This window comes from Papaver somniferum, chromosome 6 (assembly GCF_003573695.1).
Source record: "Papaver somniferum cultivar HN1 chromosome 6, ASM357369v1, whole genome shotgun sequence".
In the NCBI taxonomy this organism is placed as follows: Eukaryota; Viridiplantae; Streptophyta; class Magnoliopsida; order Ranunculales; family Papaveraceae; genus Papaver; species Papaver somniferum.
In genome coordinates this window covers 121,596,064-121,668,152 of record NC_039363.1, presented here as the reverse complement: position 1 = coordinate 121,668,152, position 72,089 = coordinate 121,596,064, and the positions used below count along the sequence as shown (strand labels likewise).

The window sequence follows — 72,089 nt, the reverse complement described above, 5'->3', positions numbered from 1 at the left end:
AAAGTTCATGAACCGATTCAAGTGAATGAAATCATCTTTGCTTCAATTATGTCTTGTGTAGTACATGAGATTTCCTTGCAATTGAACAACTCTCTAACTAGTTAATTTGAAGTCATTCGAACTAGTTATAGTGAAGAAGAACATGGTTGATATGAAATACTCATATGGATAACCATTTAATTAACTATTTTTGAACCAACAAGTGCATACGTTTGGGTATGGTTAACAAACCTAGAAGCGTGCATTGTCAAGTGTGTATAACAAGCAAAGTTTTCGATATAACGGTTGAGAAATATTAGCTTGAATCTAAATCAGGTTTTCATCTGACTGGGGATATTGATTGCTTTGTTACCAAGGTAACCTAATTCCAAACCCTGATTTAAAGACTATATAAAAGAGACATCTAGTATTGTGAAAAACTAATCCCACACCTTATGTGTGATACTAGTTTGCATACTAGAGTCGATTCTCCTTTAACCTTTGGTTTTCTTATTCTAAAAAAAGGTTAATGAATTAAAGACTTCATTGGGATTATGAAGCCAGACCGATACTACTTTTATCATAGTTGTGTGATCTAATCTTGCATCTTCTATCGTACAAACATATTCGTATCATTGTTTGTGATTCCACAACATCTTGTTTCGCTACCATGTGATTAAGATTTTTGTGAGGTGATTGATAACTCTAGGATGTTCTTCGGGAATATAAGACCGGATTATCAATTGGTTCCTGTTCACCTTGATTATTATCAAAAGGCGGAACAAAACCTTTAGGGTTTATCTGTGGGAGACATATTGATCCTTTGATAGACTTGTCTGTGGGAGACAGATTTGTTTATTTTCAAAGCCTGCGATTTTGGGTCATAACGACTCTTAGTTGTGGGTGAGATCATCTAAGGGAATCAAGTGCGTATTATCCTGCTGGGATCAGAGGCGTAGGGAGTACAAATGTACCTTGGATCAGTGGGAGACTGATTGGGGTTCAATTACAGTCCAGTCCGAAGTTAGCTTGGAGTAGGGATTGACTTTGACGAGACCTTTGCTCCTGTGGCACACCTTGAGTCCATTCGTCTTTTTTTTATCTCATGCTTGTTTTCTTAAGGTTAAGCTGTTTCAAATGGATATAAAATCCGCGTTCCTAAACGGAATTTCAAAGGAGGAAGTCTATGTCGCTCAACCTAAGGGTTTTGAAAACCCTGATTTCCCAGATCATATGCTAAAACTCAAAAAGGCATTGTATGGGTTGAAACAAGCACCTAGATCCTGGTTTGAAAAACTTACCACTTCTCTCATTAGAAAAGGTTTTTCAAGAGGCGGAGCTGATAAAACTTTGTTTACAAAATGGAGTGGAAAAGATGTGGCTATTTCTCAAATCTATGTAGATGATATCATCTATGGATAAACTTCTGAAAAATTTGCAAATGACTTCCAAGTATCTCTTGCTAAGGAATTTGAAATGAGCAACGTTGGTGAATTAAAATTCTTCTTAGGATTACAAATTCAACAACATAAGGATGGAATTTACTTATCCCAAGATAAGTATGCTCGAGACCTTTTGACAAGGTTCGGTCTGGATAAGTCTTCTCCAAAATTAACACCTATGCCCACTACTGGTAAACTACATAGAGATGAGAAATGAGAAAAAGTGGATCATAAGCTGTATCGATCTATTATTGGTAGCCTTTTGTATCTTACAGATACTAGACCTGATATTTCTTTCAGTGTTGGTTGTTGTGAGGTTTCAGGCAAATCCAAAGGAATCTCATCTTGCAGCTGCAAAAAGGATCATTCGATATATTAATCATACTGCTGGGTATGGTTTATCTTACACTTTTGATACTAACACTGATCTATTTGCTTATTCAGATGCTGATTGGGCAGGATGTGTAGAAGACAGAAAAAGTACATCAGGGGGTTTCTACTATGTAGGACTGAATCTTATAGCTTGGTATAGCAAGAAGAAAAATTCTCAATCTCTGTCTACATGTGAGGCAGAATATATTGCTGCTGGATCATGCTGTACTCAACTCCTATGGATGAAACAAATACTAGATGATTATGGAGTTGATACTGGAATAATGAAGATCTTTTGTGATAACTCTAGTGAGATTCGAATCACTGAGAATCCCTTTGAGCACTCAAGAACAAAGCACATTGACATAAGGTACCATTTTATTCACGATCTCTATGAAAATGGTATCATAAGTATGGAATTTGTGCCTTCCGAACAACAATTGGCTGATATTCTTACCAAACCATTAGACACTGCTATGTTTCAACATTTGCGACAGTCTGTTGGTGTTGTTTTAGTTCATTAAAACGTTTCTATAACTCTTGCCCCTATGCTTATCTCTATATTTTGGGCAATTGAGTTTGAAACTCCAGTAGGTTTACTCCAGTTCAGTTTCTGTACAGTTGTTTTTCTCTTGTTAGTGTCATTTTTGTTTCAAAATCCTTCTTTTCTTTTGAAATTAATGTCGCTCTTGTTGTTCTTTCAGGAATGACATCAAATGGGGGAGAGTTCTTTTGAACTTGTACTTAATGGTCATATCTTGAGGGGTGTGCGGATGTGGAATTTTAGAGGGGTTATCTTGTATCTTTAAACTCCTTGATGAATGCATTTATCCTCGACTTTATAATTGCATCTAAATTAGTTGGTATGTATTTTTCCTTTTGTCATGAAATGTCTCTCTCGGAAATTTCGTTATGATCCCGTTCTTGTACCTTTGCCAATTATATTGACAAAAAGGGGGAGAGTTAATATGTAGTTCACACTATAATACATATGGTTTACGGATCATTGTATAAGGGGGAATGGTTTCCATGTGAGATGGAGTATTGACTAAGGGGAAGTGATACATATCACCATAGTATTATTGTTGAAGTTGTGATACAATTGTACTTTGACACTGTGTAATAATACTATGACATATTATAACAATGATCGAGACCGATTCTTTCTCATTGTTATAGATACGGATCTTCAACAGCGGTGATGCTAAACTTACAACCTTTGGGATCATTGGAGTACTTCGAAGTGACGAAGATTTCGAGGAATGTTGAAGATTAGACATGTGGAATAGGAGCTACTAAAGTTTCTTTATCTTTTTTGTATTCCATATGTATTGATAGTTTTGTCACTAAAATTGACAAAGGGGGAGATTGTTAGAGCATTGCTCGGTCATAATCGCATGCGTTTCTATCTCAAGCATGTTTGTCAATGTTAGTGATCAAAACTATAAGTCTTGATTTCTAGTCTATTATAGCTAAGTCTCGGACTAGAATAGAAAGTGCAGTTGATCTCAAAGACTTCATGGCGATTCATCATACAAGTAGAAGAACTACTCAAGGAACCGGTGGAACTTCTCGACAAAAAGGTATGTGAAGACTTGAACTTATCTGTCACTCAAAATTATATCTACTCTATCTTACTCTTTGAGACAAGAAGTCGTATGCTATATATATAGACTTGGATTATACACATTTGGTATTTCGAGCCGAGTACACATCGCCTATCTATATCTCGAAATATGTTTTGGTAAGCTTTTCACTTCGATCAAGTTTATCTTTACCATGTGACGAAAGTCATGATATGTTTTAATCATCTTGAAAATTTCTTTGACGAGAAATGGTGTAACAACTATATAACATCCTCTAATAATGTTTTAATGATTGAACTGAGAGTTTAGATTATATAACCAATGGTGGACATAAGCATTGTTATGGAAACACATTTATGTATAAGTCCTATTCCTTGAACCAAAGTTTGCGAACTTTGTTGATCAAGAGAATCGGAAGAATGGCGTGACCAAGTCCGCGAACTGTCGAAGTTCTCAAACCCGAGAATTTCTGCTGGATGTTATAAACTACTTGCATGAAGCTAAGTCCGCGAACTCAGTCTGCGAACCCAGTCCGCGTACCGGCGAAGTTCTCAAACCCGAAAATTTCTGCTGGAGTTTGTAAAATCTGCCCGGTAACTTAAGTCCGCGAACCTAGTCTGCGAACTTGAGAAGGTTATATATCTGAAGATGATTTATGAACTTAAACTTAAAAAGACTAAGGAATACAGTTTGCAAACGGTGGCTATAAAAGTTCATGAACCGATTCAAGTGAAGTAAATCATCTTTGCTTCAATTGTGTCTTGTGTAGTACATGAGATTTCCTTGCAATTGAACAACTCTCTAACTAGTTCATTTGAAGTCATTCGAACTAGTTATGGTGAAGAAGAACATGGTTGATATGAAATGCTCATATGGCTAACCATTTGGTTAACTATTGTTGAACCAACAAGCGCATAATTTTGGGTACGGTTAAAAAACCTATAAGCGTGCATTGTCAAGTGTGTATAACAAGCTAAGGTTTCGATCTAACGGTTGAGAAATATTAGCTTGAATCTAAATCAGGTTTTCATCTAACGGTGGATATATATTACTTTGTTACCAAGGTAACCTAACTGCAAACCCTGATTTGAAAGACCATATAAAGGAGACATCTAGTATTGTGCAAAACTAATACCCACACCTTACGTGTGATACTAGTTTGAATACTAGAGTCGGTTCTCCTTTAACCTTTGGTTTTCTTCTTCTAAAACCAGGTTAACGACTTGAATACTTCATTGGGATTGTGAAGCCAGACCGATACTACTTTTATCGTAGTTGTGTGATCTGATCTTGCATCTTATATCATACGAGTACAATCATATTTATTGGCTTGAGATTGATATCTCCGATAGGCAAGATATAAAAAGTAATCAGAAACATCTTCATCTCATTTTTGTGATTCTGCAACATCTTGTTTCGCTACCATACGATTAAGATTGTTGTGAGGTGATTGATAACTCTAGGCTGTTCTTACGGAATACAAGACCGGATTATCAATTGGTTCCTGTTCACCTTGATTATTATCAAAAGACGGAACAAAACCTTTAGGTTTTATCTATAGGAGACAGATTGATCCTTTGATAGACTTGTCTATGGGAGAAGATTTGTTTATTGTCAAAGCCTGCGGTTTTGGGTCGTAGCAACTCTTATTTTTGGGTGAGATCAACTAAGGGAATCAAGTGCGTAGTATCCTGCTGGGATCATAGGCGTAGAGAGTACAATTGTACCTTGGATCAATGGGAGACTGATTGGGGTTCAACTACAGTCCAGTCCAAAGTTAGATTGGAGTAGGCTAGTGTCTGTAGCGGCTTAATACAATGTGTGTTCAATCTGGACTAGGTCCCGGGGTTTTTCTGCATTTGTAGTTTCCTCGTTAACAAAATTTCTGGTGTCTGTGTTATTTCTATTTCCGTATTATATTGTTTTATCTTTATAATTGAAATAATACAGGTTGTGTGTTAGATCATCAATTAGAGTAATCCAACCTTTGGTTGTTGATTGTCATTGATTGATCCTTGGATATTGGTCTTTGGTACTATCCAAGTTATTCCTTGTGTTTGATTAAAGACTCGCTGATTTCTATTAGCTCGAGTAAATCAAAACAAGACGGAGATATTAACTCCTTGAGATACTTTTACCTAGATTGAGTCTAACTGTCTAGTTGATTCTCTAGAAAGTATTTCGGAGTTAGTCCATACAGATTGCTCATCCAAATATTGGGTGGTGTTGCTTTTTCAAAAGTGATGATGTTTTGTAGAATGTTTCGTACATCTACTTCGATGCTGCTTTTGAAATTTTTTCAAAAAAAATTGCGTATGGTATAGTTGAAGTGAATAACAAGGGTCTGATTGTTAACTTTACAGGAGGAACAAGATGGTGTTCAAGTGCTGAAGAAGCCGAGTCCAGAGCCTGTAGAGAAGCAACAAAATGGGTCCAAGATCGTGGAAATGAAAGATTAGTATTCTCAATGACAATCAAAATGTTGTCAACAACATAAGGAAGAATAATTTTGCGTTAAATTGGGTATCAAAAGCTATTATGTTTCAAGCTTGAGATTTCAAAAAGTTTCTTGCTAGTTCTTCTTTCTTATATATTCGGAGATCCTGCAATAGTTTAGCAGACAATTTATCTAAGTTCCTTAATAGATATGCGGATGTGCATATAGACTCTAGATGTTGGGATAAATCTAGAAAGAAAGGTTGGTTAAGTATTCTATGTAATCAAAACAATGTAAGGTCTTTCCTCTAGTTCTAAATTATTTTCTTTTATCAAAAAAAAAAGATAGGTTTGACTAAAGAGGATAAGCCTCTGTAAAACCTAAAATATCTCGAGAATTTTATTGATTATTATTTTGGTAAAAAACTAAGGGTATTTGATGATTTTTTTAAGTTTCAACTTTTTTTTTTATTTTTGTAATTTTCACTGATGTGGTTGTTAGAGTTTACCTAGATTTCGTATGCGATCAATCGATTTTTTATGTATTGAATGTTTGATGATTTGCATCAACGAAGTACTTGAGCTTGGAAATTTTGTACAAAATCCGTAGAGATTTTAATCTATAGAGAAATTTTCAATAACTTTTTCTATCTTAAAAGTCATCTTTTGATGTCCTAATTAGTAAATAATTTTGGTGTAACTTATTTATATTTAATTATCCTCTCATTGACATCCTACTTCCATTGTTATCTTTTACTCTTTGTGATTTATATGGATTATACACATGATTTACTTGGGTTTCATGGTCCTTTTTACAAAGTTCTTCAATGACTACGGGATGATTTAGTCTTAATTTTATTTTCTGGATCTATTTAAAATTCTAGAATTCCTAATTTAAAAAAAAATAATCAGGTGTTTCTTTGTAGATGAAGAATAAAACATAAAAATTGAATGCTCGTGTAGTTGTAGCTGGTGTCCATGGAGTTGGTAAAATCGCAGCTGGTTATCCTCCCCACGCTTCTCCTCGTAATGCTTTATTAATTATAAGAGACCCATTATTATAAGGATTTTATTAGCCTTTAGTTTTTTTACTATAAAGAATGGGATTTAAACCTTTAAAAATGTTTGCATTGAAAAAAATAATTATGATTCTAATTATGACATAATCCGATCAATGTATATTCATAATTAAAAGATATTACAACCCTTACATCCATCAGATGTATTTGGATGGGATGAAATTGGGATGGTTGGATGCGGTGTTTGTTTCTCAAAATGTTATATGTCTGTCCAATGCTTGAAAACATATGTTGTTTTGTATTATAGCTTGTTGAAAGGAAAAAAAAAGTAGAATGTTTAAATGTCAATATCGTCAACGGATGAAGTTCCAATTTCCACTGGGGAGGTGTCATTTCATCTTCCGTTGAAGGATGGAGTCCCAACACTATGGAATTCTAATTATATTTGTGCCAAATACCATAGGATTTGAACTCCACCCTTGACTCCTCTCGTTGACCAAGCTCCACACTCAACTTCTGTCGTGCCAAACACACCCTTAGTCAAGAATTAATGCAAAGAAATAAAAGATGGCTTTCGTCTCTCTCCTACTTTAGGGACCATATCTGAGCAAAGATTACTTGTTTTTGTTTAGTTTTTATTTAGTTTATCGTTATTTATTAGTTATTTTATTAATTAAAACAAATTTCTTCGTTCTTAGAGCGATTTTGTCTTTGTTATTTGGGCGATTCAATCTACACTGTCATAGTGTTTCTTTCTTAAGATTTGTTCTTGATTCATTATCTTGGATACAAGTACATCGGTGAATCAACGCGGCCAAGATCAAGTTTTTCATCAGAGAAATAAATCTAGTGTTTTGGGGTTACTCGCTAGACGTGAAGAATTTTTTTGGCAAATTACTCCTCTTTTATAGGAGCACCTCTTTTAAAGAAGAAAAAAAATCAAAATGGTCGAATTATAATTTCGAGTATCATTCCTTTTCCAATCTCTATTTACAAGAATTTGGTGTTATCGTTGTAGATTGCTCTTTCTCTTAGCGATTTATTTGCTTGTTGCATCTTACTTGTATTTATTTCATATTTTTGACTTACTTGTTTTTCTTGAAAAACGTCATGTAAAAGTTTCTTATATGAAATGAAATACTTACGATTTGATTATCAAATAAAAAAAATAAAACAAAAAACTAATGCAGAAAAGCAGTCCCATGCTCTCTAAAGGTAAAGAGACAACTGTGGGGTCAGGTTATGTTTATTCTTGCAATAGGTGTCTTCTTTTTTTTCCTTATGGATGTTTTCCTTATGGATGGTACGTCCAACAATTTTTAAAGAAAAATTTATTACATTCATTTTTCCCCCTAATTTGGGGGTCGTAACTAAAAAACAAAAAGGATCATTAGAAAGTAATTTCTCAAAATTCCTTAACTAACTATTCTTTTATTACCTGTTTTATCCCTAATTAATTAACGTTAATTAATCGTATTAGGTGTTAATTAACCTAGTTAAATGTGAGATCAACTAATTTAAATCGATCTTCAAAACATCGAACAACTGAAAAATTTTGATTTTTTTTTTTCCGAAAACACTATCCAAAATCGATTTACGTTCATGCACTCGTAAATCGATTCTGGATTGGTGTTTTGTAAATTAACAGAGGACTTACAAAATTGTTTGAAGTATGCATAGATAAAATCCGATTCCTATAATCGGATTTTTTGACGTCCCATATAAATTGATTGTTACATTTTCATAAGAATTTCTTTTCATTCATTTTATATTTACTCCTTTTCGAAGGAATCACGGATGCACTTAGCACGTGCATCAAGCCTTTGAACTCCTAGGTGACCCTAGTGGACGATTTATAATCTCGTGAGGGTTTATAAAGAGATCTACCCACAAAACCTACACAAAAACTTGTAAAACCATCAATCTTCGTCGGAGGAATCCGAGTCCGACTCACCCACCGTAAATTACGGCCGTAATCCGAAATTTTGGTTACCATGAAGTGATAGCTTTCATCGAATGTTAATGCTTCCCCCTTTTCCTCTAAGTAGCGCGATTTTCACGGTTTCATGCTACAAAAACACGACACAAGCTCACTTTGCTAGTTACATATTGTTTATGGGTGAAAACTGTTTCTGCTGGTTTTGGTAAATTTGAGTGTGTGGATGAGAAACGAATCTAAACCCTAAACAAATGCACTGCACGGGAGTACTTTAGATTCGAGAGATCAATCTGTACAATCCTGGCCTAAACCAAGAAATGGCTGATCCAGGCTTGCTTCGGTCACAAAGTGAAGGATAAGGGTTGGTATAGGGAGGGAAGCGAAGAAGGTGTTGAGACCAGAATGATTAGTTCTGAAGGTGTGGATGTTTTATGACTTGTATCAGAATATGGAACTGGCTTGCGGAATGTAAGCTATCAGTTCTTTGGTGTTTTTCTGGATACTTGTGTTTTTCTAACCAAAACTTGTTGTTATGTGGTCGAAAATAGGTAAAACCTATTTATACAAGTCATAATTGAACGCACCCTGGTCTTGTAGGAGTGAGAGTGATTGAGTGATGGAAAAGTGGAGTAATGTGTAACCGCCAGAAACCACACCTCCACTATGAAGAATATGGGTTTGTTTACACCAACTTCTCCTTGCCGCCACTGACTGCCCTGTTTTCCTGACACCTTCTTATGATGGAAGTGTTGCACGTCGCACGCTGTAAACCGTCATACCGATATCCTGATGAGCATCCCCAAGTTTGTGACATGTTTGATGTCTCGAGTATGGAAAAGTGCAGCAGATTGTTGAGTGGGTGTTGTGTACAAGATCTGGCTACTCTGATTAATTGTACACCAATGAAGTAGCAGATAACCATGTGTGGCAAGTCCAAGTCAGGAGACTTGCTGCAAGAGAATAGCGTGTGATGTTACTAGGCTTGCTGGTCGCCTAAAACTTGCCATAGGCCTGTCAATTTTGTGGCGAATTTGGACGGCTAAGATTGTAATTCATGAGAGAGGGTGGCCATTGATTATGGCCGCATTTCGTTGGCATCTCTTAATAGCATAATAGAGTCGTTGGCACATGCCAGTGACATGGTGGCACGGCCAAAGCTAAGATTTGGCGTCGTGGCCAAAGTTAAGGCTTGGCGGCATGGCCAAGTTAGGTTTTGGAGTCGTGGACAAAATTAGGGCTTGACGGCATGTCCAAGCTAGGATTTTGCGCCGTAGCCAAGGTATGATTTGGCGTCGTGGCCAAAATTAGAGCTTGGGGCAATGGCCAAGCTAGGTTTTGGTGTCGTGGTCAAAATTAGGGCTTGACGGCATGGTCAAGCTAGGATTTGGCATATTGGTGTTATACCCAAATATGGCTTCAACAACATTGGATCCAGTTGCCCTATCAAACTTAATGCCTCAGGGAGCATTAATTGGCTTGTTTGGCGTGACAACCTTGGCTAAATTAGGGTTTGGCATATCGAAACCCTAATTAGGGCGTGTGGCATGTGGTCGTGTCACATTGTCGTTTTTTGTGCAAACGGAGCCATGGCCACGCCAAAGGAATCATGGCAGAGCCATAACACGGGGATGGCCAGAGGAGCTAGGGCGGCTATGAGTGGCCATAACATGGAGACAGTTTTAGGGTTTCCTGGGTTCCACATGGATCGTGGCATGTTGTGGGTCCCAGAGTGGCGTAATTTGGATCACAAATGGAAATTAGGGTTTTGGTTAATGCGCCTAAAGCAAAGTCGTGCTTCTGACTAGAAAACCCTAATTTAAGCACGTCGTGCGTTGGCCACAAACATGAGGTAGGTTAGCATGTAGGCGCGCTATTTATGGCACGTTGGAATGTTTGGCATGTTGCCACAAAGTGGCACGTTTGGCGTGGCGGAGTGGCATGTTGACATGCCGTTCAGTTCATTGGAGAAACATGGCACATTTTGCATGCCATTAACACACTGGAGCGGAATGGCACGTTTGGCATTTTGGCACGGTTTTGGAAAGCCCATTGGCTTTGTGACCATCTGGCGAAATTTGCCTCTTTTAACACTGTGGAAAGTTTAGAGCAACCTGATTGGTTAATAGAAAGAGGTCGGACAAGCATGGGCGTGGCCACACTTCATGTGCGTGTGGCAGGTTTAAAGCGACTTGATTGGTCGACGGGAAATAGGGGCCGGTCGGGCAACATGGTGTGTGGCCACTTGCAAGATGCGCCGGCTGGCCTATGGCATGGCCACACCTCCCTTTGTTGCTGCTCCTACTCCAAGACTCCTTTTATTCCTTGTTTTCTAATTTGGGTAGGATTTTGGACCTACTAATCCACAGAAGATTAATTGCCTAGTCTTCCTAATCTTAGTTTCGACCAACGGGGTCTAATATACTGCGCTGGGCGCAATACCCTAATTTTTGCAAATTAATCAGGTTGATACTTGAATCTTGTGATTTTTCACAAAATTAATTGAATTCCGTGTGTTGACAGAGGCTTCTTTTAATTTTATTTCCTGAGAGCAGTATGCTTCCCGATTGAGTACTTTTATGCAAGGACCTTAACCTTGATACTTGGAAATTCGTGCTACTCTGCTGCAGTAAACAAAAATTGTCATGCCATATCAATATTAAGGGTAGGAGATGCTGAGTTCTGAGTAGGTGACGTGGGAAATATGGTGTAGTTGGTATGTGTGTCTTGCTGAGGCGCGACTTTCCTCTTTGATTCTTCACTAACAGCAACGCTTATGAATGGCTGAGCCAAATACTGCTTGTTGGTTAGGCGCCTTCCAGACAAGGAGGTGGTGATATCCTTGCGCTACATCTTTGAAGAGTGGTGACCTTGTCACAGTTATGACTTCTTGGTTGGTTGCTCCTTCTGAGTTGAAAGTTTCTCGACAGTGAAGGGATTCCATGTTGAGCTTCAGTCCCCAAGTATGGTTTTCGTGGTTCTATCTTTTATAGTTGGTGGGTAATATGTCACCATATTTCCTCCGTATTGGTGGATTCATTACTTCCTCCATGGAAAACTAAAATATGCACAAGTTCGGATTACCTTTGTATATAGTGGTTGTTGCTATGATGAAGCTCTAGCTGGTATCAAAAAACGAGCAGCAATGGTTCTTTGCAGTAACTGTGATCAGAAAGAGACTGCGTTTTCGTGGGAACAAGGAGGAGTGGTGACTACGGGCACAAATCCTGGCAGGGAAGGGTGCTGGTTACGGCCATGGATCTTGGAAGAAAGGAGCGGCATCTATGAGCACGAACCTTGGACGACCACGACCATGAACATTGACGGGCTTTGGTAACTCATGTGTGTGAGTTTGTTCCTTTTTTTATTTATTTTCGGTGAGGCGGCGGCTTCGGGAGAGAATGTCGAAGCGGCTCCTGGAGCGAAATGTTTAAGCGGCTCTTGTAACGAAACGTTGAAGCGGTTTCTGGAGCGAATTTTGAAACGGCTTCCGAAGCGAACATTGAAGTGGCTCCTGGAGCGAAAGTTGAAGCGGATATTGGAGCGAAATGTTGAAACGGAGCGTCTTAGTGAAACGTTTGAAGCGGCTACTGGAGTGAAACGTTGAAGCAGCTCCTGGAGAGAAACGTGGAAGCGGATCCTGGAGCGAACGTTGAAGCGGCTCCTGGAGCGAACGTTGAAGAGGCTCCTGGAGAGAATGTTGAAGTATCTCCTGGAGAAAAACGTTGAAGCGACTTCTGGAGCGTACGTTTAAGCGGCTCCTGGAGAGAACGTTGAAGCGGAGCAGCTTCTGGAAAGAAACGTTGAAGTGGAGCCTGGAGCGAAACGTCGAAACGGAGCCTGAAGCGAAATGTTGAAGCGTCTCCTGGAGAGAACGTTGAATCAGAACGTTGAAGCAGCTCCTGGAGTGAACGTTGAAGCGTCTCCTAGAGCGAACGTTGAAACGACCCCTTGAGCGAAACATTGAAGCGGCTTCTGGAGAAGACGTTTAAGCGTCTGCTGCAACGAAACTTTGAAACGTCTTCCTGCTTTGAAATCCTTATATCTCTCAGAGTCTTGACGGTTACAATGTTGAAGTCAGAGGCCGCGTCGATCAGCATGCTGTCAAACCCGACATCCTTCAAGTGAGTAGTGGTTAGGAGTCCCCAGTTGCTTCTATCAGTCGTGCTTTCCAAGAGAGGTTGAGGTTTGGGAACGACTTCTCTGGAAACAGCTGCTTGCCTGATACAATACGGTCGAGGGCTGCAAATATGTCTTGACGTAGTGCCTTGGATACATACCAAATTTCATATAAATTCTCCATCATAGACTGTACGGTTTTGTGGACGAAGTCCCCAAGAATCATGCAGCTCCTGGCGGGAAGAGGGATTCCGTGAACTCCTTCAGTGTTCAGAAGAAATGCGATCATTTTCATCTATAAAGGCGTGTCCTGCTGAAGTGCTTGCGTCGGGCGCGTTAAAAGTACTCCTTGGCTCCACCTGGTGCTGGCGTGACTCTTGCGGTAGCCGCTCCGTTAGTGTCTTGAGGAATGTAAGTACCTCGTTCTGAGTTAAAGACATGTTCGTCTGAGCCTTAGCAAGAAATTCCTGTGTTTCCATCAAACCAGCAATGGTAATAGGGGGTTGGCTCCTCTGGTTCCTCCAGACTGTCGTCCTGATGGTAGAGTGGTAGCAGCTGTGGTGACAACTGGTGGCGTCATACTTGAAGAAACATTGGGGCCGCGACATCGGATCTGGCTCTGGTGATCGGAGGTGTCACGTTGGAAGGAATGTTTCTTGCGCCACTGGTGTTGGTTCTAGAGGATGTAACGCTATGGGATGTGTTGACTTCGCTTGCGGGCGGTACATTGGTGCTGGTCATTCCCATTTTGCTTTCGTACGATACAGCCATATACTCTTTCTGCGTCATTGGCGGAGGCACAGACCTCGGACAAGGATTCAATATTTTTGTGTCATCTCTCTGAAATTGGTGGCGTTCTCCGAGTGAATATTTGCTGGCTCTTGCCACAGCCTGTTTTCCATACTATTTAGGAGACAAAACGTGTCATTTTGCGCCTTGACAATATCAGCTTGATTTGCGACAACATTTTATAACATTTTCTTTTGCATCCCTTCTACAGTGATGAGATTTCGAGCATTGGAGGCTTTGGAAGAGTTTGGATGACCGGGGAACATCATGAAGCGGAAAGTTGGGATTGGTGATTGATTGAATTTAGACGTAAGATCCACAATCTTGAGTTTGGGAAGATTGGAATGAAAATTGATAAATTGGCTTCGTAACCGAGAGATTAATCTCCCACTGTGGTCGCCAATTGTTTATGGGTGAAAACTGTTTCTGCTGGTTTTGGTAAATTTGGGTGTGTGGATGAGAAACGAATTTAAACCCTAAACAAATGCACTGCATGGGAGTACTTTAGATTCCAGAGATCAATCTGTACAATCCTGGCCTAAACCAAGAAATGGTCGTTCCAGGCTTGCTTCGGTCACAAAGTGAAGGATAAGGGTTGGCCTTAGGGAGGGAAGAGATAAGGTGTTGAGAACATAATGGTTAATTTTGAAGGTGTGGCTTTTTATGACTTGTATCATAATATGGAACTGGCTTGCGGAATGTAAGCTATCAGTTCTTTGGTGTTTTTCTGGATACTTGTGTTGGTCTAACCAAAACTTGTTGTTATTTGGTCTAAAATAGGTAAAACCTATTTATACAAGTCATAATTGAACGCATCCTGGTCTTGTAGAAAGTGGGAGTGATTGAGTGATGGAAAAGTGGAGTAATGTGTAACCGCCAGAAACCACACCTCAACTATGAAGGAAACGGGTTTTTTTACACCCACTACTCCTTGCCTCCACTAACTACCCTGTTATCCTGATACCTTCTTATGATGGACGTGTTGCACGTCGCACGGTGTAAACCGCCAGACCGATACCCTGATGAGTATCCCCCAGTTTGTGACATGTTTGATGTCTCGAGTATGGAAAAGTGCAGCATATTGTTGAGTGGGTCTTGTGTACAAGACCTGGCTATTCTGATTAATTGTACGCCAATTAATTAGCAGATATCCATGTGTGGCAAGTCAAAGTCGGGAGACTTTGCACAAGAGAATAGCGTGTGATGCTATTCGGCTTGATGGTCGCGTAAAACTTGTCATAGGCCTGTCAATTCTGTGGCGAATTTGGACGGATAAAATTGTAATTCTTGAGAGATGGCAGATGTTGATTATGGCCACATTCCGTTGGCATCTTTTAATAGCATAGCAGAGTCGTTGGCACATGCCAGTGACATGGTGGCATGGCCAAAGTTAAGATTTGGCGATGTGGCCAAAGTTAAGGCTTGGAGGCATGGCCAAGCTAGGTTTTGGCGTCGTGGCCAAAATTAGGGCTTGAGGGCATGTCCAAGCTAGGATTTGGCACCGTGGCAAAAATTAGGGCTTGACGACATGGACAGGCTAGGATTTTGCATATTGGTGTTAGACCCAAATATGGCTTCGGCAACATTGGCTCCAGTTGCCCTATCAAACTTAATGCCTCAGGGAGCATTACTTGGCTTGGTTGACGTGACAACCTTGGATAAATTAGGGTTTCACATATCGAAATCCTAATTAGCGCGTGTGGCATGTGGTCGAGGCACATTGTCGTCTTTTGTGCAAATGGAGCCATGGCCACGCCAAAGAAATCATGGCAGAGCCATAACACGGGATGGCCACAGGAGTAAGAGCGGCTATGAGTGGCCATAGCATGGAGCCACTTTTAGGGTTTTCGGGGTTCCACATGGCTCACGGCATGTAGTGGGTCTCAAAGTGGCGTAATTTGGGCCACAACTGGAAATTAGGGTTTTGGTTAATGCGCCTAAATCAAAGTCGTGCTTCTGACTAGAAAACTCTAATTTAAGCACGTCGTGGCGTTGCCACGAACAAGAGGTAGGTTAGCACGTAGGCGCGCTATTTATGGCATGTTTGGCATGTTGCCACAAAGTGACACGTTTGGCGTGGCGGAGTGGCATGTTGGCATGCCGTTCAGTTCATTGGAGCAACACTGCACATTTTGCATGCCATTAACACACTGGAGCGGAATGACACGTTTGGCATGCACGTTTGGCATGTTGGAACGGTTTTGGAAAGCCGATTGTCTTTGTGACCATCTGGCGCAATTTGCCTCTATTAACACTGTGGCAAATTTAGAGAAACCTGATTGGTTAATAGAAAAGAGGTCGTCCAAGCATGGGCGTGGCCACACTTCATGTGCGTGTGGCAGGTTTAAAGCGACCTGATTGGTCGACGGGAAATAGGGGTCGGTCGGGCAACATGGTGGTGGCCACTTGCAAGAGGCGCCGGCTGGCCTATGGCATGGCCACACCTCCCTTTGTTGTTGCTCCTACTCCGCGACTCATTTTATTCCTTGTTTTCTAATTTGGGTAGGATTTTGGACCTACTAATCCACGACGGATTAATTTCCTAGTCTGCCTAAGCTTAGTTTCGACCAACGAGGTCTAATATACTGCGCAGGGCGCAAACCCTAATTTTTGCAAATTAATCAGGTTGATATTTGAATCTTGTGATTTTTCACAAAATTGATTGAATTCCGTGTGTTAATACATAGTTCTTTTAATTTTATTACCAGAGAGAAGTATGCTTCCGATTGAGTACTTTTATGCAAGGACCTTAACCTTGATACTTGGAGATTCGTGCTACTCTGATGCGAGCGAACACAAATTGTCATGCCATATCAATATTAAGGGTTCGGCCGGGGAACATAGCATAGAAAAAATACTCGGCAGGCTCTGGCATTAGTGAGTAATGCATCTAGGAACTTATATACTTATTAGGCTCTATACTAGTGAATAATTCATCTAGGAGCTTGAGTTTCAATATAATATGAAGAGAGACATAGGCACTCATCAGATTTTGATATATTCTCTAAATTCCCTGCGGAATACAGACATATCAATGTCTGCTACATCTGATGTCGGGTCAGGTAGATAGATTTTTACAGTTTTTGCCCTGTACTAAAAACCACTATCAACACAAATTTATAAAAGTAGATTATATAGAATAAACCATAAAAATGCTTACAAATTGTTGAAGGGACATGCTAAAGTGTCTAGCGTTCAAAATCCGTTGTTGGATAGTTATAAAGGCAACTATCGCATCTAGGATGACTTGGTGCCTATCATGGATTTGTTGAAGACTTTTTCTATTCGGGTTCCCATAATTTTTCCTAAATTTGTTATATTTCTTCACCCAAAATGTCTCGGACGAGGAGTGATCGTGAACTCGACTTTCGGCGTACCATGCTTTGGTGATTGTCAAATCTTCCGCGGAGTCAAACGATGCCATTTTTTGTATATGGAGGTATGAAATGAGTAGTTGTGGAGTATATGTAGTGAAAGGGAATAGAATGAGCAATTTTGGGGGTAAATGGGTCCACGGATGAGGTCTCTATATATAGAGAAAGACCCCGATGGCTATTTTTTTTGAAAAAAGTGAAATAATTTGGAACAATCAGTCTTCTCGAATGTCTATGAAAACCGATTGTGTTTTCATGCCAAACATAATCGGTCTTTATGGTTGTCAACATAAACCAATTCAGCGCATGAACATGTAATCCGATTCTCGGTAGAAAAAAATAAAGAAAAACAGTATTTCTAAAGCATGAAGAATCGGATTATACTGACCCCCCGCATAAACCGATTTCATGATGGAACCTCGAAAATCGGTTTATATCATAAGTCGTATAGCCCGATTGTTGGCCTGTATTTGCAATACAGAATTTTGCATGCATATACTTGTTTTCTAATAAACCCATTATAAATATAATTATAATTAAAACACTTTAAGTGCATTTAAGTTCAAACCATGATCATCCAAGAAATAAACCTTAAACCATCCAAAAAAAGTGTTAAAAACTTAAAACTTAAACCACCAAAAGTCTTAAAAACTTAAAACTTAAACTTATAATATCTAATAGAGAGCATCAACATCATGGATCACCAGCAGCAGTAGCTTCTGCTTCTGTCAAGGCTTGGATTTCAGTCATTTTCTCGAACAGACTTTCCAAATGTCTGTCGCGATCTCTCCCAGATGCAATCGCATCCCTCCTCCCCCTTGAAAACTTGATGACCTCAACGAGCTCTTCCAGTGCAAGCTTCTCTACCAGTGCGAGGGCTTCCTCCAAACGGGTCTCACAGCCATAGGCTAACTTGTAGTGGCTTCTGGGTATCGTGGGTTCTGGGGGCCTGTGAACATCCTCCTGGGTGAATTCTCGTGAATAAAATGGTAGGTGGCCGAAGTCCATATCTACAAAAAAATAAAATCTAGTTAGCAACCGGTACGTAGGAAAACATATGTAATCCGATTCAAAACAAAAAAACACACCGGAATTTCAAATACCGAGAATCGGTTTATGTGATACATATATAAAAACCGATTACGAAAATAAAATATGAAGAGACAATTCCATAATCAGTACATTAACAAGCAAATAAAATCCGCTTGTGGAAACCCAGAGTTCAATAGAATTTAGTACCCAGAATCGGTTTATGGTAATGCACTATAAATCGATTCTGGTGATGTCTTTTCATATTTTGATTTCAAATCCATAATCGGCCGATGCTAATCATCCTATAAACCGGTTAATCTGCATGTTCTTCATGGACGAAGAACAAGGCCCAGAATCAGTTGATACGATATAACCACATAAACTAATTCTGGGTAAATCAGAAATTTTGATTTTTCAAAATCGAAGTTTTAAACATGTATATCAATGAATAAAATCGAATACTAGAATGAGTTGATGGAGATTTACCTTTTCTTGGTTGGATCGAAGATCGTTGGAGAAGAAGACCAAAAGATTTTTTTGATTAGGGTTTATGGAATTTAGAAGGATTAGATGAGAATATAAAGTTTTTTTTTGTTTGTTTTAGATTTTTAAGTTTCTGGTTTTTACTGAAAATTGTAATGATTTAGTATTTATATGGGTTAATTTTAGGAATTAATTTGGGGCTAAATTAGTCTTTTTATCAAATTTGGCACTCCATAGTCATGTGTGTAAGGTGGGAGAGGAATTTGATAGGACCCAAATTAAGGAAGTTATTATGGTCAAATATTCCTAACGATGAATTGGGATACTCAACTACCTCCAAATATCTAACACCTACCTAATTTATTTATTTATTTAACCGGCTTACCGCTTTAGCCACAGATACTTTCTATCATACTTATGTCGATGATTCCTCAATTAAAGCATTATAGATGAATATAAAAGCCAAATTATTAAAAGGTTTTGTTATTTTGTGCACTGAAAATAGAAGTTGTAGAAAATATTATTCTCTCCGTTCCACTTTATATGAGAGTCTAAGGGTTTTTTTTCAACATTACACGATGGTTTTCATATTTTCCCACAAAACTACCAACAACACCCAAACATTTTGTTTTGAAACTATAGGTTTATCTTTAAATGCACTAATAACAATTAATATTCAAAGACTTTTTTCAATGGCATATATGGAAAATTTTCACATCTCTCTATTTCTTAATCTATGTAAAAACTCTCAAATCATCATCTAAAGTAGAACGAAGAGAGTAAAACATCATAAATATGGTATTACCTTGCATTGGAGAATGCAAATTAACCTGGACTTTTTAAATTTATTTTCCTGTAAGCATAATATTTTTTACATTAAGCTTTAATTGGCAACCGATAACTGCAATGATAAAACCCTATTAATACACATAAGTTGCACATTAAAAATCATAAATACAATTATTTTAAGATATTCCCTGATGGTAAAGAAAAACCCTCAAATAATTTGTAATTCTCCATATTTTGACACTTAAGGATATACGACATCACAATCTGATTTGGAATGAACTTATAATTTGCTAATATATCCTACACGTGGTTTAACAACATATTTTATGAGACCAGGAATATGAATATTCATCATGTAATCTTCCCAATCAATTTGTTTGGGATCAAAATCAAATGTGAAAAATACTAGAATCACCCAACTAAATGGGTTCTATATTTTCAAGCCCCACCAAATGGATTCATTACTATAAACTTCATAATTAAACTTTTTGATATTTCTAGGCCCAGAACTTTAGATTTCAGGGCTTGGTAATAAAGTTTAGGGTTTGGAAGAAATTAGTAATACCAAAAATACCCTTGACTATATATACCTAATAAAATAGGCTATGAGTTTCATTTCCAGATTCATTTCCTGTTTCACTTTCTCTCTCTCGGCAAAATTGTATCTGCATCTTCCTTTCACTAGATTTTCTCTTCATGATATTAAATCTTCCGAATTCGAATTGTTTCTTCACAAAATCGTTGCATTGAAGAACAACAAACAAGTGCGTTGATTTTTGATTCGCTGTATTGAAGACGAGAGGAAGAACAACACATATTTCCCAGAAAATCGTTGAATTGATTCAGTTGTTTTCAGATCTGACGAGAGGAAGACGCTGCATTGAAGAACAACAAATAGGTTTGTATCAATTTTTATTTTCTGTTTGTATAAAATAGGTTTGATTCACTAGTTTTTTCTGATCTATTTTTTAATTTCGATTTTCTACTGATTATCGTTTTTTTTTGCTTGGATTTTGCTGAGTCTGAGAAGAGGAAGAAAACAGGTTGGAATAGAGAAATCAACATAGTGTGTTTTCGATCTAGTCTTGAATTCCATTGATTTCGATTTTTATGATTTGGATCTTTCTTATTTTGTTTTTATATTTTTTGATTTGGTTGATACTGAGAACAAGAAGAGAAATAATATTGTTTCAGAAGAAGGAAAACAACAAATCTAGGTACGAATTTTATTTGGCTTGATTTCAAAACTTTTTTCATTTTTTTTTCGATTATTTGTTGTTCTTGCATGTCCGATCCGAGAATTTTTTGTGAATTTGTTGTTTATATTTTGTTGATACTGAGAGGAGGATGAAGAAACAATTTTGTTTCAGAAGGACAACTTCAAATTGATGTAGACATGCTGTTTTTTGTTACAGTATGTGTAACTTGAGGTTACACATATGTATCTTGTTGTATTTTTAGCATGAAATTTGTATTTTTCTGTTGTTTTTTGTGTATTTGTTGTGAGTTTTTTATTTGATACTGAGAAGAGGATGAAGAAACAATGTTGTTTCAGAAGAACAACTTCAAATTGATGATGTAGACATGCTGTTTTTTTATAAAGTATGTGTAACATAAGGTTACACATGTATATCATGTTGTATATTTAGCATGGAATTTGTATATATATCTTTTTGTTGTTTTTGTTTTTTGTGAATTTCTTGTGAGTTTTTGTTTGATACTGAGAAGAGGATGAAGAAACAATGTTGTTGCAGAAGAACAACTTCAAATTGATGATGTAGACATGCTGTTTTTTGTTATACAGTATGTGGAACATATGTATCATGTTGTATTTTTAGCATGGAATTTGTATTTTTCTGTTGTTTTTTGTTTTTTGTGAATTGTTGTGAATTTTTTGTTTGACCAAATGAAGTTTCAGAAAAATAAGGTTCTTAATGACTCTATACATTTTTTACGTGTATGTATGGATTGCAGGGAGTGGTGGAGTTGATATTGATACCACAAAAGTGGTTAAGCAGATGAGGATGGTGTTGTCGAGTGAGCTTCAGGTAAACATGACTCATAAAATTTGATTGTGATTTTCACATTTCTAGGTATCCATATATGTTGGCATATGGATGTCTAACTGCTAGTTATCTGAAACCTGTAACTAGCAGGATGTGTAACTGCTAGTTACACATCCTAGGATATAAAGTTTATGTTCTATATTTGCAGGTTCTTATGAAAAGGTATATCATGAATATTAGAATGACTAGATAACATTGGTTGTAAGTTGCTTTATGGCCATCTTGTTCTTAGTAAAGGGCCATCATTCAGTTTGGATGATGATCTAGCAGTAACTAGCAGGATGTGTAACTAGCAGTTACACATCCTGGGATATAAAGTTTATGTTCTATATATTGAAGGTTCTTATGAAAAGGGATATCATAAGAAACTAAGTGGATGCGTAACTTCTAGTTACACAAGCTATATAGATAAGATAATTGTTGCTTACCTTCTAGGTACACAAACTAAGTGGATGCATAAATTCTAGTTACACAAGCTAAATAGATGTGTAATTTCTAGTTACACATCCTAGGATATAAAGTTTATGTTCTATATTTGCAGGTTCTTATGAAAAGGTATATCAATCATATTGGAATTACTAGATAACATTGGTTGGAAGTTTCTTTATGGCCAGCTTGTTCTCAGTAAAGGGCCATCATTCAGTTTGGAGATGATCTAACAGTAACTAGCAGGATGTGTAACTAGCAGTTACACATCCTGGGATATAAAGTTTATGTTCTATATATTGAAGGTTCTTATGAAAAGGGATATCATAAGAAACTAAGTGGATGTGTAACTTCTAGTTACACAAGCTACATAGATAGGATAATTGTTGCTTACCTTCTAGGTACACAAACTAAGTGGATGTGTAACTTCTAGTTACCCAAGCTAAATAGATGTGTAATTTCTAGTTACACATGCTAATTAGATGTGGGATTTCGAGCTACACATGCTAATTAGATGTGTAACTTTTACTTACACATACTGATTTTGGGTACAGATACTAATATGAATGTGTAACTCCTAATTACACATGTTATATGCATGTGTAACTGCTAGCTACACTAGTCAGATGTTTGTGAAGCTGAATATACATTGTTGTATTTATACGGAAGTTGTATTTATACGTACCTGAGAAGTGTTCTAGCTTCTTGATTACTTACGACTAGCTACTTCTTTTTCTTGAAAGGTAGTATATGGATATAGGTCTGGAATGGTTTCACTTAACTCATACATCTGTTTAACTGCACATCACACAAGCCATATGCATGAAAATTTGCACGTTTAACTAGCATTGGCAGACTATGGATGTGTAACTAGTAGTTACACATGCTAATTAAATATGTAACTTCTAGGTACACAAGCCACATAAATGTGTATCTACTAGTTACACATGCAAATTAGATGTGTAACTTATAGTTACACATGCTAATTTGATGGGATATGCATATGTAACTTATAGTTACACATGCTAATTTGATGGGATATGCATATGTAACTTTTACTTACACATACTGATTTTGGGTACACATATCAATATGTATGTGTAACTCCTAGTTACACTAGTCATATGCATGTGTAACTGCTAGCTACACTAGCCAGGTGAATGTGTATCTCCTAGTTACACATGTTATATGCATGTGTAACTCTCAGTTACACAATTCAGATGCATGTGTAACCGCTAGCTACACTAGTCAGATGCTTGTGAAACTGAAATATACATTGTTTTATGTACTGTTCATTTTAATCGTATAAATACTGATTGCTTGTTGTTATATTTCAGGTTTTAGATAACTTCATAAAAGCTAATTGCTTAAACGTGGTAATGGTCTCGCTGGAACTGGAGTTGACGCTGAATACACAAGTCAGATGCATGTGTAACTCTCAGTTACACTAGATAGACACATATGTAACTCTCAATTACACTAAACAGATGCGTGTGTAACTTCTAGTTACACATGCTAAGAAATTATTGTAAATGAATATTAAAGTAATAACTTTTTTTTTTGTGTTTTTTTTTTGATGTCTATTTATTTGCATATATATACAAGTGTAACTTTGCATTACACATATTATAAGGATGTGTAACTTCTGGTTACACATGCCATATGCATGTGTAACTTCTGTTTACACCTTCGCACTGTATTTTAATAATTTCGGGCTTAGATTTAATAATTTTGGGCCTAGATTTAAATTTTATTTAATTATGGGCTTGACAATATGCATAAGGGTATCAAGGTCTTTTAAAAACTCGGGGCCTAGATTTAAACTTTTTTTAATTAAGGGCCTCATATTATGGGTTATCCATGGGTTGGGCCTGAGCCTAATTTCCCCAAATCAAATATATCTGCCTCTCCAGGTCCGTAGTACGCTGTTGTCCACAATCCCAACTGATCAGTGGCCGAAGTACTAAATCTACAAGCCATAAAATTGAAATTCAAAGATCACTTCCACGCCAATTAGTACGCAATATTATGCATTTTAGGTCAACAAACAAATCGCAAAAATTACTCGATTAAAATAAAACAACGCCGGTATTAGTTTGAATAGAAAATTACTTACACTCCTTTAAAGAGTATATAAGGTTCATAAATTTCAGCCAACCGCTTTGCCAATTGAAGTTTGTCCTCCTTCATGAGTAAAAACAAGACGAAGGCGTTTTTCTAATAATTGTCTCCATGGTGAGCAAAATCGTTTCTAGAAGTATCATTATAACCTTCTCTGTAGATTAATAACTTAAATTGATCTACCTTATTAGGTACCACATAGTTGTTGTGAACGTGCTCTTGGAAGTTAGACATGGTGGGGAAGAAAACAGGCTTAACAATTTCAGCAATATCTCCACCTATCAACGGATTCTTGCAGAAATAATCGTAAGCGTATTCTAACAACTTAACGATCCTCGTCGGCTCTTTGTGTGCAGAACAACTTATATGGTAGATTAGATCGTCGTCGCCATCAGAGTAAATATGATTGTTAGCTTTTGCATTCACCATTACTACTATTATAGCATTCACCACCATATCTCCTGGGATCTGTTTTATCAAATCATAAGAAGAGTTTTCATCACTAATTTGACCCTTGTATCTAATTAAAATAAAACAAAATTGCATTCGTTGGATCTAATTAGGCTTAACTTACGATGTCAAAGAATGACTCATAGTCCCCAAGAAACAGGGTAGCTTTCCTCTTCCAACACTAATCACCATGGAGTCAAGTGCCCTGCAGATTAAAGTCAATAAAACAATGCATATGGTTCATCATGTTAATTCGGAAAAATAGTGCGGTACATTTTCAAGTGGTTTAGAAAATAAAAATATCTTTTTGCTATACGGTGAGTAGAAAACGTTAAGGAACACATGAAAATGTTAAGGTTAAGGCAAAGTGTTAGTGTTAGTGTTAACTTGACATACTTGAAACCTTCTATCCATCCAGGAAATGGCTCTCTGTAAGTGCCGGTTACAGCTGTAGGCCTTAGGATAACAACCGGAAAATTTCTTTTCAGGTGTGGACCAATTATCATTTCTCCCAATGCCTTTGTAAACGCATATGTGTTTGGCCATCCATAGAATTTAGCTCTGTTCAACACCAGGAAAGCAACAAGATGAAAGAAGTCATAATTCCAAACAAGGATTTTGTGCACGAAGTAGTTAAAAAAACTCTTAGGGTACCTTTCGTGTCCAAGCTTTTTCATCGCAGCAGTTTCTTGTTTCTTTGAGACTTGTTCAGCTTTGAGTCCATCCAATCTTTGTTGCATCAATTTCTTCTCTTCTTCAATTATGTCTAGGAATTTTGAGGATTCTTTCAATATTTGACTTAGAGGTTTCTCTAGTATAACTTCAGGCGTCTCAGCGTTACATACAAAAGCTGTTCGACCATCCATATAAATAGCCATATGGTTTAGTTGGAGAAGTGCGATAATAGTAGGTAGTATATATACATGGATCTCAGGTTTGCAAATATGTCATAAGAAAAATGCATGTGGTTTATACAAAAGTGGGTCTCGGGTGGGGATGGATATGTTTGCGTTATAGAGCTTACCTGTGGATACATGGAGAATCATCTCTAGGTTCTCACACTTTTCTGCGAAATTTAAGACATGCTTAGCTCCCATTGTGTTCACAGCCAAGGCCACATCGTATCTAATAACCAATATTGGAGAAAAGAACAATAACAAAAAAGAGTCAGCAGGATATCTAATGACAAAAAGAGTTTGTGCCTTTCTACTCTAGAAGAATTCGTTATCGAATACCTATCGTTGAAATTTGTAGTTTCAGCAAAATTGGCAACAAGGTGGATTTCTTTGTGCATCTTCTTTTCCAAATCAGAGTCTTCTATTCCCAAGTTTTCTAAACCGACATCTCCAAAAATAGGTGTCACCTTTTCGGATATAAAAGAATCGAACCCAAGACCATGCTTTTCTCTTAACACTCTAAATAGTTCCTTCCCTATCACCTACAAAACCAAATTAAGCTGAAGTTCACATTCATTTAGGTTGTTGACACTTCACTGATATCAATAATCTATTTTGTCTATGAAATAAATCCGATGTTTATTTACTGAATTTTGTACGCACATCCTTATTCAGACGTTGAGTAGGGGAGGATGCATCAGCAGCTCTTAAAAGAAGAAAAAGATGCTTCACATTAGGCTGAACCCTAAGTAATTTCTCCACAAACACTGCAAACATGATTTGAATAGAGCTGAAGAGTAAGGATATGATTAAGAAGATAAAAAATGACTAATGGAAAACATAAAAAGTACTGAATGCATGTTAATATTGTTGCATTGATTTGTGTTTATTACATACATTTTGCTAGATACCCAGTAGCACCAGTGACAAGGATGATCTTGTTCTCAAGAGATTGAACAATTGATCCATTGAATTCCATTGCTATATTTTTTTATATTAATAACTCAAAGCTTTTAATCTTTGAAACTTAAAATTTATGATTCTAGCTATATAACAAAAATAAGAGCCACTGCATGCATATTTATATTTGTCATTGACCAAAGATCATGGTTTAGGTGGTGTTTATTTGTCACTGTGGAGTGGTCATAGTTTCGATTTGTTGTTTGACATTGACGAATGATTATAATTTAGGTGGTTTTAGTACTTGTGATCGAGTAAATTGCATCAAAATGAACTAACATCGTACCATGAAACACAAGCCTAAGTCGTTAGTTATTAAACATAATATCTTAGTTTTGATCAAGCTATTATGTTGAAGAAGGAAAGACTAAAGATACATGGTGCGACCACAGTGTGTCTACCGGATGTCCAACACATAGTACACTAAAGTGGGCTAAGTTATGTACTCAACACGTGTCGACAGCGACATCTGCCAGAGAGTTCGGTCTTTCTGGAGTTCTTGTTCGATTGTCCATCTGAATTCAACCTTGTTGAAAATTTTGTCTAAATTGGGAGTACCAGTTTGTTTTTCTTGAGGGGTATCATTCGGAAGGTATAAGATATTTTATATCATGTGTCCACCCGAAAGATGTGGGGAAATGGGTATTCGACAAAGTTTAGTCCTGAATCATCGATGGAAACAGATTTGTCGGAAATAAGAGTTGGTGTTCGTGGTCCTGTTAGTAATGGTGTTTGGTGTGAGGAATTAATTATTGGTAATAAAGAAGTGTGGGTTGAGATCAGATGCATTGGTGAGACTTTAGATCCATCTAGAGAAGATTTGAAACCAGTCTCTGGTGCAGCTGATCGAATGGAGCCTCCCCTTGGGTTTTCATGGCGTCGGAAAACTGAGACGGTAAACCGCAGCAAAGAAGATGAAGCTTTATTACGTGGCAGCCTAGTAGTGGTGGAACAGACTCAACAGGATACTAATCACGCGGCCTCTAAGAGCATCTTCAATACAAGGAGTAAAGGTCTTAAATTAGTATGACACCTAGAATTTAAGACATTTTTCATCAAAATTTCATCTCCAATGCAAATGTGAGGGTCATACATAAGGATGACATGGCTAAAATGGGGGTAAAGGAGAAAGTCTAAACAAGACTTTCTTCATGATTTTGGGTCATAAGTCCACATGATCTTTTGTCTCTAAATTTAAATAAAAAATGTTACATAAGACTGAAAGCGTGGAGCGGAGCGTGAAGCATTTTTCATTTTCAAGAAGCGATGCGTATGTCGAAGCGTGAAGCGTCGCTTCATGGTTGATGTTTAAAGCGTATGTTTTCTTATAAATAAATTAGTCGTAACTAGTAATTATAAATTTATTAGGAAGATAATATCTATATAAATTTTATATAAGTCTAATTTGTATCAAAAACAAAACGTGTGTACACCAGTTCAACCTACTCCAGACGAGTGGGAGGTGATGTGTTCAATTCCCCCTTCAGATGACCGCTTCGGAACTAAATGCTGAAATTTGAAGCGAAGTGTACGCTCGAAGCATGAAACGTACGCTTCATGAAAGATGCGCTTCACATGACCGCTTCGGAGCGAAATGCTGAATTTGAAGCGAAGCGTACGCTCCGAAGCGTGAAGCGTACGCTTTTAAAACCATGCCCTGGGGATTGGAGATTGAATTTAGGTAGAGAGTGTTATCTTTTTTTTTCCTGTCATGTAGTAAGTGATCCACAACTAAAAGATATATATAAGACTTTCACATATGATGACCTTGACCTCCAGCACTGGAGATGCTCCAAAATAGGATGTAAGCCGGGGTCAAATGTGACAGCTATTTTGACAAATAGTATAGGGACGCGTGTTGAGATAGATTTAAATTTGAATATCGATGCACCGACAGTTCTAAATGACGTGGCTACTTCAAATGCACGGGAAATAGTGAACAGTGGGCTTCATTCGGATTGTCAAGCCCGACCTCCTTTAAGGTCGGGTGAAGAACTATAATTTTGGGCATACCAAAATCTTCCAAGGCATACTGAATGAAGATAAAAAAGGTTGTGAAATAGCAAAATCAGATAACCCCTTAACCCAAATTTTTTTTAATGGCAAATCTGTCCTTTACGTATTAGTGTTAATAATCTTGATTAGTGATTAAATATTTTGTTTAGTGATTAAAATAATTTTCAGAATTATAAGAGTTGTTTAGATGAAAAATTTGAGGAAAAAAAAATCAAAGTTTTGGTTTGGTTAAGAAGGAGAGAAAGAGAAGGAGAAAGTGAGAAAATTCTAATTCTTGATTCAATGGAGGATGAGGAAGGTCATCATTCATCTAAAAAACCTAGGAAAATACATATCAACTACAACAATGATCCAGAAATGGCTGATTTCTTAGATTATGGGAATGATTTTACACCCACTCAAACTCAAGCTCAAACTCAAACACAAACTCAAGATGATGATTTTTATGAGCCAAATCCTGATGATGAAGACATTGATGAGGAACCCAATGCTTCTAATACACAGGTACACTTATATCGTATACTTAATCTCACTTTTATAGCTCTCAATTATCAAAAGTTAGGTTTTTTGAATCATGGTTCGGCGAAACATGTTGAGGTTCGACTCAAATCTATGAGCCGAATCTACCAATTGATGAAACGGTTCGGCTTACTGAATCCGTTTACTGCATGCGCCGAACCTATAATTTCCAATTCCAACCCTTTTGCTAGACACTAGTTCGGCTTATATGAAAGTTTCATAGTAAGCCGAACAACATCCTGAATAGCCCGGAATAGAATCATTACTAATTCGGATTACATATCCAAAATCGTATGTGCCGAACATAATTTTTTAATTTCTGGGTTGAAATATTGTTACTGGTTCGGCACATATGGAGAATATCGTATCAGCCGAAACCTCTTATGTTCAAGGTTCGGCACATAATATGATTATCGTCTGAGCCGAACATGAATTTGTTAATTTTTGGGTTAAAATATTGTTCGTGGTTCGGCACATATTGAGGATATCGTATAAGCCGAAACCTGTAAATGTTTATAGTTCGGCACATAATGTGATTATCGAATGCGCCGAACCTTGTTATTATATTCCCTTTATAGTGTTTAACCTTGTGATATTCTTTGTAGATCATGCTTGGACCCATGGAAAATCAACCTGATCCAGTAGACATAATTCACACCTTTTCCTTGCCCACCCGGAATGCGCCCAATTGGCTCTTTGCTTCCCACAAGTTATTATATTGGATTGCACGTACAAGACTAATAAATATGGAGAATACCAAGGTCCATATTAAACTCATTAAAATCAATTAGATCTTATCTTCAACTTCAAGAGAATGAAAATACAAACACAACGCAAAAAGAATGAGGTCATTCCGACATCGGACAATAAAGTTATGGACAAAACAAGATCGAAAAACTTGAGTGTGCAAAGAGAAGGTTCGGCTGATAACTCAACAACACGAGCTAGCCGAACCTAGAGCCTGCAAATCAATATTTTCGAAGTGTTTACAGAGATAAGTTCGGCTTGAAAGTAATCTAATCGAGTCAGCCATACCTGACAACCACCTGGGGTAAATTTCACTTCTCAGGTTCGGCCGGGAAGGTTTGCAAGGTATTAGACGAACCTGGCACTATTCTGGGACGTATTCAATACACATTTTGTGGTTCGGATAAAAATTGACATTTACGGTTTAGCCGAACTGTTCATTGACACTTTCAGGGAGAAATTTCAAGAACAGTTCGGCTCAAAACTCAACTCAATTATTAGCCGAACCCACTACTGTAACCGTCAAAAACCCTAAGTTTTTAGCAATTTAACCCATTCAATCCATGAAAAACAACAAATAAAAGACTGGGTTTGTAGGGAATACCTTATTATCCTCATTTTAGTATTTGGAGCTTCAAATGGTTGAATTTCCGATTCAATTTCCGGTTCAATTATAGTTTTTACACCTTCATCTTCAATTGGTTCTTCTTCTTTAATTCATGGATTGGAAGAGGATTTAGAACACCTGACGTTTTATTTTTTCTTTGTACGATCCATTATATAGTTCAATTTAACCGATGATCGAATTTTCACGAATCGATAATTAATTACAGTGATGAAAAAAAATCTGAGAGAAAAGGAAGGAGGTTTAGCTAGAGGAAGAAGAAGAGATGTTTAGGATAGTTTATTTTTTGATTTTAAGTTCAAGGATATATAGGTAATTGAACTACCCAATAGACACTCCTTATAAGATCACCTAGGATGGGAAAACTATTTTGTATGCCTTAAAGTTTTTGGTATACCTAAAATCATAGTTCCGGGTGAAAACCTAATCCATCCTCTTGTTGCTGGGCCCAGTGCTCATTTGTCTAGCTCAATTAATTTAGATTCTTCTTCACTGAGAAGTTTGAGAAAAAAAAAATTGAAATCTCAAATGTCAAAAGAGCAGGCAATCAGCTCCGTGTCTGTACCCGTTCTTAAAACCTCTAACAGTGAAAATGCTCCCGACAACGAAGTTTCTATAGAGGTTGACAAGTCCTTGTTATTAAGAGAGAATGACAAGCAAATTAACTCTTCAAGGGAAGATATTGATGATGAGGCATCACATACTAGTGGTAGTGCGAGAAGTAATAGGAATACATCGGGTGATTTTTCAAAGATGGCAAAAGGAATATCGGATAAACTTGATACCCTTTATGGAAAACTTAAAAACTCCGGTCATCCTTTGGGTATTGTTTTCACCAAACAAGAAATTTCCTTTGGTAAAAATTCAATTTTGGCTCATGATGATGCTTTTAAGGATGAGCTTGTGATGGGAGAAATTGAAGGATCTTAATTGTTGTTGTCACTAAGGATTGGTCGTTACGGGCTTGTAATATTTTTAATGTTTAACATAATATCTTGGAATGTCAACGGTCTTACCGACTCGAATAAACGGTCAAAATTAAAGAATCTTGTGAAACGGTGGAAGTCTACTATTCTTATGATTCGAGAAAATAAACTTAATGTTTGTACCGATATAATTGTGCGTCAATGTTGGGGTGCGACTCCGTGTAGGTGGATTGCTTTAAATTCTTATGGAAGGTCGGGCGGCATTTTGTTGATATGGAACTCGGATATGGTCGAAGTTGATGACTTCTTTGAAGGAACATTTTCTATAAGTATTTCTTGTCGTAATTTGGAGGATAATTTTCGTTGGGTTTTGATTGGTATCGTTGGTCTTTGCAATATGAATGAAAAAAAATTCGTATGGAGTTAGCTATCTTACATGGTTATTGGAATGGAACGCCTTTGTGCTTCGGTGGTGATTTCAATGAGATAAGATACATGGTGGAGAGAAGAGGTTGTCGTAGAGTATTGAACTCAATGAAATTCTTCGATGACCTATGTAACGATTTGGACCTTGTGGATTTGCCTCTTTCCGGTGCAAAGTATACTTGGAGTAGGCCTCCTAATAAGAAGACCAAAATCGACCGCTCTCTTTTCTCTTTGGATTAGGAAGATCACTTTCCGAATATCAACTTCAAGCGCCTCGCAAGACCTTTTTCGGATCATTTTCCTATTGTGTTATGTTCTACGGATTCGGATTGGGGTGCTTTCCCTTTTCGATTTCAATTAGCTTGGCTTGATGGAACAAACATAACTTCTTTAATGAAAGAATGGTGGGAGTCTTTTTTTTCTTTTGTAAGTACGGCGGGTGAATGTTTTTCGAAGAAGTTAAATGCTTTAAGGAGAAATTGAAGGTGTGGAATCGGGATGTCATTGGAATATTGATAGGGATATGGACACAGCTCTCACCAAGTTAAAAGAGTTAGATGAACTACATGATGAAAGGGATCTTACCAAATAATAAGAATACATGCTTGTGACGGCTAAAGTAGAGTTTGATATGGCTCATCATCGTCAAAGCATAATTTTGCGACAAAAGTCAAGAATTAGATATTTTAGAGATGGAGATAGAAACACAAAGCATATTCATCGTGTGGTGAAAGGACATAGAGCTTTCAACAACATCAACAATCTTCGTATAAATGGTCGGTGGACCGGAAATAAAGAAGAAATTAAGAAGGGTATTGCAAATCATTTTGAGTTAGCTTTTAAAGAAGTCTCTAATAATCGTCCAAGAATCAAGAATATGTGTCTAACGCGTACTGATGAGAATGCAAACATTTGGTTGGAAAGACCTTTTAGTGAAGAGCAGGTCAAGAATACGATTAAGGATTTGGGAGTGGACCGTGCTCCGGGTCCGGATGGCTTTCCCATGAAGTTTTTTATTGTTGGTTGGGATTTTTTTAAAGAAAACTTGATGAAGGTTTTTGAAGAATTTCACGATCACAATATTCTTTATATGTCTTTGAAGAATAATTGCATTGCTCTTATTCCTAATAAAGTGGGTGTGGAGGAAGTTATGGATTTTCGGCCTATTAGCCTTATTGGGAGTGTGTACAAAATCATCTAAAATGTCTTAGCGGAGCGCTTAAATGTATATCTTCCTACTCTAATCTCACCCTCCCAATCTAGTTTTATTAAAGGAAGACAAATTCTTGATGGAGTGTTGATAGAGAATGAATGTGTGGATTCTAGAATCGTCAAAAATTACCGGGATTGGTTTGCAAGATTGATTTTGAAAAGGCTTTTGATAATTTGAATTGGAATTTTCTAAATGAAGTCTTATTCAAGATGGGTTTTGGTGGTATATGGAGATCTTGGATTAGAAATTATATAACTTTCTCAAAGTTTTTGGTTCTCGTTAATGGATCTTCTCATGGTTACTTTGGTAGTGAAAAGGGACTTCATCAAGGTGATCCACTTTCTCCATTTCTTTTTACTATAGTTGGTGAAGTCTTAAGTTGTATGTTGAGAAAATATCAAGAACTTGATCAAATCTCGGGTTTCTCGGTAAAGGAGGAGGGAACTAAAGTAAATCACTTGCAATTTGCCGATGACACTATCATTTTTCTTGATGCTAAGAGAGAACAAGTCGATGCCTTACGCTACTTACTTCTTTGTTTTGAGTTAACTTCGGGTTTGAAGATAAATTTCTCGAAGAATAGTTTATTTGGGGTCGCGTTTGAAGAGAGAATTGAAGACTATGATAACATGTTGGGATGCAAGAATGCTACTTTTCCTAGTGTGTATCTCGGTCTTCCATTAGGTGACAAGGTGGGAGGATCATAAAAATGGGAATAAATTTTTGAGAGTTGTGCAAAAAGAGTTGCTTATTGGAATGGGAGAACACTTTCTAGAGGAGGTAAGTTAACTCTCATCAAAAGTGTTTTGGCTAGCTTACCAATTTATTCTCTCCATTTTTCTTGCCCCTTGCTCCATAATTAAGAAAATTGATAAAGCTGTGAGAGATTTCTTATGGGATGATGATTCTAACAAGAAAATAACTCATAATGTTAAACGGACAATGGTTTCAAAACCAAAATAGAAAGGTGGTCTAGGTATTAGAAGGACTACGAAAGTGAATTCCGCTTTGCTAAAGAAATGGTGGTGGCGTTTTGGCATAGAGAGAAATGCATTTTGGAGAAAGATGATGGTCGAAAAATTTGGTGAACCGGATGGGAAACTCTCCAACCCAAAGGATCAAAAGGAGGTAGTTTGTGGTTTAAAGATTTCAATAAAAGTATAAGATTCAAAATTGGTGGGGAAAATGAAACTAGATTTTGGGAAGATATTTGGCTTGGTGATGGAAAATTGTGTGATATATTTCCTTTAGCTTTTAGAGCTTCAAGGAAGAAAGACTTTGTGGTGACTAATATGTATGAATTTAGCGAAGGTGTTGTAAAATGGAAATTTATGAGTAGACAAAGATATCCACAAAATATCTCAAGTGAAGTCTTAGCTATATCAAACCTTCTTTCTTCAATCTCTATTCAAGAAGGCGTTATGGATACCCAAATATGGGTTGGAAGTGATCAGGGCCAATATCAGTTAAGAGTGGAATTAGAGATGAAGGGGATCAAGGTGAGCCGAATTTCCCAACAAATATTGTTTGGAGCCGTGAATTCCCTCAAAAAATCAATTTCTTTTTTTTGGCTTCTTTCTCATGATCGGATAATGACGGAGAATAAATTTTTAAGAAGAGGTATGGATATCTCTAGTGAATGTTTTTTTTATGAAGAAGATAATGAAACGAGCTCGTACTTTTTCTATGAGTGTTGGAGAATCCGGAGAATATGGGATTACTTTGTCGAAGGGTGCCACTTTCGTTGGACATATGACCCTAGTATCATTACATCTATAAAAGCTTGGAAGTTCAATTGGGGAGATGAAAGACTTAGTCGAACATGGAACAACATCCCGGTTGCTATATGGTGGTGCATATGGAAAGAGCGAAATGCAAGAATCTTTGATAACCAAAACAAAAATTTGGTGAGCCTCATTAGAGAAATCAAATTGCAAGCGTTCTTTTGGGCATAATCGAACACAAATATGTTCGAGCTTACGCCAAATATGGTGATTTGTTTACGAGATTCCTTATATCGGCTCCCTTAATTTTTTGTTTCTCTTCTTGGGTAGCCGAATCCCCTTTCGGCTCCCCTTTTTTTCTTCGGTTGTAATCATTGAATTGAGGTACTCCTCTTAAGTGCCTCTTTTCAATGAATTTTCTACTTGACCGATAAAAAAAAAAGAAGATATTTTATATCATGTGGTATTTGGTATATACCCAATACCTATGTAAACAGTACCCCTTACTGATAAACAAATAACAAATTGGATTATTTTTCTGACTTCGAAGTTTTACGACAAAAGAAATTTAGACTATCATTGGATGCTCCTAAACATTCACACTTATAGCCAAAACCCAGTACCTACAAAAATAATTGTAACCTTTTCTTGAATTTTACCAAGAAAAAAGAAGTAAAATTCTTCGAGTTTTTTGATACATCATTAATTATGCTTCAACCGTACAGATAATATTGAAGCATGTCCTTTCTTTGATATGAAGCATGCCTTGCTTCCGTTGATGTTGCGAACACATATTAAATAAACATCGTCTTACAGAAGTTTTACGGTCCACTGTCTTAATGTATTCCCATGATATCAATGAAACTACAAGCGCAATACTTTATTATTACCATTGTCACTGCATCTAATCATATAACTAACCAAACATAGATCGATATAAAAGCGAACGCCTCTGTTATCAACTATGATTTAAGCGTTGGTCATCTCTAAGGACTTGTACAAGGATCACTAGTAGCATCAATGGCGTCATTAAACTGCTCTCCAAAATCATAGATCTCCCCAACCTTCCAGTCAGGCCATCTCAACTCTTTTTTATGTTAATTGAATTCTCAGGGGCCAATAACCAACTTGCGAAGTGTTAGGATTTTCTTATGGAATCACTGACAACCGCGGAATAAACGGATCTTGAGATATTATGATGAATAATAAGTAAACCAAGCACAAGCAACTATAATAATACGAGAAAGATAAATCAACTCAAAAGACACAAGATTTATAATGGTTCGACCAATACATACAACTTGTATATATTGTCTACATCTACTTTGAGCCGCACCAACTCAAATCCACTATGAAGAAAAACGATTACAACGTCGTGTGAATCCCAGCAACCCCTTGGTTAAACCGCAACAATTATCCGAGACGATAACCTTGTCTCTTGTTCCTCACCAATATGCTATCACAACGAAACCCTAGCTTTTTACCCTAAAATCTATACAAGAAAGAACTCTTTTTTTTCTCTCTAAAACAATTTTCTTCACAATACAATTCTACAATGCCTAATTACCTTTTTATATAGGTTACAAACTTGGCCAACAAGAATTCTAGCCGGTTTAGGAAACCCCTACCCTAAATAACCACGGCTAACTTTAGGAAACAATAATTAGTCTTCAATAACTAACAATATCCCACTTTGAAGACTCATTTATTGTCTTCAATTCTCCTTTTCTTCAACTTTGGATTTGATGGTGCTAAAACATCTTCATGTCAGTGCGGCTCTCCTCCCAGATCCTCATTCTGAGAGACCAACTAAATCCTTGCAGAGATTTAGCTTGTCTGATATAACTCCCTTGGTAAACATATCTGTTGAATTCTTCGAACCAAGAATCTTCTCGAGCTTCAACTTTCCTTCTTCTAAGAGATCCCGAATGAAATGATAATGAATATCTATATTCTTCGTCCTAGCATGATAGGCTGAGTTCTTGGCTAAATATATAGTGCCTTGACTGTCACTAAACAGAACACTATCTCGTTGTTCCTTTCCCAACTCATATAATAAACCTCGTAACCAAATCATCTCCTTTCTCACTTATGTTACTGCTACGTACTCCGCTTTCGTAGTAGACAATGTTACCAACTTCTGTAACCGTGAGTTCCAACTCACTGCAGCTGACCCCATAGTATAAACATAACCGGTCGTACTTCGCCTTTTATCTACATCACCTGCAAAGTCTGTATCCACATAACCCCTCAAGATATAACCACCTTTTCCATAACACAATGGTACGTTTGTGTTACCTCTCAAATACCTGAGAATCCACTTTACAGCTTCCCAATGTTGTTTTCCTGGGTTGCTTGCATATCTACTCACTACTCCCACTGCATGTGCAATATCCGGTCTCGTGCACACCATAACATACATTAGACTCCCAATCGCCGAAGAATATGGTTTGTTAGCCATGTACTCCTTTTCTTCATTTGTCTTCGCACACTGCATACTTGAAAGACAAATTTGACTTCCAAGTGGAGAACTAATTGGTTTAGCATTCTCCATATTGAACCTTTTCAACACTCGTTCAATATATTCAGCCCGACTAAGCATAAGTACACCCTTAGCTCTGTCTCTTATGATACTCATACCAAGAATATGCTTTGCTTCACCAAGATCTTTCATAGCAAATTCACTTGCTAATTGTTTCTTCAAATTCTAAACTTCTTGTAGGGATGTTCCGGCAACCAACATATCATCCACATACAGTAATAATATGATGTAGTCAGAACCGCACCTTTTGAAGTAACAACAATGATCTGCATTACACCATGAGTAACCACCTCTATGCATGAAGTTATCAAACTTCTTGTACCACTGTGTCGGGGCTTGTTTTAAGCCATACAAACTCTTCTTTAGCTTGCACACCATCTCTTCCTTGCCTTTTACTATGAATCCTTATGGTTGCTTCATGTAAATTTCTTCATCTAGGTCACCGTGAAGAAAAGTTGTCTTTACATCCAACTTTTCAAGGTAGAGATCTTAAGAAGCCACTAGACTTAACACTACTCGAATAGTAGTCATCTTCACAACTGGAGAAAATATCTCGTTGTAATCAACACCAGGTTTTTTCTGGAAACCTTTTACAACCAACCTTTCCTTGTAGCGAATTTCTCCATTTGCTTCAGACTTCATCCGATTAACCCACTTGTTATGCAACGCCTTCTTACCTCTTGGTAATTTTACTAACACCCAAGTGTCATTCTCCTCAAGTGAATTCATCTCATCTTCCATAGCAAATTGCCACTTTCCTGAATCATCAGCCGCTAGTGCTTCTTTAATATCTTCAGGTTCACCTCCATCCGTAAGTAATAGATAATTCAGAGCATACCTTGGGTTTGGCTTTGGAGTTCTTGATGATCTTCGTACTTCTTGTGGAACTATAGGAGTAACTCCCACTACAGCAGAAGTCTCTTCACCTTGTACTTTTCTGCCATCAGCAACACCGTGCCTTCTTGTACCATACTTTTTCCAGAAACATCATCAATATCGATATACAACTCCTTATCGACGTTGCTTGATCCGACATCTTCAACCTGTGTTTTATTCCTGTCCTTGTACAACTCATTCTCATTAAAAGTGACGTCTCTACTTCTAATAACTTTGTAGCCTTGTAGTCCCAAAGTTTATATCCAAAAGAGTCATTTCCGTAACCAAGAAATATACACTTCTTTGCTTGAGTACCTATCTTAGACCTCTCACCGGGACTAAGATGAACATAACCAACACAACCGAAAACTTTCAAATATGAAAGATTTACCTTTTTGTCGGTCCAAACCTCCTCTGGTATCTTCATATCTAATGGACTACTAGGTGTCATATTTATTAGATAAGCAACCGTCTCTGTTGCATGTGCCCAGAAGGTCTCGGGCAAACCAGACTGCAACCTCATGCACCTAGCACGTGCATTCAACGTCCAATTCATACGTTCTGCTATACCATTCTCCTGTGGCGTCCTTGGAACAGTCCTCTCCAAACGAATTCCATTTGTAGAACATAACTGTAAGAATTCTGTTTTGTCATACTCACCACCGTTTTCTGACCTTAGACACTTCAACTTCAGACCAGTTTTTGTTTCAACCAAAGCTTTCCACTTCTTAAACACTTCATACACCTAAAAATTATTCTTCATGAAGTAAAGCCACACCTTCCTTGAGTGATCATCAATAAAGATGACATAATATTGGAACCCACTATGAGATGCAACATCAATTGGTCCCCATACATCATTATGAACCAAATCAAGTTTCTCACTTTTCAAGGCTCTGCCGCCTCTGCTGAAACTAACCCGTTTTTTCTTCCAAGAACACAGTCTTCACAAAAACTCATATCAACAGACTTCACCTTAGGTAGATATCCTTCCGAACATAGAATCTTCATGTTTTTCTCACTCATGTGCCCTAATCTTCTATGCCATAAGTTAGTGTCTTCACCACTACTAGCCACTGCTAAAGTAGTTCCATCTGAAGTCCGGTATAGAGTACCGACTCTAACTCCACGATCTTATACCATATCTCCTTTCTTCACTTTCCAATTGTGTTTCGTAAGCACAACTTCACATTCATCATAACAAACTTGGCCCACGGACACCAAGTTCTTCTTCAAATTTGGAACGTTTTGTACATCCTTCAATTTCCATGTCGAACTATTGACTTTCAAGATCACATCACCCAAACCAATGATGTCGCATGCTTCACCGTCACCTAAGAATACTTGGCCATAGTATCCTTCTTTATAAGAGATCATAATACTCTTATCACCCTTTGCATGGAAAGAAGATCCCGAGTCTATAATCCAAGACTCATCTTGCTTGTCCTCAGGGAGTAGTAGAAAAACTTATGTAATCACCTTCTTGTTATCAACAAGGACCTTCACCGGTTCCGCAGCTGCAACCACGTTGACCTCTTCTTGATTACCTTTGTTTCCACCATTATTAGCACCTTTGTTTTCCGGACAATCGCGTTTGTAGAGTCCTACTTTCTTACACTCCCAACACTCAACATAACCTCTAGGCCGGGATTGAGATCCCCCCCTAGATTTCCCTCTAGAATTCCATCTGGATTGTTGTTGTTGTTCCTATTTCAACTCCTGCCTCTATCTTCTTCTTGCACACTTAAGGCCGAGCTTGAAGTACTAGAACCGTAACCTTGTACTATTCTTCTCTCATCTTCAACAATTAACCTTTGATGCACATCATCAAGCTTCAACTTCTCGCTACCTGCGAAATTACTAATGGTTGTTCTTGCGGTTTCCCAACTCTTTGGTAATGACGACAACAACCGTAAAGCTTGAACTTCATCATCAAAAGTAATACTAACTTTTGAAAGTTGATAAATAATCGATTTAAACTTCCCAAGATGTGCTGAAATCGCTTCTCCTTCTTGCATCTTCAGATTAAATAATTGTTCACACAAAATAATCTTCCCAGAGGCTGATGACTTTTGATACAACTTTTTAAGTTTATCCATAAGATCCTTCGTACTAGTTTCCTCTTGTACGTTATTGTAGACTTCCTCCGTTAGAATCTACGGATCACGAATACACACTTGCGATCAAGAGTTGTCCATTCATTGTCTTTGCGATTGCTCCCTTTTTTGCAAATCCACCCAATGTATCAGCAAGGTCTTTCTCATATAGGTAGTCTTCCATCTGAGACTTCCAAAACGCAAAGTTCTTCCCATTAAAAACTTTAACCCTAGCTACCGTACTTTCGTTATTATCACCCATAACTCCCACTCCAATCGTACTATGATAAACCCTAAATCTCTAACCCGAGCTCAGATGCCAGTTGTCAGGATTTTCTTATGGAATCACTGACAACCGCGGAATAAACGGATCTTGAGATATTATGATGAATAATAAGTAAACCAAGCATAAACAACTATTATAATACGAGAAAGACACATCAACTCACAAAACACAAGATTTATAGTGGTTCGACCAATACATACAACTTGTATATATTGTTTACATCCACTTTGAGCCGCACCAACTAAATCCACTATGAAGAAAAACGATTACAACGTCGTGTGAATCCCAGCAAACCCTTGGTTACACCGTATAAATTACCCGAGACGATAACCTTGTCTCTTGTTCCTCATCAATATGCTCTCACAAAAAAACCCTAGCTTTTTACCCTAAAAGTTATACAAGAAAGAACTCTCTTTTCTCTCTAAAAATATTTTCTTCACAATAAAATTCTACAAGGCCTAATTACCTATTTATATAGGTTACAAACTTGGCCACCAAGAATTCTAGCCGGTTTAGGAAACCCCTTCCCTAAATAACCACAAATAACTTTAGGAAATAATAATTAGTCTTCAATAACTAACACGAAGAACTTAGCTTGTGAATGGACAAAGGATAAGATTCGTTTTAACAGTGTCGCACCATGGTTATCAGAACCCCACTAATAGAACCGGTAAGTTTCTCAAATTTGTATCGGCATTTTGTTATTGTCCTCGCAATGTTTAATTATCTATTCTTTACTTTATCTTTCCGGACAGAAGTTAAAAGATAAGGATTATGAAGAAAGCGTTAAAGCAAGTACTCCTCCGTGTCGTGTTAGAGAGCCAAATGGCATTTCCCCTCTATTGGAATTCCTTTGCCTTCCTGCTGCTTTATATATAACTGGTCAAGTTATATGTGTTTTTTTCTTTTTTTTGCTCCGTAAATAAGAAATATATTAAGAAAGAGGCTAATTACAAAAACAGCATCAAAGCACGCCACCAAAAAAAGAGAGGGGAAGACAAGGAGAAACAAAGGAAACCCAAAAAACCCCACAAACTAAGGAGGTTCAAATGATGAAGTCAAGTTATATGTGTTGATGGTGGGTTTACAGTGAATGGGTTTTACCCTGCAAATGATGGATACTGAAAGTCCATAAAGTTATGCTGCAGTAGTACACAAATAAATGAAAGTTCACTCCTACTTTCTTGTCACCTTCTTTTCCAAAATCCTCTTAGTAGTGTTGTAGCAGATTTGTTGGCCATGGTGCTTATACATCGTCTTAGTGGTGGAATGAGCCACTTTCTTTTATTGGCTCGGCTTTAAGAAACAACAAATCGAGTCTATCTACTCATAGATCTCGATGATTCTGTTTTGTTACCTTTTTTTTTGGCTTAGTCCTCCACTTTTTGTTTCCTTTTACTTTTATCAATAAAATCTCTTCACGAGTGTTGCTTATTATAACAAAAATCTTTTTACAGACGCGAATACGACAAGATACGGAAATATTATTGTGTACTTTTCTTGAATAAATTATGATGTTCAAGAAGAATAAATTATGATGTTGGCTCACCTTCAAAGTACTTTAAACCTTCTACGGGAAATCTCCCCGTATCTCTTGTTCTTCTGCATAGAAACTTTGTCGAGAACAATACAGAATGCTGAAAATCTGGGACTGATTAAAGGCATAAAATTGGTTCATAAAGCGCCATCCCTTAGACACCTTCTTTTCGCAGACGACTGCTTAGTCTTCTGCAAGGTGAGTGAACAACTTGTAAAAACTTGGTAAATCTGTTTAACAATTTCAGTTTGAGTTCAGGCCAAATGATTAACATGAGTAAATCGGGAGTGTTTTTTAGTAAAAAGACTGACACTAGCATCTGTAGGAGGGTTAAAGAAATCTTAGGAGTTACAGCAATACCTCTGACGGACAAATACTTAGGTGCACCTTTGTTTACAAACAGGTCGAAATTACATTTTTTTCAACCTTTAATTGAAATCTTAAGAACTAGAATGACGGGATGGAATGGGATAAACCTGAATAACTCAGGGAAAACTGTCATGATAAAAAGTGTGGCTTCGTCTGTGTACGTGTATCAAATGAATTGTTTTAAACTGCCTAATAAAATCTGTGACCAAATAACAAAAATACAGTGAAACTTTTGGTGGGGAAAAATGATAAGGGTTTAAATAAAAAAGGGAAAAAAAGTGTTTGTTTTAAAAATTGGACATCTATTTGTAAAACTCTGAAAAAGGAGGTCTAGGTATAAAAAATGTAAAAAATTTTAACATGGCCATGATAGCTAGGATGGGTTGGAACCTGAGTCAAAAACCAAATTCTATTTTTGCCACGATTATGAAAGCAAAATATTATCCTGATTGTGATCTTCTTCATAAATAGTAAACCAAACAAAAATGATAGCTGGGTTTGGAAAGGGTTACTAAAAAGCATAAATCATATAAAGAATTGTTGTGTATGGGATCTAGGAAATGGAAGAGATATTGATATATGGGAGGATAAATGGATCCCAGATGCAAAACCTCATATACCTAGAAATTTAACTGCTACTACGGGCCTTAAAAAAGTCAATGATCTCATTTTGGATAACAAAACATGGGACATAAGTAAACCTGTAACATGCTTTGATAGACAGATAGTTGAAAAAGTAAAGAAGATAAGAGTACCAACTGAAGATAAAATAGATACCCCGAGATGGAGCTTAAACAAAAAAGGTATGTTTTCTGTTAAATCCTTATATAACCATATCAACTCCAATGGCATTGCTGAGAACAAGTGGAATAGAATCTGGAATTTGAAAGCCCCCCCATCTGTTAAAATTTTTATTTGGAAGACAGCGCACTCAATCCTCCCTAACAGTATGAGAGTTGTTGTTGTCCTACCTGAAATTGACACTAAGTGTAAGTTATGTAATGCAAATGAAGAAACTTTGAATCACTTATTTCTGCATTGTAACTATGCAACACAGGTATGGATGCATTTAAACTTTGATATGAATTATGTTAGAAATGGCACAACAAACTTTCATGATTGGCTCTCTATCTGCCTTGCAAACTCTGAGCTAGAAATTTATGATATAGAATGGAATGCTCTGTGTAGTATTATAATATGGTTTATATGGAAAACAAGGTGTGATGTAGTCTTTAAAAAGAAACATCAGAGCAGCACTACAACTGCAAATAAGATCTTAATATCTTAATTTTAAAATTAAATCTATTAATAATAAAATATTTTTTTTATTTTGAATATTATTTAAATAAAGATAAAAAATAATAATAATTCTTATTCATATTTTAATCATTTAATATCTTAATTTTATTTTAACTTTTACCTTTAAATACTATTATTATTGTTGTTGTAATTATTATTTTATAACGAAAATTAATAAAATTTGATTAGTGAAACAATTATACGTAAATAAATATTTAAGGGTAGATTTTGTCTTTTTAATATAATAACAAGGTTAAAATAGTGAATCAATTAATTAAAATTGAGTGGGTCCACATCTTCTATTTTTACTGCTTTTAAAAGCTACTCTTGGATAGTTTTTAAAAGTTGGTCTAAAACAGAAGTGCTTTTAGAGAAAGCGCTTTAAAAAAAGTTTACCAAATGCAATTTTCCTAAAAAAGTTTGTAGGAGTGGGCTAGAAAGTGCTTTTGTAGGAAAAAAAATCATCCCAGACGGGGCTTAAGTTGTTCTACCAGCAATGTTGTTAGTTATTAAGAATTAAGATATTTAAAAGAAAACAGTGAAACCAAAGAAAATGATATCTTAGTTCTGATCAAGCTATTATGTTCAAGAAGGAAAAAGACTAAAGATACATGGTGCCACTGCAGTGTGTCTACCGGATGTCCAACACATAGTACACTAAAGTAGGCTAAGTAATGTACCTAAAACGTGTCGAATACCGACATATGCCGGATCGACACAGATGCCAGAGAGTTCGTTCTTTCTGGCGTTCTTGCGGTTGCTCATCAGAGTTCAACCTTGTTAGAATTTTGTCTAAATTGGGAGTCCCAGTATGGTGTGATTTCCTAGACTCTCGTGAGGACAACTGAAGAATAAGTAGCTAAAATGTGAAGCCAGACTTCTCCCATGGGAAATGATAAGCTTAAGTAATTTATGAAGCATGCCCTTGCTTCCATTGATGTTGGGAACACAAATTTAAATAAACATCTTACAGAAGTTTTACAGTCCACTGTCTTACAATATTCCCCTGATATCAATAAAACTACAAGCGCAATGCTTTCTTATTACCATTGTCACTGCATCTTATCATCTAACCAACCAAACAGAGATTGATATAAAAGCTAACTCCTTTGGTTATCAACTCTGATTTAGACGCTGGTCGTCTTCAAGGACTTGGACAAGTAGTACAAGGATCACTAGTAGCATCAATGGCGTCATTGAACTGCTCGCCAAGATCATAAATCTCCCCAGCCTTCCAGTCAGCAGGCAAAGGCTTCTTCGAATACACAATTCTTCGATCAAACCCTCCAGTTACCCACAGCCTAAAATACAAAGGTGCATCTGGAATAGGACTACTCATATCCCACACTGCACCATAGTTCCTCTTCATGGCATATGGGCGTGTTTCGTGCAGCTGAAATACATGGATCAAAACAAATATTCAATATGCTATCTTCTCTGTTCCTAGTCAAACTAAAGGTACAGTTTAATCACTATTTCAACAGATGAGATGATCCAGTAATTAACGAGCTCAAATTAGATGTCACCCGCATAAATTACCTTTAACAATTCAACAATCTTGATATCTGTTTGACCGCCTTGGTACAGGAATGTAACTGCCAAGTAATGTGGCTTCTTGCTGTTTTTCTCCACTCTTACAGACAAGTTCTGGCTCTGATATATACATGGTACCCTGCAATCAAAATAGGCGAAAACATGAGAATAATTAGCTTTCTCAATCCCATTTCTGTAAATTTCATGTTTGCTAGGACCCTTTCAAGGGTTTAACCAACATCACAGATAACTCTTAGGCCAAATCGCAACTCTCAGCTTAGAAGACAATGCAGAGACCACCAAATTTGCTGTTTAGTCATAAAATAAACTACATTACACATGGCTGAGACCCTAAACACCCTCCAAAATGGATCCTACACCTTCAAAGGAGTGCATAGGAACTCAGACCAACGCAACATATCGAGTGAACAGCAAATAGCAGCCTGGTATAGCCTTATCTACTATATTACATGATGGTTAGCAAATTTCCTTCCGACTAAGATGTGACCGGGTCACATACATTTTGTATGTGGTCCATCTTAATATCTTGACACGTATTTAAATTACAAACATGCCCCCTCTAAATCCCAGTAATTGCTTCACTTTTTGAGAAAGTAGGAAGTTAAGACAAACAGTTAGGTAATAGAACTGTTTTGAAAAGAAAATTCACTTTATAAGACGTGTCAAAATATTAAGATGGGCCACATCGAAGCCGCACTGAGCAAATTTTATCAAGTTCCTTTCTTTCCTAAGTGAATTAATGCTGTCTTGTTATTGGAGAGATAGAAGAAAACAAAATCTAGTTCCTAACAGAATGATAATTGTGACTCAAACTTTTGAGAAATTGTTGAAAAAATGAAAAGTGATAATAAAACTAACATGTGTTCTCAAGGGTTTCAGATTTAATATCTTCATTGCCTTCACTAGTCGATTGCACATGCGTTGCACGTACTATTTAAAGAGAAGCCTATGTTGAACAAGGATTCATGCAAAATAATGAAAGACCTAACACTGATGAAATATCAAGTTATAGGACTATCGGCTGTTGTAATACAGCTTCAACTTAACACCAATATGGCACATTTGAGTTGTGTCTGTCAGTGTATGTTTTCAAGAAACAAATTATGTCAAAGACCAATAATCCAGTGGCTCAGTAATCCAGTAATCAAGACTTTCGCTTATCCAATAAATCTTCATACAACGCAAGTTTTTCTGTAAACAACACGTATAACGCACATGTATCCAACTAATACTTTCGAACACAAGTTACTTCTAAGAAACCTTTACAAACAAAAACGAAACAAAAAAGAGGACATCAACGATGCTATCTTCTCTATCATCATTCTATTAAATTAAATTTACCTTATTTCAAAAGCAGAATCCTTCCCATATATTTAAGATAAATTAAACATTTGCTCAATCATTAAATCTCAACTGCAACACATAATTACCTGCTATCAGAGTCCTAAATTGGACCGGTTCTGAACCTTAGAGGTCCAAGGCCAACTGATACAAATAGACCAATCACAAATGTCTAGGATTGTACCCAATTCAAAATTTATGCAGCAATGAGCTTTTGAAATCTAGATCCAGGGGATACAGGTTTAAATCAGTAGGAATCATCTATTCTCATAATTGTCAAGTGAAACACGGCAACCTCACTAATGTGGATACTGAACTGACTAATCTCTCCCTAGCGTGCCCAAACATATCTACAAAAACCACTTCTATACCGCCCACATTCGAATAATTAAGCAAAGAGGGCAGTAATGGGTGAGCAACCTGCATAAAGCTATTAACATACATGGTATTCAAATGATTCACATTTCTGACATACAACCGAAAGGTATGCGCTTAATGGTGGTCTAAACCTATGCATCTGTATATCCCGATCTATCCGGCCTAGGAGGATGATGGCTCATATAAAGCTCATAGGCCTAGCAAAATGTAGTCAAACAAATATTCTGAAATTCTAATGTGAAGCTTTAATGTGACATTGCGAGTAGTTCTGCGGGATCCATTCATTACAACCTTTTGCCGAAGCCTAACAAAATTGGATAAAGCTTGGAAGACCACTAGAAACTATGGCAACAAATTCATGGACAAATTTAGTTGCAGCAGGTGGCCTTATTGCCTCAAGCACACCTGTGTTTACAACGTTAGCCTTATTTAGGCCAATAAAATGTTGCAGGTAACCACTGTCCTAAAAGCTAACACAAAGAAGAATTTGATTCTGAATCCTAAATTACCTTCATCATCCCTAAAAATTTAAATCAAAACAAATAATCAAACTTAAAAATGAAAAACATTACCTCCTGTATTCCACATCTATAATCCCTTGACCTAAGAGTTCCCTAGCCATACCCTTACTAGCCATGGAAACCATAGCTCTGCTACTCAAAACAAAGTCTGTTTCATTGCTTTTATGTATATCAGTCAAGATCACAGTAGTTCCACTTCCTCTACACAGTTTTGGGTTCTTGCATTGTACCTACACAGTTACCCCCAAATTAATTAGATTCAGAAATTTAAAAACCCTTCTTAAAAACATTAAACATTATCCCAAGTAGAATATAAACATACATGATAACAGGCTCCACAACCAACGCCGTCTCTAAACAGAGAAGCAACACCAGCTGCAAGGTATCCTCCGTTGAAGCTTGGAGCCAATGAACCATACCCACATGCCCCAGCTTCAAATATCAAAAACTAAAAATTTTTTTCACAGTATATAAACAACATACACTTAACCATAAAAGAAAGGACCAAAAAATGTGACCATAAAATGAGATTTTCTTGAGATGGGGATCTTACCGGAGAGAGGAGCTTCAGAGCGAAAATAAGCAGCTTTGCTTTGATGCACTCTACAAGTGGGCTTGCAAGGAGGAGGAGGAGCAGTAGCAGCAAATGAAGAAGAAGAAATACAAAGGAAGAAGAAACAGAAGAAAAAAGACACAACAGAGATAGCCATTGGTGATGATTCTGGTCACTCTCTTGGATACTGTGATGAGGAAAAAAGAGTGTTACTTTATAGAGAGAAGAGTAAGAAAAGTAGTAAGTGTAAAACAGTGGAAGAAGGGTTGTGGGGGTATTAATTAATTAAACAAGAATTAATTACTGTGAAACATGGGATGATTAATGTGAGAGAGAGGAGATAGAATCTGACTGAGAGTCTGAGAGAGCCCCTGTTTTGGGCATAGAAGACCACGTGGTGAGGTGAGGAAGAAACACTTCTCGGTTTCTTTCTACATCCACCGACTAGGACTAGGCAGTAGGCACGCGCAAAGCTGCTGAAACAACAGCTATGACTGTGTAGTACACGCAAAAGCTGATGAAGGATGGATAATGTTAAAACAGAGGGGTTTATCCGTTTATGGAGATCTTTGGTTCAAGAATCTAAAGCCTAAATATATACAGTTTACCTTTTTTTAAAAAATATATTCTCAGTTTACTTACTTTAAATTTCATGATCAATGACGAAATTCCGATGAAGAGGGGTAAATTCGTATGGATTGGTTTCAATCTTAGCAAGAAACACGCCTTAGATGTTGCAATAACTTAACTACGAGATAAAAAAACCAAATAACACTATGGTGCTTGTACATTCCCGTCAAATACCTAGAATTCCAGAGCCAAAAAAAAGTATTCATAAAAAGATATACTATCGAGGGAGGGAATGATTCCACCAGAAACTGGTGCACAATTATTTTCTTCCTAATTATGTATTCTCTGATCAAAATTTTCAAGGTCGATTCCGCATTGCCGCGGTACTTGATGTTAATGATTATTAATGAGATTTATCAGGTAGAACCTCAATTTAATCATCAATTTAATGCACTGAATATTAGAGGTCATAGTCTTGAACAAAAGGTTATTTCATCCCTAAGGATTATAGGTTACGGGTGTCATGCAGATTCGAACAATGTGTATCTTCGCATGGGCAAAACAACTTCACTCAAGTATCTTCCATTGTTTTGAGAAGTAATAATTAATCATTTGGATCCAATGTATTTACAAAAGCCAACTGAGGTAGATGTTAGAGAAATATTAAAGCAAAACGACGATTGGGATTCCCAAAAATACTAGGTACTCTTGATTGTATGCATTTGATATGGCTGGGATGCCCTACATATTGAGCCGATCAATATAAGGGTCATTGCCCAACTATTATCCTTGAAGTTGCTGCTTTTTACAATTGTTTGATATAGCACGCTTTCTTTCGTCTCCCGGTTCACAAAATGATATTAATATTTTGTACAAGCCCATTTCGCAATCAATGACCATCGATACACTTGTAGATATTACCTTGCGGATATGATTTATCCAAAATGGTCAACCTTGGTTCAATGTTATCGTCAGCCCCTGACGGCGAATTAGATCGTTCATAATGACATTTTAACAGTAAGCAAGTGGAGTTGAGGAAGGACGTGGAACGGGTTTTTGGAATTATGAAGCAGAAATTCGCTATCGTTTGTGGGCCATATCGTGGTATAAGTGCTCGTGAAATGCACAAGACTATACTCACTTGCATAATTCTTTATCATAATTTAGGTAACTCGTCGTAATAAGGATTGTACCAACCATGTTGATGAAAATTTGAGGCTTGAGATTCAACCAGAAAAACCTGCAAGGAACTATGTGCAGATGACTAATTACATTCAAAATCAGAATCTATATGCCAGGTTAAGAGAAAATCTGAAAGTCAATCTTTGGGAAGAGTTTGGAAGAGGCGGCGGGTGTAATTTTAAAGTTTTGTTGCATTATTAGTTTAAACATTTAATTGTTAATTTGTTTGTAGTTTGTTATTAAATATTAATTTTTTAAAAATATTAAATTGTCACTTGTCGGTTTTCGTTTTGTTGTTATTAATATTAATTTTTATAAAAATATTCAATTATCACTTAGCGGTTTTCAGTAAGTCGGGCGACAAACACTCTATCGCCAACGGCTAGTTTTCCCCAATTAATTTCGATATATTGCATATATATACCACCGTTCAACCATGTTTCTAAGTCACATCTTCTCACTCCCTAATCTCCATCAATATGGATAATCCCAACTTTATGCTTGTAATATCCCGATATTCGGCAGTGATCAACCGAAAGAAATATAAGTAATGATTTTTCTTTTCCCAACACCGAGGCCTGATGAGTTCACTTGACTGGGTTGTGGAATAAAAATTCTCAGTTAAGTGTGCTCGGCCGGGAGTAGTCCATGGATGGGTGACCTCTTGCAAAGTTGTTGTTGAATGACTTCAGCGATACCCGTTGAAAACCCCACACTGTTGGATAACCGCAGTGGCTAAGTGAGGACAATATCGGTGGAGGGTTGGGTCACTACAAATGGTATCAGAGCCAACGACGGGTCACATGCCGAGGGTGGGAAGGTACGCTGGACGGGGTTGGTTCAGGTGCTTGCCTCATGAGGGGTAGGTAACGTCGGAGATCTAGGCTTGTACATATATTCTAGAGCCGAGGATGGCTCCAATTGAAGGAGGTGATATTGTAATATCCTGATATTTGACAATAATTTTCCGAACAAAATATAAGTAATGGTTTGTCCTTTCCTAACACCGAGGCCTGATGAGTTCACTTGACTGAGTTGTGGGAAAAAATTCTCAGTTAAGTGTGCTCTGCTGGGAGTAGTCATAGGATGGGTGACCTCTCGGGAAGCTGTTGCTGGATGATCGCAGTAGTGCTATAAAAAATCTCACATTGATGGATAACTGCAGTGGGTAAGTGAGAACAATATCGGTGTTAGTTGGGATACAACTAGGGATGGTTCTCTTGTTCTCGGGTGGGTGAGTATGTTGGGCGGTTATACCAGATACTAGTCACACAGGAGGACGTCAACATTATACCGAGGCCTTTTCAGCATAATTGGCTCCAGAGTTGGAAGAAAACTCTACAGTTAAACATGCTCGGGCGGGGGTAATACACCTCCCGGGAAGTTGTCGTTGGATTACCACAGTGATGCTCGTTGACTTCTAAACCCTAAATGGCTTTTAAGGAGAGGACGACTCTAGTTTACAACTATGACACAGAAGAATAGTGTTAGGGATTCAAAGATCCCAGTTGTTTGAGGTTCTTCTTATATAGACTTTCAAGACCAAGGTTTCTTTAGGTTTAAGCTAAGATAACTTTGGAACCAAGCAATCAATAATCACCATTAGATGAAAAACTTGACTTGAGACTAACATAGAAGAATATACACTCTGGTTAGGATGAACCATAACCGAACCATGTACAATGACTTGTTCATGTAAGGTTAGCCATTAGTATCCACTTGAACAATAAGCTTAATCATTTTCATATAACATTTTAAGACTTTTCTTGAATCACACATATGATTAAAAATGTCTAGATAGTGTTTTTAGAGAGTTATTCAAATGCTGATTATCCAATAGAAATAATTCTGATGCATTTGAAAATATTCGACAGGGTAAGTACGTGTATTATACCTGTTCGTGAACATTTTTGTCATGATATGTATACCGGATATGTGTACCCTTAAGACAAAAACGAGTTCAGGAACTCACAGATCTTTTACAGTATGCGTACTAGGTATGCGTACCTTATTTGGTTTTAAAACCAACAGATCTTTTGTGGTTTGCATACTAGGAATACTTACCTTTCCTGGTTCACGAATTCACTGTTCCACGCTATTTTCAAATGATTAAGTCTTGAGCCATAATAAGGTCATGAGAAATAAATTTATTTTCACCAAATTCATCAAGTATGAACAAATGTTCTTAAGCTTAAGTCATATTCCGAGAAGATATATAAGATAAACTTGACTCGAAATTTATTTTATGCATGTACTGTCTAATTTAGTCATGCGACAATGTCTCAAAAATAGAAAGGTGAAAACTTGAGATATAGGTGGTTCAGTTTTCACTTACCTTTTGATGTTGAAGTTCTCCAAAGCTCCTGGTGATCTTCGCCTTCAAGCGGTAGAACACAGTGATGTACGAATCTCAACTACCCACTTATATCCTAATCCGATACTGACTAAATGTAGATCAGAAATCAAGATATAGTTTTGACAACTAAATGTGACAACAAGCTTGAGATAGAAACACTTGTGAGTTCGACCGAGCAATGCTCTAACAACGCTGATTAAGCTTATGTGAGTACTACTTCTGTATTTATCATCCTTAATGGTTCTCCTAGCAAACCTTTCAATCCTAGTTACTAGATAGGGGACTAAGACAAGGAGGTCCAATATCTTTATATCTTTATAATCTTTGTATAGAAGATGTTGTGCAAGACTGAAAGCTTAAATAAGATTCGAGGTATTGAAACTAAGTAAATTCAGTCCAAGCATAAATCGCCTCTTATTTGCTAATTGTTGCATGTTGTTTTATAAATAAAAACAACAAGACGCCGAGTACCCGATGGACATCATTCAAAGTTTTAGTTGTGCATATGACCAAGTTATCAACCTAAACAAGTCATTTTTCTTCAATAAACACTTAACAAGAAGAAAAAATATGATAAGTTGTCAGGTATTCCCTAACTGAATAGCATGGGCCTTAACGAAAAATATTTCGGTCTTCATATCTTCTTGGGAAAGAACAAGCTAGCTAGTTTCAGTCCTGTTCCGGAGAAGATTCAAACCCGAATTAGGACATGGCAGGGAAAAATGTAAATCTAGATGGTAGAGCGACTCAAATTCTAACAATTACTAGTACCATGACAAATTATCAAATGAGTTGTTTCACAATTCCCCAAAAAAAATACAGAATCTATTGATAGAGTTTAAAGGAGATTTTGGTGGAACTAAATTGAAGATAGAGAAGATTGTACCTTTAAGATTGGAGTTTGTTATATAAACTTAAAAAAAAGAGATGAGGCATTGTAAAACTCAATAATGCATTAATAACTAAACTAGCGGATGATTAAAGATTTTAGTTAACCATCTTTGGTCTAGAATATTATGTCAAATAGTTCCATAAAAAAGATCCTTTATGTGACAAGCTTAACTCTCAAGGCTCTTTGGGTTTGGAAAAGCATAACGAAGGGTCTACAAAATGTGAAGAAATACCATATCTAGAATTTTGAGAGATGGGTATAAAATCAAGGTTTGAAAACATAACTGGATTGGTAATATCTCAACAACTCATTTAACAAACGCTAGCAACAATTGTCAGGAAAACTCTATAGTGGGATCAACAGAAGTTACAAGTGTTATTCTCTCCAACTGAAATTTATGAAATGCAAGGAATAAATTTCGTTTGAAGCTAAAAACTCTAATAATTGGAACTTAACTAGATATGGAATGTTTTCTATCCAGTCAACCTACAGAGAGCTTTCGTTCAAGCTTCCAGTAGTAACAGTATAGGTAAACAAGATCATAGGTTTTATCTAAAAGTATGGCAGTTAAATCTCACACATCTGCGAAAGTGTCTAAATAAACTTCTCTAAACTAAAAGCAATTTTGGAAGATTTGTACAACCTGAAGACTACAAATGTCCTTACTAACAACACCAGGTGGAAACTGATGCTCACATTCTACTGCATTGTGACCTTGATAATCATTTTAGTTGTATCTCCTTCTAGAACCTCTGTACTCTCACCAGCAAGTCCCAGCTCTCCAACAATGGATCAAATCTTGGACCCATGATCAAAGCATTATATCCTTAAAAAAAAAACAACCGCATCCTTTTAGCCACATATGTCTAAAAGTTTTTGAGGATAAAGTAACTCGTCATAGGACTATTATTATATTATAATAAGATTATGTATCAAATATAACATCATTTCCATGGATACTGATAAATCATGTTGCAGGTCTCCTACAAGAACTCGTTGACTCCAAAATTGGATACTCCTTCTGAGCTGGAAAAACTTGATTTTGATGTAGCTTTTAATTTTAAATCTAAAATTGTTGGCATTAGAATAATAGTTAGAGATTAGTAGGGTTCCTGGAGGCCTATATAAACTTTGAGCATGCTAGGGACTTGCCTTCTCAGAAGTTGCGGTGTGGATTAAGGAAAAATTGGAACAAATATCATAGCAAAAGATGATTGTAACTATGTCATAGAAGTTGTAACTTCTATTTTTGTGATGTCTAATAACAGGATCGTAATCTCCTCTCAGATACTTGTAGTAGCATTTGAAGTCACGTAATATGGCCAAGCATTATGGTATACTATTTCTCTTGGCCATAGCTTAATTATAGCGAAAGACAAGTACTGTGGGGCTTCGCTGGTCTTAATGCGGAGAAATCCCTTCGTTAGCTAAAGAGTGGATCACATATGATCCTTTTTAAGTTAAGAGATGAGACATAGTAACTCGGTTTCCTTTTGAAAACTGCTTTATGGAAACTAATTTTTCGTAACATTTTTGACGGGTACTAATTATCCGTTTACAGTTTTCACTCTTTTACTTATACTATTTCTAGTTAATTTATTTACTAAATTCTTTTTTTCTTACTATATCTCCATCTTTTTCTCTTAATTATTTTTTTCACCTATATCAAATATTTATAAAATCTAACGAATAAAATTAAAGAAATAAACAAACGGAAGCTCAGTTTCCATTTTACATTATGTACACCAAAACTGAGTTTCTACCTAAATAGGCTAAGTGGTGCCCCTCTTACATAGTGAGATGCACTTTCACTCTCATTTTGTTTGGCCATACTTAAGCAAAGCCTAAAGCCTAATAATAGCGCTTAGCCTAAAGCCTACAGATGCTCTTGCAAAGCATTCTAAAAACAATCGTGTTAATCAGCTCTGGGTGGTTAACCCTCCAAGTTTCATCTTTTCTGCTTTGTAGAAAGCCAAATTTCTACTACGTGATTTTTCTTTGAATAATGAATTTGCTTTTATGATTATAGGAAAAAAAAAAAATTCTTTCTTGAAATCCCGTTGGAAGTCAAAATTGGTTATATCCAAAATCAACATTGTGATTGTGTATTATGTTACATGTAGGTATGCTTTCACCAAAAGACTAATACTCCCTCTCTCTAATATAAAGGCGGAGAAGTAAAAATTTTTAGTCTCAATAGATAGTCATAAAACCAATTCCAATGTGGTTTCTTCCATATTTATCCTTATTAAAGAGTATGACATTAACAAGCTTAGTTAATGTCTTTGGCAATTTCCAAAAGAATTATACTATTTTAATATTTTAGTGGGATTAAAATTCTTATTTTATTGATATTTTCTATATTTCCTAGACAAATATATTGGAATTGATGAGAGTAAATCAGGTAACATTAGAGAAATTTATAAAAAACAAAAAAGTTCTTATTATAAGAGAATTCTACTTCTCTGCTGATATTTTCTATGTATGTGAGGTAATTACAACATCTTCATGTGCGAATCTTGAATGATCCTTTTTCCGATGCCAAAATGTTCTACTAATTTATAAGCTTCAGCAAACATGGCATTGGATGCTCAACTGCATCCAACTGAATGAAACTATTAATATGAGGGCGTAGTACATTTCTTGAATGGGGAACATGTAAGATGAAAATTGCCAATTTCGGTGCCTTGATTTGTGGGATACCTCCATATTCATATTCAATAATTCTTGGTGTCCTCGGGTTAAATGTAGGGCGGGAAGATGTGGTGCCGGACATTGGATGCATTTAAGAGTATCATAGTACATATCTTCTTTTGACATGTCGGGCCACTTTGAAAGTTAAAACGATCCTGAGTAGATTTCGTAGGAAAAGATATTCTAGATGGTTTATCATGTTCATGTGAGTGGTTCCTGCTGAAAATGTTTGGGCTGGTATAGTTGAAATTTTAATCGAACCAATTGTAAATCTGCGGATCAAAATTTTGTACTGTACTTGGTAATTTTATAGCTGTTGCATACTAGTTCTACACTTTCATTTGACGGGGGCCATGTAAGCATATGTTTTGATGTTTTTATCGGGCAAGAGTTTACAGAGATAATTACTTGCTCAGGGATTGACGCGTTCAGTTAATTAATACAAACAATGAGATCTTGGATTCAGGCGTTTTGACAAATTGGTCAAGTATCTTCCTTTAAAGAACAAAATTACAAAAGCAATGTCTTCCTTAAACCCTCGCTAGTTAATTCTCCAGCAACAATGACGTTTGCTGTTACGTATGTCCAATTCAGTTTCCTTTTAATTTTTCTTATGCAAAAATCAATGGATGCTTAGTCGCAAGAATGAACACATCATATCTGACTAGCAACCAGAGCAGCCGTCTCTATAATCGATTATGCCATTCATCTGAACACCAAGATCGTACATTTCTCTGACTTTCCAGTCGGCTGGCAAACCTTTCTCTGATGCTGCCATACTCCCGTCAAATCCTTGTGCCACCAGTAATCTAAACGACGGAGGCCCTTCAGGGACCGGACTCATATCCCACACCGTCCCATATATTCTGACCATGGGCCTCGACCTATCAAACTGCATCAGCAAAGCCACACACAGGTGACAGGTCAAATTAAACACAATTTTTACTTCAAGTATACATATTGGGAAGATTCCTTGCTAAGAACTATTTATTACCTGATCAATGACACTAACAGCCACAATTTCAGTTTGGCCACCTTGATACAGGAAAGCAACTGCTAAAGAATCTAGCTTCTTACTGCTTGCTTCAATTCTTACGGACAAGTTTTGGTTTGTGTATTCACATGGTATTCTGCATAATTACCACCAGTACATGAACAAGCATAAGACTAAGAGAAAACGCTGCAAAGCAAACCATGTACTGCTCTATTTAATTTTTATTGCGTAACTCTCATCCATTGAGATATTCATACCTCTTGTACTCAATGTCGATGATTCGACGGTCTAGCATTTCTCTTGCCTTGTCCTTGTAAGCCATAGATATAAAAGCTCTGTCACTGAGAACCAAATCTATACCAAAATCACTTTTATAATTATTAGTTAACACCAGTTTGGTCCCTCTTCCTCTGCAGAGTTTCTTGTCCTTGCACTTAACCTTCATATTCAACAAATCAATATCAGATTATCATAATGATCTTTACTTAAATGTACTGTGTACTAATTAAGAGTTATATCAGTTGCATACATGAAAGCAGGTTCCACAGTCAACACCATCTTTAAATAGGGAAGGAACACCAGCTGCTGTATATCCTTCATATAAGTCCTTTGCTAAGTAACCATACCCACATGCCCCTGCTGCACGCGCCCACAATAAATAAATGTAAATTTGATACTGAGGAAATGCTAAACGAAATTATCCCTAATAAAGCTATCATAATTAAGTGAAATGACACATAGCTCAGTTATTAATTATCAGCAGATCACATGCTGATTTGCTCAGCCAGTAGTTCTCACCACATGCATATGCTTAGAGAAGTGTTCCATTACAGACTGTTTCCCCTTTCGAAATGTAATCAAAATCTCAGTCTCGCAGATATTCTAATTCCGTTATTGAAACTCCAAATGTGGTTTATCGAAAATTCTTACAAGACAAAGAAAAGTTTACTTTTTATCCAGTTTCTTTCCTTTTCAATTGTTCAAGTATCTTTTTAAGAAGTTTATAAGTAAAGGATTACTTGCAAGATATAAGCTAAAGGAGTGAAAAACTTGTTTAATTACGGAGAATTTTAAAGTGTAAGTTAATTTGCATGAAATCCATACGTACGAACTAATTACTAACTGATTAATGCATGGAGAAAAGAAGAGCGTCTGAGCGTGATTAGTGATGGAAACTCACATGCATTTATAGTAAATATGCTAGGATTTAGAAACTTACATGAGATAGGAGAGGAAGAATGGAAATAAGCAGCCTTGCTTTGATGCAAACAAGCATCACAATTAGTCGCAGCTGTCGCGCATGAAATTGTATGAAGAAGGAAAAAGAAGCACAGAACTAAAACAGCCATTTTTCTTAATTTATATGAAACTTACTGCAACGCACTTCCTAATTTATAGAAAAGCAAACATCAGTAATTGGAAAGATGGTGGTGGTGTGTTCATCCAACTTGCAAAAGAAGAAATGAAGTGTTTTTATGGTCAAGGCTGATGTTAAACCGATGAGCAAAGAGAGATTCCAATTTTGGGAACATAACAAATACTTTTTAAGTTACTTCTTACAGGTTGATCCCTTGATCTAATCTTGTTTAATTCTTTTAATTATTACTGTTAGTGATCTTTTATAATGTTTTCAACTTGTACCGATTTGCTTTGTTTTCTTTAATTCTTCTTTTAGTTTATCACTAGTGCATCTCATAATCATGTTTATGACATATTATAGTGATTTCGTGATCCTAAGGAAACAGCTTAGATCTATATATATCAGTGGGCAAAATTAATGTGATCTCGCCGTGTACGTGTTGCTTTTGATCACCAAATACTAGTATTTCACTGTGGCATCCACTGCATTGAATAGGTAGTGCTGGTTGTTTGTTGGTTTTAAGAGATTTAAACTTCACCACTTGAAAACCTCATAAATGATGTGATAAGTATGGCACTTTCGCTTTCAAAGACATAGAATTGAAATACTTGCTGTAAAGGTGTTTTGGCGGACCCGCTAGTGTTTAAATCCAACAACTGGGGAGCCATGTTGCGTGTATGTGCAAATCCAAACAAGTCGACCTTGAGACATAATCTAAGGTGGAGCCAGAAGTTGAATTTAAGAGGAAGGTCGGGAATTGGAAGATAAACAACCTAGCATTTGTACGCTTAGAGCCTGAAGGCCCATTTATGTACCTGGGCTGCTGGCAGCAACTATTGTGTGCCTCGAGGAGAAAAGGAATCAAAACAAAAGTTCCCAAACTCTTTATAGCAAGCCGATGTCACTATACTACAGTAGTAAATTTATTGGTTGATGATGCCAGTGAGTGAACAGTTCAAAACTTATTAGCACAACTTTTTTTTACAAGAAGATCATAGCTCTTTTAGAAAATTTTGATTTCATGCTCACTGTATTGTTTTAATCCATTTAGAGTTACTTTCTTTTTACAAGAAAATCATAGCTCTTCTAAATTATTTTGGTTTCATGCTCACTTTATTGTTTTAGTCCATTTAGAATTATTTCAATCTCCGGATAGGCGCATATATTTTCCGCATAGGAATACGTTTTTAGGAAGCTTTGAACATATACGGAGGATGCCTTAACCTGATAGGTCACTGGAAAACCTAATCTACGTTTCAAAACAATGTCGTATTGTTATAGAACACATAAGACCTTCTTCGATTTGCTTAGAAGTTTTTTGTGGGAAAATAAAGATAAAAATGTAACAATCATACACGACAAAAATTTATTAGTGTGAACACTAAGATCACTTTGAGATTTTTCGTGCCACTATCAATATTCACTATAATACTAAATCAATAGAATGAATATGTAAATATGATAGCTGAACATATCAACGCAGTGGCATATGATCGTTTATATGTCATCAACGTATGTTGAAATGAAATGACGCAGCGTTGCAATAATTATAACCTTAAGTTTGATAAACGTAAGTGCAATAATATAAATTCGATAATGTAAACGACACATTGATTTACGTGGTTTAATACAAAGGTCTACATCCACGGGGTTGTTGAGAGGTTGTCACTATGTGTTTAGATAATTACAAAGCTTAATCGATTGACTTTAAATAAAGGGAAAAATAAGTTTACACAATGGAGTTTCTCATCTATTACTTACTTTCTATATCCTAAACTATTTTTTCTCTTTCCAAAATTGCTAATCCCTTATCCATTGGTGAAGTTGGGTATTTATAGAATCTTTGAGTGGGCCCCATCGATACAGCTATTCCGCATTTTCTCGGGTGTTGTATCTTTCCACGCTTCCTTGAATCTTCGTTACACGAGGATGCAACATCGATATCTTACTTCTCCGACGATCCACCCTTCTATTAACCACAGAATGGATTGCACGTGTTACCTGCCGGTTGCGTTTAATGCCGGTAGTTGGCTTGTCCCTCGCGTAGACAGCTGTTAATGTTGTATTTTCTTTTCAATGATAGTTAGACTGCATCTGGTCCGTTTATTTTGAATTCTTCATGAGATGTGTTAAAGAAGTTTTGGGGATATTGATGTGTAACGCATACACATCTGCATCTGATGTGCTTTGGCTGCTAGCTTCAACGCATATATCTTGATTTGGCATGTGTATAATGATGATCTGTTACCTAAAGTTTTCCCCTTTTCTTTCTTTCTCTTCCAAGGATAGGATAGGAGGAAAACTATCCCACAATTATACGATTACCAGTACTTGCAATTACTTCTCTTAATTTTCGGCGGCAGTTTCAATTCGTCTAAGTATAAAAGTTGGAAAGGGTTGGATAGCTTTTAATTTCATTTTCTGAGTATTCTTTTTATTTGTCTTCAGAAGTAACTTCTTTGTCTACATCTTTTCTTTTATTGTCTTCTAATTTTTTAACTTAATCATTTACATCACCTGGATCTCCATTTGTCTTTACTGCTTTTATCACGTATTTGCATTAATTTTCTATCCTTAGGCTTTCGGTTCTTCACTTTATTGTTGGCTGGGATTTTATCTACCACTATTGTTGAAGGTAACTAGAGATTTTGTTGCTGTTAACTTTGTTTTTATTATCTGTTCAGTGTTCTTTTGAATTTATTTCCATGAGTTTGTTGCTGTTTCTGAGTTTTATGATGGAGAACATGATATACTTAAAAGTACATATACTTTCCCTTGTTCTTCATCATAAAACCCAGTGTCGATTGATTGATTGTCAACTTTTGATTTTCTGGGTGGTTTAGATCATCATGGATGGTAAAGGTGATATCCGAAGAAAGTCTTCGAAAAGTTTCAATAGGTCTCCTCCGCAGCATAACCCACCTGACTCTTCACCGCAAATATCTCCACTGATGAATCCGTCGCAAAAACCCACTACAAAGGTGGATGAAAGTACTAAAGGCATAAGATATGCTTCGCCTCGACTATTTAATAAGCCTTCTTATCAACAATCTGATTCGTTGATGGATCGTCCCATCCAAACCTTCGTTCCAACTGAGACCATTGACCCAATTAATCCTTCGGCCAAATTCCCCCTGCGTGAAAGGCTACATCTTCGGCTAAGGTTCCACCTGATAGCAAGGCTACTCTTCGAGCAAGGCTACTGCGAAGAAACCTGCGGCTTCTCAAAAAATGAATCGAAGCTCTAGTGAGGATTTAAATGACGAGGGTATCCAAGTACACCACAATCTTCTCAATATTGATGGTATTGTAGATAGTGATAAAAGTGGTTCGATTCTCAGAATTGCGAAGGATAAAATATAGACTTAAATTCTAAAACAAAAATAGAAAACTCAAACAAAGATGATGTTTTTATCAATATTAAAAGAACACTGAGGCTAAGATTCCACTATTTTCCAAGTTCAAAGTGATTTAAATCCAATATTTATATTTATTCAATTTTTTCGTTTAATTTGATTCTAAGATGTTGCAACAAGTAGATTTTTAAAATAACAAGTGTAAATCAAAAGCATGGGATATCAAAAACCTAAGTCCAAGCATATACCATCAATGGAAATCACAATTGTTGGATAAAAATCATTAAAACAATTATCAAACAACGCAAATAATCATATAAATAATTGTAATAAATAAGATAAATAGAAAATACCACTCTTTATTGGAAAAATAGCTTCCTTTATCGCCTCAGCAATGGGGTTTAGCTCCTCATATCAAAAACAGGTTCAAAATATTTTTCCATTGCTCAAAAGGTGTTTTCAAAGGTGAAGAGACTCAAAGGGAGTAAAACAGTTCAATCACAACGTTTATATGTGTTGCAGACTGTTACAAGAGAAACAGAAGGAATAAGACTGCTACAGTAACGATAGAAGCGAAGTGTTGTAGAACAACGACAGTGTTCTGCGACAGTTGGGTGTGGGTTGATGTTCTTCGTGTTCTTCAGCAGCACCAGCAGAACAGCTTTCCTGCAACTCGTGATTTTTGTCTCCTCTGGTTCTCTAAACTACCCCAAACTGTTCGTAACCCTTCTATGACCTATCCGAACTCCTTTTATAGCCCACAGGTCGATTGAATCTCAAGAAATCCTCTGGTACTTCCATACATAAAACAAAATATCCGAGAATACACGGAACTCCCTGTTTTGGCTAACTCGATGATTTCCTCCTCTATTTTCGAATATAAAGGGATTACCAACCCTGTTTCGATGAATCAAGATAATCCCAATCCATCTCCACGTCAAACTCCGACATAATCTCACCCAAAAGACGATAACAACTCCGATAAACTTCAAATCCTCTGTTTGCTTCTCCCGGCCTATGTAGCCCAATTGGTTGGGTCCAATCAATCACAACGACCCTGTTATGCTATCACAGGTCCAGTCCAACGAAAATAAGCCATTGAATCTCCTTATAAATCGCTCAAAATTCGATTTCCAGATCTGCTTCGTTGCTGCAACAGCTTCCCGCCAAAAAACTTCATTTGAATTGTGAAGAAGAGGCGCCCCCTATCCAGAGCAAGGGTGCGAATAGAAGCTGCCTTGAGGGTGTCCTGAGGGTGCCCCTTAGTAATTTGGGTACCCCTTATCCATAATGAGAGTCCGAATAGCATGTGTCCTCCGGGCGCTTTCGACAACTTTTCGAGCCGATTTTTCCAAAAATGTTTATTGGACAAAAATACCTACACACACATAAAACACCATAATAAGTACAAAAATGAGCACAATCAATATATAGAATCGAGACAAATTAGACACAAAAATATGTCTATCAAATACCCCCAGACCTATTATTTGCTAGTCCTCGAGCAAAAAATCCTAACTCACTGACGCAGGCATCGTCGATTGCATTTAGCGTATGCAATAATCCTTTAAACCCCTAGGTGGCCCTAGTGGCCGAGTTATAGTCTTGGGAGGGCTTACCAGAGGTATACCCACAAAACCTTTATACTCCAGACCCTAGCTATCTACGCAGAACCTTGGAAAGCACTAAAGAATCTCCTTGGTTGGCATACTTATTGACTACAGGAGGAAGTACCCTGATGCGAAATTCCAATTGTTGTACACGAGTTTGCACTCAAGCATACTAAAATTCATATAAAGTGACAGATCTCTACTCAGATAGTTGCACTATGGACATCAATAGTCGGAGTCAAACCAATCACATGGATAGATTAAGAGATGGATATAGAAAAACGTAGATGGTCTTGATGTTTACTAAGTGAACGGCGTTTCCATATCTGTCTGAAGGCCTCCGCCAAAATGAACCTATCCTAATGGATTGAGATACTAGTCTGACTAATATCAACACACTGGCATATACAAGGGAACCAGTGGTCAACCTAACTCTAGGTCAACACAACTGGCATATACAAGGGTACCAGTGGTCGACTTTATTGAATTTATTCCTTTTGGTCAAATGGTCTGGTCTCAAAATTTTTTTTTCATGGTATCTCAATCACTCTAATTCACCCTAGCATTGGTAACAACTTGAATCGTATCCCCACCTAATCACTTAGAGTAACATAGTTTAAAAAATAAATAAAATAAAAATAGAAGTGAAAAGGACTCAACGAGATATGGTGAAACTATCATGTTATTTCTAACACCTGAGCTCTGTGCTTTTATGAATAGACTCTTCTAGATGTTTCCATCTAATCAGATTGGTTCCTCAACTCCTACAACCAAAATGCTTCCATCCACTTAGGTTGGTTAGTGCTATCCTTAATATGCATAAATTTCTAGGCTCTGGAGTTTATTTAAAACAAAAAGTTTCTACCCCACCCCCAAACTTAAATCTAACACTGTCCTCAATGTTTCGAATGAAAGAACAATACCAAAAATATAAGTAACATGAGGAAATAGTAAAGAGAGAGTTCGGAAAGATAGTACCTGGGTGAAGTGAAACCAAAAACTGACAAAAATATTATACAACATACAAATCTCCTCGATGGTCAATCAAGGGTAAACAGGGTCCTCCAGAGGGGCCTCCTCAACATCACCTGTAGGAAAAGGCTCTAAAAAAGGATTCAATCTCTGACCGTTAACCTTTGAAGAACTAGTACCATCTGATGTCTCAATCTCAATAACGCCACGAGGAAAAACAGTACGGACCACAAAAGGACCGGTCCACCGAGAGGCGCAGTTTCCCGGGGAATAGATGCAAACGAGTGTCATACAAAAGAACTTTTTGACCTGGAGAAAATGACTTCCGTAAAATATTCTTATCATGCACAAGTTTCATTTTGTTCTTATACTCCTTAGCACTATCGTATGCATCTCTACGAATCTCGTCCAATTCATTGAGCTGGAGCTTTCTGTGAGCTCCTGCCTTGTCAAGTGAAAAGTTTAACTGCTTAATATCCCAATAGGCTCTATGCTCTAACTCAACAGGCAAGTGACATGCCTTGCCAAATACTGAACGGTAGGGTGACATTCCAATGGGTGTCTTGAACGCGGTACGGTAAGCCCATAAGGCATCAGTAAGCCTCGACGACCAATCTTTCCTATTAGGATTAACTGTTTTCTCTAAAATACGCTTAACTTCCCTATTGGAAACCTCTACCCGACCACTAGTCTGTGGGTGATACGGGGTAGCTACTTTGTGGGTAATACCATATTGTTTCATTAATAGAGCAAACGGTTTATTACAAAAGTGTGAACCCCCATCACTAATTATAGCTCGCGGTGTACCAAAACGTGTAAGTATATTCTCTTTCAAAAACTTAATTATGACCCTATGGTCATTTGTTTTACACGGAACCGCCTCAACCCACTTAGACACATAGTCTACAGCGACAAGTATGTAAAGATAACCTAAATAATTAGGAAATGGACCCATAAAATCAATGCCCCACACATCAAAGACCTCAATCACTAAAATAGGGTTCAAATGCATCATATTTCTACGGGAAATGGTTCCTAACCTCTGGAAACGATCACAAGAAACACAGTGACTATGGGAGTCTTTAAACAGTGAAGGCCAGTAAAATCCACACTGCAATATCTTAGCAGCAGTCTTCTTAGCACTAAAATGATCCCACAAGCATGTTCATGACAAAAGGAGAGAATAATGGACTGGTCACTCTCAGGTACACATCTCCTAATAATCTGGTCGGGACAATACTTAAACAAAGAAGGATCGTCCCAAAGGAAATGCTTAACCTCGGCTAAAAACCTAGAACGATCTTGTTTACCCCAATGTTGAGGGGTACGACCAGTAACAAGATAATTCACTATATTTGCATACCAAGGTGATTGGGAAACAGAGAACAATTGTTCGTCAGGAAAGCTATCCCTTATAGGAAGGGCATCACTGGTGGAACTAACAACTAACCTGAACAAGTGGTCTGCTACTACATTTTCAGCACCCTTTTTGTCTCTAATGTCTGGAGAAAATTCTTGTAACAATAGGATCCACCTAATCAATCTAGGTTTGGTATCCTTCTTAGACAAAAGGTATTTCAAAGCAGCATGATCGGTATAAATTACGATCTTAGATCCTAATAGGTAGGATCTAAACTTATCTAAGGCAAACACGATGGCTAGCAGTTCCTTCCCGGTAGTTGTATAGTTCAATTGGGCATCATTCAGAGTTTTCCTAGCATAGTAAATCACATGAAGTAATTTGTCTACTCGTTGACCTAACAACAACGCCTATAGCATAATCTGAAGCATCACACATAATCTCAAAGGGTAGGTTCCAGTTGGGTGCCTGGACTATGGGAGGTAGTGAGTAAATTTTTAAGCTTCTCAAAAGCCTCTAAACAAGCATCATCAAAGACAAACTTAACATCTTTTGCAAGCAAATTGCAAAGAGGTCTAGAAATCAAGCTAAAATCCTTAATGAATCGACGGTAAAAACCTGCATGCCCTAGGAATGACCTAATGTCTTTTACGGTTTTTGGGACCTGTAAAGTCTTAATAAGGTCAACTTTGGCTTTGTCTACCTCTATACCCTTTGAAGAAATGATGTCCCTAAAACAATTCCTGATTTAACCATGAAATGGCATTTTTCCCAATTAAGCACTAAATTCTTTTCCTTACACCTAGTCAACACTAATGTCAAATGATGCAAGCACTCATCAAAAGATGAACCAAACACTGAAAAATCATCCATAAAGACCTCTAAAAACCGTTCTACCATATCAGAAAATATGCTCATCATACAACGCTGAAAAGTCGCAGGGGCATTACACAGCCCGAAAGGCATGCGTCTATACGCGAATGTACCAAAGGGACAGGTAAAAGTGGTTTTCTCTTGGTCTTCTGGGGCAATAACGATCTGATTATATCCGGAAAAGCCATCTAAAAAGCAATAGAAACTATATCCAGCTAATCTCTCTAGCATTTGGTCGATAAAAGGAAGGGGAAAGTGATCCTTCCTTGTGACCTTGTTCAATTTCCTATAGTCGATACAGACACGCCATCCCGTGGTCACTCGGGTTGGGATTAACTCATTATCCTCATTCTGGACTACAGTGATACCTGATTTCTTGGGAACAACCTGAACGGGGCTGACCCACTTACTGTCTGAAATTGGGTAGATAATACCCGCATCTAACAACTTAAGCACCTCTTTTCGAACTACTTCTTTCATGTTAGGGTTCAGTCGACGTTGCATCTCCCTAGACGGTTTGGAGTCTTCCTCTAAATGAATCTGATGCATACAAACGGTAGGACTAATACCCTTAATGTCTGTTATAGACCACCCTAAAGCTTCCTTATTATCTTGAAGTACTTTTACTAGCCTACTTTCCTGATCACTATCCAAGTCGGCAGCAATAATCACAGGTAAAGTCTCAGATGGGCCTAAGAACACATACTTCAGGTTATCTGGTAGTGGTTTGAGGTCCAACTTAGGGGGCTCTTCTAAGGAAGGAACTGAGGTAGTCTCAGAAGCTGGTAATGGTTCGAACCTAGCTTTCCATCTATCAGTGTCTAACACAGGGTAGAATCTAATAGAGCATTCACTTGTTCAATGGTACTATCATCGTCAAAATCTAAACCAAAATGGGATAGACAACTCTCTAATGGGTCTTCAGACAAGATGTTTGGTAATGACTCCTGAACTAAGGATTCTATCATATTCACCTCTTCAACACATGTGTCATCTAGCTCATAAGGTAGCTTACTGACATTAAAAATGTTCATTTCGATAGTCATATTACCAAAGGATAAATTCATCACACCATTTCGACATTTATGATCGCATTAGACGTAGCTAAGAATGGGCGACCTAAAATCACAGGTATCTGGTTCTCTGGGTCAGGGACAGGTTGGGTATCTAGGACCACGAAATCCACTGGATAAATAAACTTGTCGACCTCAATAAGAACATCCTCGATAACACCTCGAGGAATTTTGACAGACCTATCAGCTAACTGCAGTGTTATCTGAGTAGGTTTCATTTCACCAAGTCCTAGCTGTAAGTACACATGGTACGGCAGTAAGTTCACACTGGCTCCTAAGTCAAGTAAAGCTTTTTCTACCCGGTTTTACCTATTGTACAAGCAATGGTGGGGAACCTGGGTCTTTGTACTTTGGAGTGTGTGTTCTGAATGATTGAACTTATGACTAGCTAAAAAGGCTTTCTTATGGACGCTAAGTTTTCGCTTTCGCGTACACATATCCTTAAGGAACTTGGCATAAGCAGGAATTTGCCTAATTGCATCTAATAAAGGAAGGTTTATGGTAACTTGCTTAAAAACCTCCAATATGTCATTAAAGTTCGATTCCTTCTTTGTTGATGCTAATAGCTGGGGAAATGGGGCTCTAGGCACAGAATCAGACCTCTCAGGAACCGAATTGGCATCATCGGAAATTTTATCAGTCCCCTCAGTTAGTGGTCCTGAGGGATGAGATCCTGAGGGGTGAACTACAGTATGTTCACTATCGGGCATGGTTACCTGATTGTCTACTACTCTACCACTCCTAAGGGTTCTAATAGCATTCAATTGATTCGATGGTTTTGCACCTACTTCATGAACTCCTCTAGGGTTGGGTTAGTTGACTAGGGAGCCTTCCGTTATCTCTCTCACTTAAGGTCTTAGCTATTTGGCCGACTTGAAGTTCTAGCTTAGCAAGGCTCTGAGCATTAGTTTGAAAGTTCTGCTTGGTTTCCTGTTGAAAACTAATTTGGCTCTGTGCTAACATATCCTGAGTTTTTGCTAACATCTTAATAGATTCCTCTAAGCTAGTCGTTTTTTTCTGGGCCTGATGAATTCTTAGTGTAACCAAAACCTGGGGGAGCATTAGAATTACTAAACTGACCTTGACTCTGGCCCTTAGACCATGAAAGGTTCGGATGGTTTCTCCAACCAGGATTATAGGTTTCTGAATATGGGTCAAACTTCTGACGGTTATCATACCTAGTGTTATTATAGAGAGCATTGGCTTGCTCTTCATTATTCTGGCCTTCCCAAAAAGGCTCCAATCTACCACTAGTGTGACCCACTTCTAAAGCTTCTAACCTTTTCGCTATAGCAGCAATTTTGGCATCTGATTCAAAGCTTCCTTCTACCCTATTAACGTTTCCTCTGCCTAGAAGAATTGTTTTCTGGGGTACCCTATTGCTTTCCCATGTTGGGTCTTTTCGGCGATTTCATGCAAATATGTCATCGCATCATCAACTGTTTGGTTTTCAAACCCACTTGTACACATCGACTCTACTGTAGTTGTAGTGGGATAATCTAAACCCTCATAAAGGATCTGAACTAACCTAACCTTTTCTAAACCATGATGAGGACATTGGGCTAATAAATCATTGAACCTTTCCAAATACCTATATAAAGACTCTCCCTCTTGTTGCGAAAATGTGCAGATTTGCGTCCTAATAGACGATGTTTTTTGCCTAGGGAATTTTTTTTCCAAAAAGACAGATGTAAGTTGTTCATATGTTTCAATTGATTCGGAAGCCAAACTATATAGCCACGACTTGGCTTTATATTTTAAGGAAAAGGGGAATAACCTGAGTTTCAAAGCATCATCATCAAGGTTTCTAATTTTCAGGGTACTACAAATTTCCTCAAAGTCCCTAACATGGAAATAGGGGTTTTCATTTTCTTTCCCTAAAAAGATTGGGAGCAACTGTAAGGTTCCAGGCTTAAGTTCATAATTTGCTTCAGTTTCAGGTAACTTGATACACGAGGGACAAGTAGTCCTAGTAGGGTTCAACAAAGCTTTCAAAGTTGCCATTTCTGGCGCTATTGGACTATCAGGGATTTTCTCCTCAAACGGATGTTCAAAAACGGAATTTTCAAGAATCGGACTTTCTAAATTGAGGTAATCGAGATGCTTAGAACTAATAGGTTTCTCTTTAACGAATCTACCTAGGGCGTCTCTTTTACGTTCAGGCATGCAACAAAATAAGGTAGGGAATTCTATGCAAACACAAAACAAGGCTGACTCAACCAAATCAAACCTAAATTTCTAGCAAACAAAAAGCATGATGGCTCCACTTAGATTGTTTCTAGACCAGCTCATATTCTTTCGAAAAGGAACTCGTTACAATCTGAGCAAACCCCTCTGGAATCAATCCGAGTCAAAGTAAGTTGAATCGAGGCGAGGGAAGCTTAGTGGAGCTTTGATACCCAAGGCCTCACCGGTTACAAGGCGGCGCAGTCACGCATTCAACTCACAGAAACCTTCAAGAACTTCGAAGTATGCTCAAAAGAGTAACCAATATTCTTCGAACGACTTTACTATTAAGCTCGTTACCCTATAGGTTTCGTTCTATTCAAAATTTTAGGCTTAGTTTCGCGTTTGGTTTCGTTTTCCTAAGGCGGGCAAGAAGAGAACGGTGATGAAATCCGAACCCTTATCTTGTATGGCAAGTCCTTTCCCTTTACTAGGAAATTAAAGCAGCTGTTTTCAAGTCCTCAGCATATATGCAAACGAAGGAATACAGTAAACCCGCTGACAGGGGATTCGCGGGTGTTTCGGAAAACTTACCTCCCGTACCAGACGGGAGAAGAACCGCTGAAGTCGACTCGGGCCACGACTCCTATGTCATGTACGAACCCGAGGGGCCGAGGCGATATCGTAATCACCGTCCTTCTCTGCACACAGTTTATATTTAAACCAACCCTTCCTTAGGGTTTTAAAAAAAAAAGAATGTCCAAAGTCCAATGTCCAAGTGTCCAAAAAAAAAAATATCTAAAAAGAAATTGTCTTCTTCTCCGTTCTTTTCGCTTTAAGCTTTCGCTCCAAGTCTTTATGCTTTAAGTTCCAGTCTTTACGAAATCACCAAACTCCTTGGCTCAATTCGCTTTATGATCCAAAACCTGTAGACAAAAGATAAATACCCAAAAACGTAAAAAAGAACAAAAATAATAAAAACCTAAAAAATAAAACGAAGTCTATAAACCCTAAAAGCAAATTCGCGTCGGCGGCGCCAAAAATTGATGGTATTGTAGATAGTGATAAAAGTGGTTCGATTCTCAGACTTGCGAAGGATAAAATATAGACTTAAATTCTAAAACAAAAATAGAAAACTCAAACAAAGATGATGTTGTTATCAATATTAAAAGAACACCGAGGCTAAGATTCCACTATTTTCCAAGTTCAAAGTGATTTAAATCCAATATTTATATTTATTCAATTTTTTCGTTTAATTTGATTCTAAGATGTTGCAACAAGTAGATTTTTAAAATAACAAGTGTAAATCAAAAGCATGGGATATCAAAAACCTAAGTCCAAGCATATACCATCAATGGAAATCACAATTGTTGGATAAAAATCATTAAAATAATTCTCAAACAAGGCAAATAATCATATAAATAATTGTAATAAATAAGATAAATAGAAAATACCACTCTTTATTGGAAAAATAGCTTCCTCTATCGCCTCAGCAATGGGGTTTAGCTCCTCATATCAAAAACAGGTTCAAAATATTTTTCCATTGCTCAAAAGGTGTTTTCAAAGGTGAAGAGACTCAAAGGGAGTAAAACAGTTCAATCGCAACGTTCATATGTCTTGCAGATCGACTGTTACAAGAGAAACTGAAGGAATAAGACTGCTACAGTAACGATAGAAGCGAAGTGCTATAGAACAACGACAGTGTTCTGCGACAGTTGGGCGTGGGTTGATGTTCTTCGTGTTCTTCAGCAGCACCAGCAGAACAACTTTCCTGCAACTCGTGATTTTTGTCTCCTATGGTTCTCTAAACTACCCCAAACTGTTCGTAACCCTTCTATTCGAACTCTTTTTATAGCCCACAGGTCGATTGAGTCTCAAGAAATCCTCTGGTACTTCCATACATAAACCAAAATGTCAGAGAATACATGGAACTCCCTGTTTTAGCCAACTCGATGATTTCCTCCTCTATTTTCGAATCTAAAGGGATTACCAACCCTGTTTCGATGAATCAAGATAATCCCAATCCATCTCCACATCAAACTCCGACATAATCTCACCCAAAAGACGATAACAACTCCGATAAACTTCACCTCCTCTGTTTGCTTCTCCCGGCCTATGTATCCCAATTGGTTGGGTCCAATCAATCACAACGACCCTGTTATGCTATCACAGGTCCATTCCAACGAAAATAAGCCATTGAATCTCCTTATAAATCGCTCAAAATTCGATCTCCAGATCTGCTTCGCTGCTGCAACAGCTTCCCGCCAAAAAGCTTCATTTGAATTGTGAAGAAGAGGCACGCCCTATCCAGAGCAGGGGTGCGAATAGAAGCTGTCTTGAGGGTGTCCTGAGGGTGCCCCTTAGTAATTTGGGTACCCCTTATCCATAGTGAGAGTCCGAATAGCATGTGTCCTCCGGGCGCTTTTCGAAAACTTTTCGAGCCGATTTTTCCAAAAATGTTTATTGGACAAAAATACCTACACACATAAAACACCATAATAAGTACAAAAATTAGAATTATCAATATATAGAATCGAGACAAATTAGACACAAAAATATGTCTATCAAATATCAACATATAAGTCTGGTACCTAGTGTGATCGTCTATAAACAAAGTCGAGATAATACAACAACAAGGTAATCACTTGATAATAGTTATGGTACAAGACCGATATAATATAGGATCAACATCAAGTGCCTTGGATTAACATACAATGTAATTAACTTTATTATAGCTAAAAAATTATAATACGTAAGTAAAACAAATCACACAACAAGATTTTGTTAACGAGGAAACCGCAAATGCAG

At 37.2% G+C, this 72,089-nt stretch overlaps 2 protein-coding genes and 1 pseudogene across 3 annotated transcripts; all 3 read right to left on the bottom strand.

Annotated features, from left to right (window-relative positions):
• Positions 1–23,938: 23,938 nt before the first annotated feature.
• LOC113286116 lies at positions 23,939–26,348 on the bottom strand (annotated as a pseudogene).
• Positions 26,349–44,357: 18,009 nt separating this feature from the next.
• Positions 44,358–48,065, bottom strand: LOC113289098 (expansin-like A1). The gene is made up of 5 exons (XM_026538270.1): positions 47,824–48,065; positions 47,593–47,702; positions 47,322–47,500; positions 45,016–45,148; positions 44,358–44,869 (listed from the first exon to the last, which is right to left on the bottom strand). The coding sequence occupies exons 1-5, from the start codon at positions 47,978–47,980 to the stop codon at positions 44,621–44,623; spliced, it is 828 nt and encodes a 275-aa protein (XP_026394055.1). The 5' UTR covers positions 47,981–48,065; the 3' UTR covers positions 44,358–44,620.
• A 7,921-nt stretch (positions 48,066–55,986) lies between these two features.
• On the bottom strand, positions 55,987–58,006 carry LOC113286115 (expansin-like A1). Of its 2 annotated transcripts, none has more exons than XM_026534824.1 (5): positions 57,731–58,006; positions 57,041–57,147; positions 56,769–56,950; positions 56,512–56,647; positions 55,987–56,409 (listed from the first exon to the last, which is right to left on the bottom strand). In XM_026534824.1, the coding sequence occupies exons 1-5, from the start codon at positions 57,858–57,860 to the stop codon at positions 56,182–56,184; spliced, it is 783 nt and encodes a 260-aa protein (XP_026390609.1). In that variant the 5' UTR covers positions 57,861–58,006; the 3' UTR covers positions 55,987–56,181. The 2 variants fall into 2 exon arrangements, with proteins under 2 accessions (XP_026390609.1, XP_026390608.1); XM_026534823.1 differs by having other exon boundaries at positions 57,041–57,150; positions 57,731–58,003.
• Positions 58,007–72,089: the final 14,083 nt, after the last annotated feature.

What these genes read in the sequence shown, in the direction of transcription:
- LOC113289098 (XM_026538270.1), bottom strand. Translation starts at nt 47,980, where the DNA reads ATGGCTATCTCTGTTGTGTCTTTTTTCTTCTGTTTCTTCTTCCTTTGT. An exon ending in CTCTGAAGCTCCTCTCTCCG is followed by an intron (nt 47,703 to 47,823) that starts GTAAGATCCCCA and finishes TGATATTTGAAG; the next exon opens with CTGGGGCATGTGGGTATGGT. An exon ending in GTTGTGGAGCCTGTTATCAT is followed by an intron (nt 47,501 to 47,592) that starts GTATGTTTATAT and finishes GTAACTGTGTAG; the next exon opens with GTACAATGCAAGAACCCAAA.
- LOC113286115 (XM_026534823.1), bottom strand. Translation starts at nt 57,860, where the DNA reads ATGGCTGTTTTAGTTCTGTGCTTCTTTTTCCTTCTTCATACAATTTCA. An exon ending in TTCTTCCTCTCCTATCTCAT is followed by an intron (nt 57,151 to 57,730) that starts GTAAGTTTCTAA and finishes GGGCGCGTGCAG; the next exon opens with CAGGGGCATGTGGGTATGGT. An exon ending in ATCGACATTGAGTACAAGAG is followed by an intron (nt 56,648 to 56,768) that starts GTATGAATATCT and finishes GTAATTATGCAG; the next exon opens with AATACCATGTGAATACACAA.